Source organism: Acipenser ruthenus, chromosome 32, assembly GCF_902713425.1.
Source record: "Acipenser ruthenus chromosome 32, fAciRut3.2 maternal haplotype, whole genome shotgun sequence".
Taxonomy (NCBI): Eukaryota; Metazoa; Chordata; class Actinopteri; order Acipenseriformes; family Acipenseridae; genus Acipenser; species Acipenser ruthenus.
Window position 1 is genome coordinate 3,811,633 of NC_081220.1, and position 72,089 is coordinate 3,883,721.

General features: G+C 44.7%; 2 protein-coding genes across 2 annotated transcripts in view; both read left to right on the forward strand.

The window, feature by feature from the left end:
• The first annotated feature begins 534 nt into the window (after nucleotides 1-534).
• Nucleotides 535-34,067, forward strand: LOC131703267 (pleckstrin homology domain-containing family O member 1-like). The gene is made up of 6 exons (XM_059006368.1): nucleotides 535-852; nucleotides 1,606-1,752; nucleotides 24,527-24,667; nucleotides 31,844-31,948; nucleotides 32,111-32,212; nucleotides 33,042-34,067. Exons 1-6 carry the CDS (start codon nucleotides 826-828, stop codon nucleotides 33,594-33,596), a joined length of 1,077 nt encoding a protein of 358 aa, XP_058862351.1. The 5' UTR covers nucleotides 535-825; the 3' UTR covers nucleotides 33,597-34,067.
• Nucleotides 34,068-55,829: 21,762 nt separating this feature from the next.
• The window catches only part of LOC117395175 (ankyrin repeat and death domain-containing protein 1A-like), a 44,296-nt gene continuing 28,036 nt past the window's right edge, over nucleotides 55,830-72,089 (forward strand). Inside the window, exons 1-2 of the mRNA XM_059006195.1 lie at nucleotides 55,830-56,004; nucleotides 65,906-66,009. Of these exons, the coding sequence (XP_058862178.1) occupies nucleotides 55,971-56,004; nucleotides 65,906-66,009 (138 nt within the window). The 5' untranslated portion in view covers nucleotides 55,830-55,970. The remainder of the gene's footprint in view (nucleotides 56,005-65,905; nucleotides 66,010-72,089) is intronic.

Below are 72,089 nucleotides of genomic sequence, written 5' to 3' on the forward strand. Positions count from 1 at the left end.
CTCTGTGTCCGGAAAAGAATGCAGTGTATACTGCTGTACCTTCAGATTTTTAAATCGATCGAGTCCATCTTTCCTGTTTGTTGTGAAGCTTCTACACTACGCTACCCACAATTGTATTACATTTAAAAGCAAGTTGTATTTGGTCTAATTAAAATATGTATGTGCACGTTTGCAAAACAAAACAAACAAAGATAATCTCGCCGGCGGCTTCTTTACCGCTGTTCCAAAATGTGCTCTTGGTATTTCCTCCGCTAGTTGTTCTGTCTGAGTGATGACATCACAGCACGACGCTTTGAAGTATAGATGGAGTTACAGAGCGGGGGTGGGGTGGGCAGAACCTCTGCGACTTGGGAGGAACGCGTGTGGGGGGCTGCTGTCATGATACAGTGTCATCGCGCTGTAACCAGAGATTACCAATTCAGAGAGAGAGAGAGAGAGAGAGAGAGAGAGAGAGAGAGAGAGAGAGAGAGAGAGAGAGAGAGAGAGAGAGAGAGAGAGAGAGAGAGAGAGAGAGAGAGAGAGAGAGAGAGAGAGAGAGAGAGAGAGAGAGAGAGAGAGAGAGAGAGAGAGAGAGCAGGGTAACTTCCACTCTGCGAGAGACAGTGTGTGAGAGACAGGAGGAAGCGGTACACGACACAGAGAGGGGGACCCCGAGACATAGCCCCCCTCCACCTCCTGCTTTTAAGCCTTTCACCCTTTAAAGAAGTCTCAGCCAGAAACTGTGCATAAGACGAAGGCGACTTTCGGAGAATTATTATTAATAAGAGTAATAATAATAATAATAATAGCAATAACACTGCAACATTGATTGGTTTTGCAGTCACAATGAAGAAGAATAACTCGGCTAAACGGGTAAGCTGCGGAGCGCTATGTGTGTATTGTCTGCGTGTGATGTTGTGTAAGGTCTGTATGTTAAATCTGTGTTTCTGAATGGCTACCCTCATTTGAATAACGTTTCTTATCGTTGTGTTTTGTTACATTATTTTATAAACAGCAGAACAAAGAAATCGCATTCTAACACTATGGGCAAAACACAGTGATTATTGTGTGTGTGTGTGTGTGTGTGTGTGTGTGCGTGACTGGATTATCATGTACAGTTAGTGTGCCGCCGGATATATTATTGTTCCAGACAAGTATGCTGGTAATATATACCACTATTTCACATCAGAAGCAATACTGTAGACGCCGCCTTTCTTCAGTTCATTCATGTATTTGTCTGTTGAAAACACACACATTTTCTTTTTCTTTCTTTTTTTTAAAAATTTTCATTCAATTATAAAATCTATGAACGAGATTAAAATACAGAAGGAAATCATGTTTATACACATGAATACAATATAGGACGGTATTATTATTATTATTATTATTATTATTATTATTATTATTATTATTATTATTATTATTATTATTATTCTCACTTCATTACATTGTAAAATATGCGGTTGCTGTAAGGGGATAGACGCAAGCCTGGAGCCCCGGTGCTTCTTTATTGAGGGGCTCTGCATTTCCGCGGCGCTGTCTGTTTCAAATCGCAATTACCCCTCAGTTTTATTATTGGTTTTTCGTGTGTGTTCATTTACCTGTCGAATTGTTTATTGTCTACAGGGCCCCCAGGATACCAGCCAGCCGGCTTCCCAGCCCGAGAAAATCGGCTGGATCCGTAAATTCTGTGGAAAGGGAATCTTCCGGGAGATCTGGAAAAACCGTTTCGTGGTGCTGAAAGGAGACCAGCTTTACATTTCTGAAAAAGAGGTACGGCTTCATTTATTACGTGGTGTTCTTGGATTTCATGCTGCTTCACGTGTAAACACTATATAATCGCGGAGTGGTAGTTATTACGGGATTGATTTTATTCAGAGTTTCATAGTTGTGAATACATGCCACTGTCCCGGCAACGTTTTATAACATATTTTCAATGTTGTAGTTATGAAAATCACACCGACACGTGGTTTAGCCTCGCACATACACTTGAAGTTGAAAAACAAACAAACAAACAAACAAACAAACAAACAAGTAAATAAATAAATAAACGGCATAATTGGTATAGCCTTTTCAGAATACTGATTTGAAATCAGATTGAATTACAACAAACCGTAGGCCTACGCTTTTTAGTTATAATATCAATAGGTTAGACCGGGCTGGTTGTCACACGGGTTGGTTGTCACAGTGCTCATAACTATGACACTAGATCTAACATAAAGGTTAGCACATATTTCATTTTTTCATACCCAAAGTAAAAAATGTATATCTTGTTATTTATGTTATAACTCTTAGTAGTATTGGAGTTATTTACTGTTTGTCCTCCGGTTCTGTGGAGGCTGTGGTATTATTTTGTAGCATGGGTCAACATTTCAAATATATATATAGGCCTATATTTTTTATGTTCACATAAAAAGTAAAAATACAACTGTCTCTGTCATTGTTATTTAAAAAAAAAAAAAATGTTGCCTTATTGTCTACTGTAAACCAAGAACATACTTTGTGACAACCAACCCCATATCGTGTGACAAGCAACCCCAGTATGGGGCATGCTGTCACAGGTGACCGGCGCATTTTCAACCGTCTAAATATCATATCTGGAATAAAGTTACGCTGAAATAAAAAACATCAATTTGTACGTGAAGAGTTATTCTTCAAAATAACCTTTAGCATTTAGCAGAATGTCACCAGATTGAGGAAAATAATAAAGAGTAAAACGTGTGACAACCAGCCCCGGTCTCCCCTACAAACAGGCAGTCTTTGTTATAGTCACAACTTAAATTGCATGAACTTTAAATAATTGTGTAACTAGAATTGTTACACTGTGCGAGTCTTTTTAAGATTGAGAAAATCACGCTTTTCTTTGAAACCCTTTGCTTGTCCTGCTGCACAGCCGCACTGTGAATCAGGGTTACATGGATATAGTGTGGCGTCTGACTGAACACTGTAAGCTTGACGCCAATACAAACCTTGGGAGGATACAATGTGCACCTCTTGTGGGGATCAATACAGGGGCACCGGAAACACGCAGGCCATTCCGCAAGTTCTCTATAGCTTCATATATTAAAGTTCTTCCTGTGTAGACGTGAAACTCACCTTATCAGTAGCCGGCTGTGTTATTCAGAGCCACTCGTTTCATTTTGCCTTGTCAGTAGCCGGCTGTGTTATTCAGTGCCACTCGTTTCATTTTGCCTTGTCAGTAGCAGGCTGTGTTATTTAGTGCCACTCGTTTCATATTGCCTTGTCAGTAGCCGGCTGTGTTATTCAGTGCCACTCGTTTCATTTTGCCTTGTCAGTAGCCGGCTGTGTTATTCAGAGCCACTCGTTTCATTTTGCCTTGTCAGTAGCCGGCTGTGTTATTCAGAGCCACTCGTTTCATTTTGCCTTGTCAGTAGCCGGCTGTGTTATTCAGTGCCACTCGTTTCATTTTGCCTTGTCAGTAGCCGGCTGTGTTATTCAGTGCCACTCGTTTCATTTTGCCTTGTCAGTAGCCGGCTGTGTTATTCAGTGCCACTCGTTTCATTTTGCCTTGTCAGTAGCCGGTCTTGTTATTCAGAGCCACTCGTTTCATTTTGCCTTGTCAGTAGCCGGCTGTGTTATTCAGTGCCACTCGTTTCATTTTGCCTTGTCAGTAGCCGGCTGTGTTATTCAGAGCCACTCGTTTCATTTTGCCTTGTCAGTAGCCGGCTGTGTTATTCAGTGCCACTCGTTTCATTTTGCCTTGTCAGTAGCAGGCTGTGTTATTTAGTGCCACTCGTTTCATATTGCCTTGTCAGTAGCCGGCTGTGTTATTCAGTGCCACTCGTTTCATTTTGCCTTGTCAGTAGCCGGCTGTGTTATTCAGTGCCACTCGTTTCATTTTGCCTTGTCAGTAGCCGGCTGTGTTATTCAGAGCCACTCGTTTCATTTTGCCTTGTCAGTCACTACAGTAGAGCGTTTTTGTTTCCGGTAGCGCAACCGCCAAAACAGTTACCAAACTAGAAATGAACTCAGCCATTTAAATGCTTTGTGTTTTATTCATTGGAGAATTATAATTGGTGTTTTGTCAGTAAAATAGCTTTGACATCAGTTTAGGGTTTGGTGTAAATTGTAAATATTGTAGTTAAAATGTATATATTGTATTAAGTTATTTTATTTTCTGCACTATTAGTAATTTTTTTAGGAATAGCAGACTGGATATTAAGACTTGCTGTGTTAACTGTGTGATACAGTATAGCAGACTGGACATTAAAATACTTTTTTGTTTTTATTAATGAACAGTATTGTGATCATACTGTATCCCTTATAAAAGTTTCCCACAGTAAAAGCAGAGCAGAGTGCAGTAAAGCACAGTGAAAGCATTGTAAAGCACAGAGAGGTCTGGTAAAATATAGGGAAGCATTGTAAAGCACAGAGAGATCTGGTAAAGCATAGGGAAGCATTGCAAAGCACAGAGAGGTCTGGTAAAGCATAGGGAAGCATTGTAAAGCACAGAGAGGTGTGGTAAAGCATAGGCAAGCTTGTAAAGCACAGAGAGGTCTGGTAAAGCATAGGCAAGCATTGTAAAGCACAGAGGGGTACGGTAAAGCATAGGCAAGCATTGTAAAGCACAGAGAGGTATGGTAAAGCATAGGGAAGCATTGTAAAGCACAGAGAGGTCTGGTAAAGCACAGGCAAGCATTGCAAAGCACAGAGAGGTATGGTAAAGCATAGGGAAGCATTGTAAAGCACAGAGGTATGGTAAAACATATTAAAAACATGACAAACCACGGGAAACCGTGCACATTTAATGTGGTAAACTTTACAAGGGGATATGCAGCATGTAATGTGGATCCCTTTTATTTAATATAACAGATCCCATTACTGTGCATAATAATAATGTACACATGCATGTTCTCAGCTGTAATTGAAGGCTTCTTGCTGTTGCTTTTTAAAGCTAGTTGCTTGGGTTATTGTCGATTATTACCTGTCTGGTACTGAATTAGGAAACCGGCTGCTGTTTGCACCTCTTGAAGGAAGCAGGTGGATTAAGGTGACTTTAAGAAGTGTGTCTCATAACTGGCATGCAGTGGGGTTGACAGTAATGCTGGTGTGTGTCAGTGTGTGTGGTTGCAGTAGCCTCTATAAATGACACTGTGTCTGTGAGGTCTGCCACTACAGAGCTTCTCTCAGTCTTGCCAAGCAGCTTTTGCATTAAAACCACATCCTGCTAGCATTTGCCTAGAGGATAGCGACACACTGGCCCGATTCACACAGATAGGTTAGAGCATTAACTTATTAATGTTTAATGTGTGGTACAGTATAGCACACTGGATATTAAAATACTTTTTATTGTGTTTAGTGAAAGCATAGCACACTGTAATAAAGCACAGTGAAAGCATGGTAAAGCACAGGAAAGCATTGTAATACCCAGAGATGTATGGTAAAGCATATTGCAAAACATGGCAAACTGTGGTAAATGGGTCTGTTGCAATGATAAAAAAAGAAACAGGAGGCTGAAAAAAACCACAAATAAAAGAAATAAAATAAAACTACAAAACAGCAGGAAAGTCTATCACGTTGATTCAATAACATCTATGCTAACATCTACCACCATGCGAGTGTTACTGTCGTTTAAAACGTATTATTATTATTATTATTATTATTATTATTATTATTATTATTGTTATCGATAACTAAAAGACAGTAACAACGTACGCTTTAATGCTACAAACAAAAGCTGCCAAACAAAACATACACAGAATTGCCATACTATAGGAAATACGTTTATTATTATTATTATTATTATTTATTTCTTAGCAGACGCCCTTATCCAGGGCGACTTACAATCGCAAGCAAATACAAATACATTCAAGTGTTACAATATAAGTCATACAATAAGAACAAGAAATACAATAATTCTCAAGTGTGACAAACCACAATTCAATAATACAGCAGATAATAGTGAAAGTTACATCAGGATATGATTAAGTAGTGATAGTTACATCAGGATATGATTAAGTACAAAATACTACAGATTAAACACTTGGCAGATTACAATATTCTGAGGTACAGGATTAAATGCAGTAAAATAGGGGGCAGATAAGAGCAAAATAAAGCATATTTAAATGAAGGGTGATAGTGTCCCAGGATACAACAGAGGAGTTCTACAGGTGCTGTTTGAAGAGGTGAGTCTTAAGGAGGCGCCGGAATGTGGTCAGGGACTGGGCAGTCCTGACATCTGTAGGAAGGTCGTTCCACCACTGCGGAGCAAGGGTGGAGAAGGAGCGGGCTCGGGAGGCAGGGGAGCGTAGCGGAGGTAGAGCCAGTCTTCTAGTGCAGGCGGAGCGGAGAGGTCGAGTGGGGGTGTAGGGAGAGATGAGGGTCTGGAGGTAGCTGGGTGCAGTCTGATCAAGGCATCTGTAGGCTAGTACAAGAGTCTTGAACTGGATGCGAGCGGTGATCGGGAGCCAGTGGAGCGAGCGGAGTAGTGGAGTAGCGTGGGCGAAGCGAGGTAGAGAGAACACCAGGCGAGCAGCAGAGTTCTGGATGAGCTGGAGCGGACGGGTGGCGGACGCAGGGAGGCCAGCCAGGAGGGAGTTGCAGTAGTCTAGGCGGGAGAGTACCAGGGCCTGGACCAGGAGCTGGGTAGCATAGTTGGTGAGGAAGGGTCGGATTCTTCGGATGTTGCTCAGGAAGAATCTGCAAGTGCGTGCCAGAGTGGAGATGTGCTGGGAATAAGAGAGGCAGGGGTCCAGGGTGACTCCAAGGTTCTTAGCTGAGGAAGAGGGAGAGAGTGTGGTAGATTCCAGAGGAACAGAGATAGAGAGATCAGAGGAGGGGGAGGAGGAGGGAAAGAAAAGGAGGTCAGATTTAGAGAGGTTGAGTTTGAGGTGATGCGAGTGCATCCAGGAGGAAATAGCAGACAGACAGGTAGAGATACGGGAGGAGATGGTGGAGTCAGAGGTGGGGAAGGAGAGGAAAATCTGAGCATCATCAGCATAGAAATGGTATGAGAAACCATAGGATGCGATGAGGGGGCCCAGGGAGCGGGTGTAGAGAGAGAACAGGAGAGGACCCAAGACTGACCCTTGGGGGACTCCAGTCAAGAGAGGGTGAGGTGTGGAGGTTGCTCCACGCCAGGTTACCTGGTAAGTGCGGTTGGAGAGGTAGGAGGAGAACCAGGCCAGAGCAGTGCCAGAGATCCCCAGGTCAGCAAGAGATGATAGTAGAATAGAGTGATCAACAGTGTCAAAGGCAGCAGAGAGGTCGAGGAGAATTAGGACAGAGGAGAGAGAGGCAGCTCGGGCACACTTAAGTGAGTTGGTGACAGACAGAAGGGCGGTTTCAGTGGAGTGAGCAGAGCGGAAGCCAGATTGGAGAGGGTCAAGCAGAGAGTGGTTGGACAGGAAAGCAGAGAGCTGGCGGTGTACAGTCCGCTCGAGGGTTTTGGAGAGGAAGGGTAGGAGGGAGACAGGACGGTAGCTCTGGAGGGAGGTGGGGTCGAGGGTAGGTTTTTTGAGGAGGGGAGTGATCGAGGCTTTTTTGAAGGCAGAGGGGAAGTTTGAATATTATCTGTACAAATGACATTTTCCATCAGAAAGACATTGTCAGTACACAATCCATTATCCCTGGAGGGGGTGAAAATTGAAAGAGCAGAGGCAGTGACACGCCCCCGTCAAATCGCATCCTGCTAACATACATGAAATACTTTCTAAACAAAGTTGTTAAGGCAAGAGAAAGGCAGACAAAAGTCATCAAGCACATCGCATCGACTTCATGTATTAAACGTAAATAAATGACCAACAAAATGATTGTAGGCTGTTGTGTACCAGTGGTGGCTGGTGACTTCAGAAGAGGCACAGCTACAACCCGCTGTTTCATCAATCTGCCATACACACAACAAGAAGCTTCATCAGTGTCTTTCTGGATCTCTTCTATTTTCTTGGTTTACAGTAGACAATAATGCAACATTTTTTTGTTTTTTTTTAAATAACATAAAGTTTCTTCTGTGTACAATGACAGAAAAAGTGGTATTTTTACTTTTTATGTGAACATAAAAAATATAGACCTCTATATGTTTGAAATGTTGCCCCATGCTACAAAATAATACCACAGCCTCCACAGAACTGGAGAACAAACAGTAAATAACTTAAATAAGCATTACATGGTGACATATCCCACATGCTGGTGTAAAAAAAGTAGAAAGAAAAAACTTCTTCCTATAGGATTTATATGTGACAACCAACCCCAAAAACTATGTGACAACCTGCCCCAACCTGACTTTACATGATAATTTAATTCTCTCAGACCTACTGGAAGAACCTACTGGTTTTGTTTTTACACCAACAGATAGCCAGTATCTGGTTCTATTAACATGGCCATCAGTTCAAACAAACTCCAATACTACTAAGAGTTATAACATAAATAACAAGATATACATTTTTTACTTTGGATATGATAAAAAATGAAATATGTGCTAACATTTATGTTAGATGGAATTGACCTCGAATTACAAGATGGTTGAGTTCCAGACAATAGAACACACATTTCAGTGTTAGTGTCACCTGCCTGCACCGTCTAGTGTCATAGTTACGAGCTCTTTCTGTTCTGCCTTCTTCTCCTTGAGATATTTGAAATATTCGCTATATATCTAACCTCAGACGACTCGTGTCATTTTGAAATACCGTATGTATTTAGAAACTAAAATTAAATATAGAAGCATTTAAAATCATCAAAACCTATAAACCCTTTGCCGTTTTCCATACACTACATGTATGCCGAACACGAGTACAGTTAGTAATAATAATACTAGCACGAATTCGGAGGTCATTATATTTCAATGTAATATTTTTCAATTACCTACTGTATTTGTGTTTTTTTTTTTAAAGCCCAATTGCTTGAACACAACACACTTACTGTATTCTACCGTTAAAAATGCCTGCATAAGACAAGCACCACTTAGGACTAACAAGTAACTATGATGTGATAGGTGTACAGAAACGTGGTTATATGAGAGTGATTATAATATTAGAATGAATATAATATTAGTGGACATACACTGCATAGGAAAGACAGGCAGGACAGAAGAAGTGGAGGGGTAGCGCTATACATAAAAAAGTCTTGAAGCCCAGGTGTTAAATCTGGATGAAGAAAAGAGAATCAATATGGGTCAGAATAATGGACAAAAATTCAAAGGGCATAATAATAGGAGCGTGCTATAGACCTCCAAATTCAGACGCCGAGCAAAATAATCTGTTATACAATGACATTAGAAATGCGTGTAGCAAAGGAGAAGCCATACTAATGGGGCTTTACTACTTCCCCCTATAAAATATAACAATCTCATGTTGTATTGTATTTGAAAAACTGCAGATGCTGTTAGATCCTGCCTTTTGTACCCAGACTGGGCTCTAACAACCTAGCCCTGATATCCCTATAGAGATAATAAGGCTTTATGTTCTTAGTTCATCTCAATAAGCTTCCAGTTTATTTTGTCGACTCTGTTTATGCAAGACAATAGATACCTCAGTGCTGTTTTCTCCAACATGACACAAGCAGCTGCAGAAAGAGCAGCACATCAAGCGAGGCAGTCAGTCAGAGAGCAGTGGTAGGTGCAGCTGTCACTCGATGAGCAGCTGCAGGATGAGCAGCTGCAGAAAGAGCAGCACATCAAGCGAGGCAGTCAGTCAGAGAGCAGTGGTAGGTGCAGCTGTCACTCGATGAGCAGCTGCAGGATGAGCAGCTGCAGAAAGAATAGCACATCAAGCGAGGCAGTCAGTCAGAGAACAGTGGTAGGTGCAGCTGTCACTCGATGAGCATCTGCAGGATGAGCAGCTGCAGAAAGAGCTGCACATCAAGCGAGGCAGTCAATCAGAGAGCAGTGGTAGGTGCAGCTGTCACTCGATGAGCATCTGCAGGATGAGCAGCTGCAGAAAGAGCTGCACATCAAGCGAGGCAGTCAATCAGAGAGCAGTGGTAGGTGCAGCTGTCACTCGATGAGCAGCTGCAGAAAGAGCAGCACATCAAGCGAGGCAGTCAGTCAGAGAGCAGTGGTAGGTGTAGCTGTCACTCGATGAGCAGCTGCAGAAAGAGCTACACATCAAGCGAGGCAGTCAGTCAGAGAGCAGTGGTAGGTGCAGCTGTCACTCGATGAGCAGCTGCAGGATGAGCAGCACATCAAGCGAGGCAGTCAGTCAGAGAGCAGTGGTAGGTGCAGCTGTCACTCGATGAGCAGCTGCAGGATGAGCAGCTGCAGAAAGAGCTACACATCAAGCGAGGCAGTCAATCAGAGAGCAGTGGTAGGTGCAGCTGTCACTCGATGAGCAGCTGCAGAAAGAGCAGCACATCAAGCGAGGCAGTGAGTCAGAGAGCAGTGGTAGGTGCAGCTGTCACTCGATGAGCAGCTGCAGGATGAGCAGCTGCAGAAAGTACTGCACATCAAGCGAGGCAGTCAGTCAGAGAGCAGTGGTAGGTGCAGCTGTCACTCGATGAGCAGCTGCAGGATGAGCAGCTGCAGAAAGAGCTACACATCAAGCGAGGCAGTGAGTCAGAGAGCAGTGGTAGGTGCAGCTGTCACTCGATGAGCAGCTGCAGGATGAGCAGCACATCAAGCGAGGCATTCAGTCAGAGAGCAGTGATAGGTGCAGCTGTCACTCGATGAGCAGCTGCAGGATGAGCAGCTGCAGAAATAGCAGCACATCAAGCGAGGCAGTCAGTCAGAGAGCAGTGGTAGGTGCAGCTGTCACTCGATGAGCAAGTATAAGTGTTAAGGATCAGTGGCACCAAAAAAGTAACAAGTATTAATGCTATTTTTGCAAGCATTTATTAATAACACATAGCGTTTCACAGTCATTTTTACAAACAATTTCACAAACAATTACAATATAAAAATGATTAGGACTTTCGGCGAGAGAGAAGAGGGGAGACCTCCAGGCTCTACATTTCACTGTTGTATACATTTTATTTTCTGCAGAATGAATATGAAAGTGTTGTGTGTGAGGATTGAGTCCCCAGTGTGGAGCAGATACACAAACACAGAGTAGAGAGAGGCAGAAACACACTGACATCAGAAGAGAGGCAGGATATCCCAGGGCAAAGCATTGGGAGCTGAAGAAATATCTCATCAATCTTCCCGGTCCTGCAGACTGTATGCTGGGCGTGGAGTAGGCTGGTTGGTTCTGGGCAGGAAGGATCCCCTGCAGGAGTGCGCACAGTTTATCACTCTGCACCTGAACGCAAAGCTTGCAAACAGAGATTTCTTTACCCCAGCGTTGAACCAGATATCGTGTTTAAAATGACAATATGTTTGCTGCATCAGGTGTCAAAGCTGAACATTTTAGCAGATACAGTTTAGTCAATGGTTCTGTGAAAGGTTAAACCCAGAATAAGTCTCTCTCTCTCTCTCTCTCTCTCTCTCTCTCTCTCTCTCTCTCTCTCTCTCTCTCTCTCTCCCTCTCTCTCTCTCTGTCTGTCTGTCTCTGTCTGTCTGTCTGTCTGTCTGTTTCTCTCTCTATTTGTCTGTCTGTCTCCCTCTCTCTCTCTGTGTCTCCCTCTCTCTCTCTCTCTCTCTCTCTGTCTCTCTGTCTGTCTGTCTCTGTCTGTCTGTCTCTCTCTCTATTTGTCTGTCTGTTTGTCTCCTCTCTCTCTCTCTCTCTCTCTCTCTCTCTCTCTCTCTCTCTCTCTCTCTCTCTCTCTCTCTCTCTCTCTGTCTCTCTGTCTGTCTGTCTGTCTGTCTCAAATTCAAATTCAAAGGGTGCTTTACTGGCATGACTAACATCAGCAGTATTGCCAAAGCAATTACAGTACATAACATGTGTAACAACATATCATACAAAAAACAAAAACAAACAAACAAACAAAAAAACACATATTAACAGTATTGCACAAGTGAGATAGAATAAAAATAAAAGTATGGAAAAATACAGATTAAAATAAATAAATAAAGCAATAATATGTTCATGGTAATTTAAACGATAAAGGAAATAATATTTACAGTAACAGTAAATAATAATATCAATAATAACAACAGTTCAGTGAGATTTAACAGGATGTGAACCCCAGTGATGCCTCAGTGCAGAGCGCTCACCCAGCGTCCCTCAGGCTGGTACAGGCGGACACATACTGGGCAGCCAGCGGGGCTGTGCGTCCCTCCCTCAGGGGGACAAATAGTTTTTCTGTGTTGGTCATTTTTGGGAAATGGGGGAGGGATATTGTAAATATTTCAAAATATTTTTTCCTTGTTTGGGAGTATTTATTACAATTTAGGAGAAAGTGCATCTCTGTCTCTACCTGTCCTGTCTCACAGTGACCACACAGCCGATCTTCTCTGGGCAGCCAGGTTTTTTTGTGTCTCCCTTTTTCTATGGCCAGGCTGTGGTCACTGAGCCTGTCCTTGGTCAGGATCTGTCTGTGCCTTGTATCTGTGACAGTGAAGAGATACTCTGCGAGGGTGTAGTCTCTGTTTAGGGCTCGATAGCAATCCAGTTTATTTGGGGATTTAGTTTCATTGTCCCAATGTTCCAGATAAGATGCTTTGTTTTGTTTTATAATTTGGTTGACTCTGATTGGCAGCAGGTTAGCAGTGCTGATTTGAAGCTGGTTAGTGTTAGTGGAGGTTAGGGCAGTGAGCTTCAGGGCCAGCTGATTGAGGGCACTCTTTTCTGGGCTGAACTCTTGGGTTTACAGGGCCTTGTACTGTAGTGAGTCTGGGGGGCTTGTGCGGAGATGCATCCAAAATTTTAGTGCTCTTTTTTGGATGTGGATGAGCAGTGGGTAACGACCTAATTCAGCCCTGCATGCATGATTAGGTATTTTCCTCTGTACTTGTAATATATTTTTGCAGAATTCTGCATGCAGGGTTACTGTAGGATGCTTGTTCCATGTTGTGTAATACTGCTAACTGAGTGGAGCCCTCTCTCTCTCTCTTTCTCTCTCTCTCTCTGATTGTACCTAGTTGCAAAAGCCCCTAACAGAAGTGAGATCTTACACAACCAGATCTTTGGTTACATCTAGTTTGAGTTTGTGGTTTTTAACTGAGACAAAGATGAAAAACAAAAAATGACTGTTCCTCATTTTGATTACATTTCCAAATAAGGATAAAAATGACTTCAGGCGAGTCACATAGCATTTCAGTATGTAGTGTGGGGTCTGTTAGCTTTGGTGCAGTCTTGTCCGGGGAGAAATTTGAGACAGTTATCCTTTACCACATCTGTCCCTCTGCTGTCGAGTTTAATGGTCCTCAAACCAAAAGGTACCTTTGGAGCTAATCTGAGAGCCAGCCATCTTTATTTAGCATTTAGCAGGACTGTGTCTCTCTGAGGGACTGAGAGGGAGGGAGGCAGTGTGGCTCGGTGGTTAGAGCTGTGGGACTGGGAGGGATGGAGGGAGGCAGTGTGGTTCGGTGGTTAGAGCTGAGGGGCTGGGATGGAGGGAGGCAGTGTGGCTCGGAGGTTAGAGCTGAGAGGCTGGGATGGAGGGAGGCAGTGTGGTTCGGTGGTTAGAGCTGTGGGACTGGGAGGGATGGAGGGAGGCAGTGTGGTTCGGTGGTTAGAGCTGAGGGGCTGGGATGGAGGGAGGCAGTGTGGCTCGGAGGTTAGAGCTGAGAGGCTGGGATGGAGGGAGGCAGTGTGGTTCGGTGGTTAGAGCTGAGGGGCTGGGATGGAGGGAGGGAGGTAGTGTGGCTCAGTGGTTAGGGCTGAGGGGCTGGGATGGAGGGAGGGAGGCAGTGTGGCTCAGTGGTTAGAGCTGAGGGGCTGGGACAGAGGGAGGGAAGCAGTGTGGCTCAGTGGTTAGAGCTGAGGGGCTGGGAGGGAGGGAGGCGGTGTGGCTCGGTGGTTAGAACTGAGGGGCTGGGATGGAGGGAGGCAGTGTGGCTCAGTGGTTAGAGCTGAGGGGCTGGGAGGGAGGGAGGGAGGGAGGCAGTGTGGCTCGGTGGTTAGAGCTGAGGGTCTGGGAGGGATGGAGGGAGGGAGGCAGTGTGGCTCAGTGGTTAGAGCTGAGGGGCTGGGAGGGACGGAGGGAGGGAGGCAGTGTGGCTCGGTGGTTAGAACTGAGGGGCTGGGATGGAGGGAGGGAGGGAGGCAGTGTGGCTCGATGGTTAGAGCTGTGGGACTGGGAGGGAAGGAGACAGTGTGGCTCGGTGGTTAGAGCTGTGCGACTGGGAGGGAGGGAGGGAGGGAGGCAGTGGCTCAGTGGTTAGAGCTGACAGACTGGGAGGGAGGGAGGGAGGGAGGCAGTGGCTCAGTGGTTAGAGCTGACAGACTGGGAGGGATGGAGGGAGGGAGGCAGTGTTGCTCGGTGGTTAGAGCTTAGGGGCTGGGAGGTCCTGTTGTTTTAAGTTCAGAATGCAGAAATTGCCCAGTTGCAGTTCTGCCTTCTGTGCTGTACCTACTTCATCATTGAAACTGTTTACATCCACATAGATCATACATCACACGGGGAGATAAAACCAAACAGATTGCAGACAATACTGACACGTGAAGTGACATGTGAAGTGACACTCGCAGTGCTGGTCCTTTCAGGCAGGCTCTCAGCTTCCTTTCACTCTTTTTCCCTTTGCATCTCCACCCTGCCAAGCCTGCGGTTCAGGGCTGACAAGCTGATGGTAATTAGGTGTGCCTAATTGATTAATCCCAGGCACTCTCTGTGCATCAGACCAGATATGGGGTTAACTAGGGACAGGTGGAAAGTTTGCAATGCCATGTACCAGGGGTCCCAAGCTCTGTCCAAAGGAGCAATGTTACAAAGGTCACTGGGACTATCAAAATTTGAGGGTGGGGGAAGGCAGTGTGGTATGGGGGCTGGGTCCTGGGCAGTGAAGGAGTGATGGTGGGGAGTGAGGGTGGGGAATTAGGGTTGGGAGTGAGGGTGGGGGAAGGCAGTGTGGTATGGGGGCTGGGTCCTGGGCAGTGAAGGAGTGATGGTGGGGAGTGAGGGTGGGGAGTGAGGGTGGGGGAAGGCAGTGTGGTATGGGGGCTGGGTCCTGGGCAGTGAAGGAGTGATGGTGGGGAGTGATGGTGGGGAGTGAGGGTGGGGGAAGGCAGTGTGGTATGGGGGCTGGGTCCTGGGCAGTGAAGGAGTGATAGTGGGGAGTGAGGGTGGGGAGTGAGGGTGGGGGAAGGCAGTGTGGTATGGGGGCTGGGTCCTGGGCAGTGAAGGAGTGATGGTGGGGAGTGATGGTGGGGGAGGGCAGTGTGGTATGGGGCTGGGTCCTGGGCAGTGAAGGAGTGATGGTGGGGAGTGAGGGTGGGGGAAGGCAGTGTGGTATGGGGGCTGGGTCCTGGGCAGTGAAGGAGTGATGGTGGGGAGTGATGGTGGGGAGTGAGGGTGGGGGAAGGCAGTGTGGTATGGGGGCTGGGTCCTGGGCAGTGAAGGAGTGATAGTGGGGAGTGAGGGTGGGGGAAGGCAGTGTGGTATGGGGGCTGGGTCCTGGGCAGTGAAGGAGTGATGGTGGGGAGTGAGGGTGGGGAATTAGGGTGGGGAGTGAGGGTGGGGGAAGGCAGTGTGGTATGGGGGCTGGGTCCTGGGCAGTGAAGGAGTGATAGTGGGGAGTGAGGGTGGGGAGTGAGGGTGGGGGAAGGCAGTGTGGTATGGGGGCTGGGTCCTGGGCAGTGAAGGAGTGACGGTGGGGAATGAGGGTGGGGAATGAGGGTGGGGGAAGGCAGTGTGGTATGGGGGCTGGGTCCTGGGCAGTGAAGGAGTGATGGTGGGGAGTGAGGGTGGGGAATGAGGGTGGGGGAAGGCAGTGTGGTATGGGGGCTGGGTCCTGGGCAGTGAAGGAGTGATGGAGTTCGCTGAGCGTGTCTCCAGCATCTCTGTATAAATATATATAAAGAACCAAAAAATAAATAAGAAAGTGATTCAATGAAATAAACAAGCTGAGTCACTGGAGCAGGAGTCAGAGGCTGTGGTTCAAGCATCAGGCTGTGAGATTTTATTAAATGAAATCTAAAACAAAATACTTTTAACCACACAAAAACAAAAGCTGTCTAATAAGCTTCGAACAGAATAGCTGTATGGAGCAGCTGAATATAGGAGGGACAGGCTGAATTAGGAGGGAGAGGCTGAATACAGGAGGACCAGGCTGAATACAGGAGGGACAGGCTGAATACAGGAGGACCAGACTGAATACAGGAGGACCAGTCTGAATACAGGATGGACAGGCTGAATACAGGAGGACCAGGCTGAATACAGGAGGGACAGGCTGAATACAGGAGGACCAGGCTGAATACAGGAGGGACAGGCTGAATACAGTAGGGAGAGGCTGAATACAGGAGGGACAGGCTGAATACAGGAGGACCAGGCTGAATACAGGAGGGACAGGCTGAATACAGGAGGGAGAGGCTGAATACAGGAGGGACAGGCTGAATACAGGAGGACCAGGCTGAATACAGGAGGGACAGGCTGAATACAGGAGTGACAGGCTGAATACAGGAGGGACAGGCTGAATACAGGAGGACCAGGCTGAATACAGGAGGGACAGGCTGAATACAGGAGTGAGAGGCTGAATACAGGAGGACCAAGCTGAATACAGGAGGGACAGGCTGAATACAGGAGGCCCAGGCTGAATACAGGAGGGACAGGCTGAATACAGGAGGGAGAGGCTGAATACAGGAGGACCAGGCTGAATACAGGAGGGACAGGCTGAATACAGGAGGGACAGGCTGAATACAGGAGGGACAGGCTGAATACAGGATGGACAGGCTGGATGCAGGAAGACCAGACTGAAGTATCAATCAGTTTAGCAATTCAGCTTGACCAGCTGCATTCATAGTCACATGAAAATGAACTCTCAACTTGGTCATAAATTTAACACAAAATCAGTCACAAAAATACCCACTATTGACAAGTGAGGGGTTTTTCACCTTTTCACAGTCAGTATCAATAATAATAGTATTTAACAGCCGTCTCAGTCGACACACTGCGTCTAACCTCAAACCCTCACACTTCACCGCCTCGGATTGTCTGCCAGAGCGCTAAAAAAAGAAACGAGGACGCTTGTGTTGAATCTCATAGTGTGAGCTGTTTAGATGCTGAATGAAATGAAGAATACATGAACAGACAAGAACCAGCTAGGGGGAGGCTAGCCCTTGTAAAGTTTCACCATGATATGTTTGCACGGTCATTGCACGGTTTCCTCCCATGCTTTCCCCACGTTTATGCCATGCTTGTAACGCAGTTTACCCTGCTTTACCATACTGCTCTGTGCTTTACAATGTTTGACCTGCTTTACCAGACCTCTCTGTGCTTTACAATGCTTCCCTATGCTTTACCAGACCTCTCTGTGCTTTACAATGCTTCCCTATGCTTTACCAGACCTCTCTGTGCTTTACAATGCTTCCCTATGCTTTACCAGACCTCTCTGTGCTTTACAATGCTTCCCTATGCTTTACCAGACCTCTGTGCTTTACAATGCTTCCCTATGCTTTACCAGACCTCTCTGTGCTTCACAATGCTTCCCTGTGCTTTACCATACCGCTCTGTGCTTTACAATGCTTGCCTGTGCTTTACCATACCGCTCTGTGCTTCACAATGCTTGCCTGTGCTTTACCATGCTTTCACTTTGTTTTATCACACTTTGCAATGCTTATACTATAGGAAGCTTTTATAAGGGTCTGGGTTTGAATCCGAAACTCTCCAGTGAAATGAGTTTGTTGTCTCAGTTTTAGTCTTCTTCGTCGCGCAAAACCACTAATTCATCACAATTTCATACGGATGTCAGTCTCTGCTTGAGAGAGGCCCAGGGCTGAACGAATGGTGGTGAGACCAGCATTGCTGTATCCTGTGTGGTCTGTATCGCAGCGATGCCATTTCCTCCAGGAGAAAGAATCCAGATCGCGTCTCTCCTGGAACAAAGCCAGTGTCCTGTTCCTCCTGTACTGTGTGTCACTGGAACAAAGCCAGTGTCCTGTTCCTCCTGTACTGTGTGTCACTGGAACAAAGCCAGTGTCCTGTTCCTCCTGTACTGTGTATCACTGGAACAAAGCCAGTGTCCTGTTCCTCCTGTACTGTGTGTCACTGGAACAAAGCCAGTGTCCTGTTCCTCCTGTACTGTGTGTCACTGGAACAAAGCCAGTGTCCTGTTCCTCCTGTACAGTGTGTCACTGGAACAAAGCCAGTGTCCTGTTCCTCCTGTACTGTGTGTCACTGGAACAAAGCCAGTGTCCTGTTCCTCCTGTACTGTGTGTCACTGGAACAAAGCCAGTGTCCTGTTCCTCCTGTACTGTGTATCACTGGAACAAAGCCAGTGTCCTGTTCCTCCTGTACTGTGTATCACTGGAACAAAGCCAGTGTCCTGTTCCTCCTGTACTGTGTGTCACTGGAACAAAGCCAGTGTCCTGTTCCTCCTGTACAGTGTGTCACTGGAACAAAGCCAGTGTCCTGTTCCTCCTGTACTGTGTGTCACTGGAACAAAGCCAGTGTCCTGTTCCTCCTGTACTGTGTGTCACTGGAACAAAGCCAGTGTCCTGTTCCTCCTGTACTGTGTATCACTGGAACAAAGCCAGTGTCCTGTTCCTCCTGTACTGTGTATCACTGGAACAAAGCCAGTGTCCTGTTCCTCCTGTACTGTGTGTCACTGGAACAAAGCCAGTGTCCTGTTCCTCCTGTACAGTGTGTCACTGGAACAAAGCCAGTGTCCTGTTCCTCCTGTACTGTGTGTCACTGGAACAAAGCCAGTGTCCTGTTCCTCCTGTACTGTGTGTCACTGGAACAAAGCCAGTGTCCTGTTCCTCCTGTACTGTGTGTCACTGGAACAAAGCCAGTGTCCTGTTCCTCCTGTACTGTGTGTCACTGGAACAAAGCCAGTGTCCTGTTCCTCCTGTACTGTGTGTCACTGGAACAAAGCCAGTGTCCTGTTCCTCCTGTACAGTGTGTCACTGGAACAAAGCCAGTGTCCTGTTCCTCCTGTACTGTGTGTCACTGGAACAAAGCCAGTGTCCTGTTCCTCCTGTACTGTGTGTCACTGGAACAAAGCCAGTGTCCTGTTCCTCCTGTACTGTGTGTCACTGGAACAAAGCCAGTGTCCTGTTCCTCCTGTACTGTGTGTCACTGGAACAAAGCCAGTGTCCTGTTCATCCTGTACTGTGTGTGCGTGCTGTTGATGCACTGTGAAGGCCTGTTTAAACATGTGTCACAGCTCAACGGAACGGCAGATGTGCTCCACTATGACAACACTTGCTTTCTCTCAAAGAGTACAGATTGCTCTTGCAGTCTTTTCAAACCCATTAAGAGCTTTGAATGGGACACTCCACTTGGAAATGAAAAGCGCGAGCCAGCACTGAATTAAACAGCAAGACCCCCTATAACCCTCATCCAGCTGCAGCGAACTGATCCCTAACTGTGGTTTATTAAGCAATACAGGTGGGAGAAGATCTTAGTTCACAAAAACCCACAACCCTGAGCTACAAACAGCTGAGTGCTTGAAAAAAAAAAAACTAAAAGGAAGATTCTGAAATCTCATCAGACCTGTGCATAAATAGCTTATTCTTACTAGCCACAACCCCCAGCTAACCCCAACACCGCTTCCTTCAGTTCCTCTCCAGTCTGGCTGCTTGATTCCAGCTGGCTGTCATGCAGATTCTGTGGGTTTGTGTTCTCTGCAGGTCAGCCATCGCTGTCCAGCTGCATGGCTCTGTCTTGCCCTCTACACATACATACAGGGTGTAGCTAACTCATATACTCAGGTGAATAGCTACATTTGATCTACTGTACACCTTTCTTAGATGATTTGTCTATAAAGAAGGGCAGTAGTGTGGAGTCGTGGTTAGGGCTCTGGACTCTTGACCGGAGGGTTGTGGGTTCAATCCCAGGTGGGGGACATTGCTGCTGTACCCTTGAGCAAGGTACTTTACCTAGATTGCTCCAGTAAAAACCCAACTGTATAAATGGGTAATTGTATGTAAAAAATAATGTGATATCTTGTAACAATTGTAAGTCGCCCTGGATAAGGGTGTCTGCTAAGAAATAAATAAATAATAAAGAGAGGCTGGCAGTGTTAAGGGTCATGTAATAGTAATATCAAATCATCATTTCATGATATTAAAAAAAACTGAAATGTAATGGGATTGGGATAGTATGCCTCATACCAACTATAAAACACACTTATATCTTAATTCAAGAACCATTCGGTGAACTACAATGAGCTACACACTGGTCTTGTATCATGATACAAGCAATACATGCCTCTATCATGATGTGATGTATCATATAAATAAAGTATCACGATTCATCGACACACACCCAGTTAAGCTGTGCTGGAGCAGGGAGTAAATTAGTTTATAAAGTCTGGGCTTGTCCAGGATTAAATACACTGGGTTTGACAGCATCTGTTCCATGCTTGCTGGGTCTAGTGCAGGGCGCTGGTAACCAGACTGACAGGGAGGCTAAGCAGCCGGTCTTCAATATCAGCATTCAGGAGCTATGCTAATAACATTCAATAACAGCTTGGATTCAGGAGCTACAGGAGCTATGCTAATAACATTCAATAACAGCGTGGATTCAGGAGCTACAGCAGCATGCTAATAACATTCAATAACAGCGTGGATTCAGGAGCTACAGCAGCATGCTAATAACATTCAATAACAGCGTGGATTCTGGAGCTACAGCAGCATGCTAATAACATTCAATAACAGCGTGGATTCAGGAGCTACAGCAGCATGCTAATAACATTCAATAACAGCGTGGATTCAGGAGCTACAGCAGCATGCTAATAACATTCAATAACAGCGTGGATTCAGGAGCTACAGCAGCATGCTAATAACATTCAATAACAGCGTGGATTCAGGAGCTACAGCAGCATGCTAATAACATTCAATAACAGCGTGGATTCAGGAGCTACAGCAGCATGCTAATAACATTCAATAACAGTGTGGATTCAGGAGCTACAGCAGCATGCTAATAACATTCAATAACAGTGTGGATTCAGGAGCTACAACAGCATGCTAATAACATTCAATAACAGCGTGGATTCAGGAGCTACAGCAGCATGCTAATAACATTCAATAACAGTGTGGATTCAGGAGCTACAGCAGCATGCTAATAACATTCAATAACAGCGTGGATTCAGGAGCTACAACAGCATGCTAATAACATTCAATAACAGCGTGGATTCAGGAGCTACAGCAGCATGCTAATAACATTCAATAACAGCGTGGATTCAGGAGCTACAGCAGCATGCTAATAACATTCAATAACAGCGTGGATTCAGGAGCTACAGCAGCATGCTAATAACATTCAATAACAGCGTGGATTCAGGAGCTACAGCAGCATGCTAATAACATTCAATAACAGCGTGGATTCAGGAGCTACAGCAGCATGCTAATAACATTCAATAACAGCGTGGATTCAGGAGCTACAGCAGCATGCTAATAACATTCAATAACAGCGTGGATTCAGGAGCTACAGCAGCATGCTAATAACATTCAATAACAGCGTGGATTCAGGAGCTACAGCAGCATGCTAATAACATTCAATAACAGCGTGGATTCAGGAGCTACAACAGCATGCTAATAACATTCAATAACAGCGTGGATTCAGGAGCTACAACAGCATGCTAATAACATTCAATAACAGCGTGGATTCAGGAGCTACAGCAGCATGCTAATAACATTCAATAACAGTGTGGATTCAGGAGCTACAGCAGCATGCTAATAACATTCAATAACAGCGTGGATTCAGGAGCTACAGCAGCATGCTAATAACATTCAATAACAGCGTGGATTCAGGAGCTACAGCAGCATGCTAATAACATTCAATAACAGCGTGGATTCAGGAGCTACAGCAGCATGCTAATAACATTCAATAACAGCGTGGATTCAGGAGCTACAGCAGCATGCTAATAACATTCAATAACAGCGTGGATTCAGGAGCTACAGCAGCATGCTAATAACATTCAATAACAGCGTGGATTCAGGAGCTACAGCAGCATGCTAATAACATTCAATAACAGCGTGGATTCAGGAGCTACAGCAGCATGCTAATAACATTCAATAACAGCGTGGATTCAGGAGCTACAGCAGCATGCTAATAACATTCAATAACAGCGTGGATTCAGGAGCTACAGCAGCATGCTAATAACATTCAATAACAGCGTGGATTCAGGAGCTACAACAGCATGCTAATAACATTCAATAACAGCGTGGATTCAGGAGCTACAGAAAAGAAAAGAAAATATTTTCTGTGCAAGTGTATAATATGCAGTTAGGTGTAGCATTATAACAGGACTTTGAAGTGGAGACCTGTACTGTTTGCTAACATTTTTAATTGTCCAAAAGTATACTCCTTGTAAAGGCTGGAGACCCCTGTGTTAGACAATGGGCTCTGTTTTACTGATCCAGATCTGGATCTTCACTCCTGTGAGCTAAAGAAAATACAGGTGGCCGCCAAACACTAATAAACATTCATTAAATCTAAATAAAAAACCCTCATGTATTGAATCTGTCTCTGGAGATTCTATTGTGGTTTAAACATTTTGAACGCTTTGTCACTGACTCTCTGAGTGCAGATCTACATTCTCAGTGACACTGGAAGTGTAGCTGCTGCTAACAGGTTCCAGTGGTGACGTGACTTACAATGGCAATGAAAAGACTGCAGGGACAATCTGTACTTAATGAAACATTCTTGTTTAATGACTGCAGGAGTGGGAGCTGCCGCTGCACTCAGTGTTCTTGTCAATTATTTTTCTTTTTCTTGTACGGCTCTATAGGAACTCCTTGGTAAGCTGGCTGTCTTAACCAGTGCTTGAAATGGGCTGGTACTTATTCTTATAACCAGAAATGGGATATGAAGTTCATGTAGAGTTCCTATGGGATGTGAAGTTCATGTAGAGTTCCTATGGGATATGAAGTTCATGTAGAGTTCCTATGGGATGTGAAGTTCATGTAGAGTTCCTATGGGATATGAAGTTCATGTAGAGTTCCTATGGGATATGAAGTTCATGTAGAGTTCCTATGGGATGTGAAGTGCATGTAGAGTTCCTATGGGATGTGAAGTGCATGTAGAGTTCCTCTGGGATGTGAAGTTCATGTAGAGTTCCTATGGGATATGAAGTTCATGTAGAGTTCCTATGGGATATGAAGTTCATGTAGAGTTCCTATGGGATGTGAAGTGCATGTAGAGTTCCTATGGGATATGAAGTTCATGTAGAGTTCCTATGGGATGTGAAGTGCATGTAGAGTTCCTATGGGATGTGAAGTTCATGTAGAGTTCCTATGGGATGTGAAGTGCATGTAGAGTTCCTATGGGATGTGAAGTGCATGTAGAGTTCCTATGGGATGTGAAGTTCATGTAGAGTTCCTATGGGATGTGAAGTGCATGTAGAGTTCCTATGGGATGTGAAGTGCATGTAGAGTTCCTATGGGATGTGAAGTTCATGTAGAGTTCCTATGGGATGTGAAGTTCATGTAGAGTTCCTATGGGATGTGAAGTTCATGTAGAGTTCCTATGGGATGTGAAGTTCATGTAGAGTTCCTATGGGATGTGAAGTGCATGTAGAGTTCCTATGGGATGTGAAGTTCATGTAGAGTTCCTATGGGATGTGAAGTGCATGTAGAGTTCCTATGGGATGTGAAGTTCATGTAGAGTTCCTATGGGATGTGAAGTTCATGTAGAGTTCCTATGGGATGTGAAGTGCATGTAGAGTTCCTATGGGATGTGAAGTTCATGTAGAGTTCCTATGGGATGTGAAGTTCATGTAGAGTTCCTATGGGATGTGAAGTGCATGTAGAGTTCCTATGGGATGTGAAGTGCATGTAGAGTTCCTATGGGATGTGAAGTGCACGTAGAGTTCCTATGGGATGTGAAGTTCATGTAGAGTTCCTATGGGATGTGAAGTGCATGTAGAGTTCTTGTGGGATGTGAAGTGCATGTAGAGTTCCTATGGGATGTGAAGTTCATGTAGAGTTCTTGTGGGATGTGAAGTTCATGTAGAGTTCTTGTGGGATGTGAAGTTCATGTAGAGTTCCTATGGGATGTGAAGTGCATGTAGAGTTCCTATGGGATGTGAAGTTCATGTAGAGTTCCTATGGGATGTGAAGTTCATGTAGAGTTCCTATGGGATGTGAAGTTCATGTAGAGTTCCTATGGGATGTGAAGTTCATGTAGAGTTCCTATGGGATGTGAAGTGCATGTAGAGTTCCTATGGGATGTGAAGTTCATGTAGAGTTCCTATGGGATGTGAAGTGCATGTAGAGTTCCTATGGGATGTGAAGTGCATGTAGAGTTCCTATGGGATGTGAAGTGCACGTAGAGTTCCTATGGGATGTGAAGTTCATGTAGAGTTCCTATGGGATGTGAAGTTCATGTAGAGTTCCTATGGGATGTGAAGTGCATGTAGAGTTCCTATGGGATGTGAAGTGCATGTAGAGTTCCTATGGGATGTGAAGTTCATGTAGAGTTCCTATGGGATGTGAAGTGCATGTAGAGTTCCTATGGGATGTGAAGTTCATGTAGAGTTCCTATGGGATGTGAAGTTCATGTAGAGTTCCTATGGGATGTGAAGTGCATGTAGAGTTCCTCTGGAGTTGTGTTTTGTTGTTCTTGACCGATCATGTTTGACTGCTCTGGTCTGAACTGTGAACTGTTCTTGCAGGTGAAGGATGAGAAGAAGATCCAGGAGGTGTTTGACCTGACGGATTACGAGAAATCCGAGGAGCTGCGGAAATCCAGGAGCCGGAGCAAGAAGAACCACAGCAAGTTCACCCTGCTGAGGAGCAGAGAGCCGGGGAACACGGTGAGAGGGGACCCGTTACCAAACCCTACCGGCAACCGGGAGCCACTGCAGATACTGTAGAGAACACTGAGCTGCTTAACCATTATCAAACCATCACAGCAATCAGGAACACTACAGATACTGTAGAGAACACTGAGCTGCTTAACCTTTATCAAACCATCACAGCAATCAGGAACACTACAGATACTGTAGAGAACACTGAGCTGCTAAACCATTATCAAACCATCACAGCAATCAGGAACACTGCAGATACTGTAGAGAACACTGAGCTGCTTAACCATTATCAAACCATCACAGCAATGAGGAACACTACAGATACTGTAGAGCACACTGAGCTGCTTAACCATTATCAAACCATCACAGCAATCAGGAACACTACAGATACTGTAGAGAACACTGAGCTGCTTAACCATTATCAAACCATCACAGCAATCAGGAACACTACAGATACTGTAGAGAACACTGAGCTGCTAAACCATTATCAAACCATCACAGCAATCAGGAACACTGCAGATACTGTAGAGAACACTGAGCTGCTTAACCATTATCAAACCATCACAGCAATGAGGAACACTACAGATACTGTAGAGAACACTGAGCTGCTTAACCATTATCAAACCATCACAGCAATCAGGAACACTACAGATACTGTAGAGCACACTGAGCTGCTTAACCATTATCAAACCATCACAGCAATCAGGAACACTACAGATACTGTAGAGAACACTGAGCTGCTTAACCATTATCAAACCATCACAGCAATCAGGAACACTACAGATACTGTAGAGAACACTGAGCTGCTTAACCATTATGGGCAGCAGTGTGGAGTAGTGGTTAGGGCTCTGGACTCTTGACCTGAGGGTCGTGGGTTCAGTCCCAGGGGGTACACTGCTGCTGTACCCTTGAGCAAGGTACTTTACCTTGATTGCTCCAGTAAACACCCAACTGTATAAATGGGTAATCGTATGTAAAAATGATGTGATATCTTGTGACAATTGCCCTGGAATGCTGTTTTGCATTCTGTTACCCACACTGCACTATTGTTTCAGATAGGCATCCTATTTTAAAATTAAAATACATTTGTGCATACCTATGATTTTTGTTTTTAACCGATAAAACCCGATAAAACACCCTCGATACAAAAAAAAAATGAAATCGGTGGATAGCCAATAAACACTGGAAAAACTGTGGAAATGGTTAATCAATTCACATTGACTTTACCCTTTTCCCATTAAAAAATAAAACCTACTACAAAAATAATAATAAATACATTTCCCAGCGCTGCTGGGCAATGTCCCGCCTTCCTGACTTGTATCTATCATTGATTAGTTCTGAATACTTTAAACCCACCCCAACTACTGAGTGACAGCACATTCCTACATTTCTATTGGAGACTCCGCTTTCGAGATTTAAAACAAGATTCCAATCAGGAACGGAGGCTTGTTAGCGGGATTTCGAGCTGTATTACAGTTAAGACACGGAGGATTTAAAACAGAATTGTACAAAAATGCCTACACACAAAAACCCCAGAAGAATGTGCCCGTGACCATTGGGATTTTGTTGTGGAAGACAGCAAAGGAAAGAAGGGACTGCTTCAGTGTGCAAGTACTGTTGAGTTACTACTATACATATTTTGACAGAAAAAAAAATTCTCAAGCATTTTGGAAAGTAACCGAAAACACAAATTTCATACAGTACATCAAAAACGAAAGCCCCGAAAAAAACGATTTACATAAAACTTGAAAATAACTAAAAATAAGCACTGAAAAATACGATTAATAAAACCTGAAAAATACGATTAATAAAACCTGAAAAAATACAATTAATAAAACCCGAAAAATACGATTAATAAAACCCGAAAAATACAATTAATAAAACCTGAAAAATACGATTAATAAAACCCGAAAAATACAATTAATAAAACCTGAAAAACAGAAGCCCTGCTTCTACCTTTAAATACCTTAATTCCTTTGAATTTAAGACTTTTAAAACCAATTTTTTTTCTTCTCAAAAATGTCCTGCATCTTCAATTCGAGTACAATATAGTGATGCGTGTATTAAGCTGTGACTGCCTGAACACACAGACAGCAGTGTGGCTGACTGGCATGTAAAGGGTTCCGTGGGAGTTATCCTGTGGAGCGGACACTCTCCTCCTCCATGTAAACACAGCTAGCTCTCGCTCAGCGCCCACCGGTGTAGCTGTGACTGTGGTGCAATAACCTTGTGTGGGAAATGTGGGCTGCATCTTACATTTGAGGGCGTCTTAAATGCGAAGGAATACGGTAAACACATGTGTCAAATATTGTATTTTCATTTTAAACTAGGATGTCTATCCGAAAACAATAGTACTCTTGACTTGTTAGTTTTACGTTAGTAATATGCAACGATTAGAAGCTGTCATTCACCATGCAGTGCTTGCAATTCCTTGTAAAGCACAGAGAAGTGTGGTAAAGCATATGGAAGCATTGTAAAGCACAGAGAGGTACGTAAAGCATAGGGAAGCATTGTAAAGTACAGAGAGGTCTGGTAAAGCATAGGGAAGCATTGTAAAGCACAGAGAGGTATGGTAAAGCATAGGGAAGCATTGTGAAGCACAGAGAGGTATGGTAAAGCATAGGGAAGCATTGTAAAGCACAGAGAGGTACGTAAAGCATAGGGAAGCATTGTAAAGTACAGAGAGGTCTGGTAAAGCATAGGGAAGCATTGTAAAGCACAGAGAGGTATGGCAAAGCATAGGGAAGCATTGTGAAGCACAGAGAGGTATGGTAAAGCATAGGGAAGCATTGTAAAGCACAGAGAGGTACGGTAAAGCATAGGGAAGCATTGTAAAGTACAGAGAGGTCTGGTAAAGCATAGGGAAGCATTGTAAAGCACAGAGAGGTATGGTAAAGCATAGGGAAGCATTGTAAAGCACAGAGAGGTATGGTAAAGCATAGGGAAGCATTGTAAAGCACAGAGAGGTATGGTAAAGCATAGGGAAGCATTGTAAAGCACAGAGAGGTATGGTAAAGCATAGGGAAGCATTGTATTATTATTATTATTTATTTCTTAGCAGACGCCCTTATCCAGGGCAACTTACAATTGTTACAAGATATCGCATTATTTTTACATACAATTACATTATTTTTTACACATTATTTTTACATACAATTACCCATTTATACAGTTGGGTTTTTACTGGAGCAATCTTGGTAAAGTACCTTGTTCAAAGGTACAGCAGCAGCGTCCCCCACCTGGGATTGAACCCACGACCCTCCTGTCAAGAGTCCAGAGCCCTAACCACTACTCCACACTGCTCCACATTGTAAAGCACAGAGAGGTCTGGTAAAGCATAGGGAAGTATTGTGAAGCACAGAGAGGTATGGTAAAGCATAGGGAAGCATTGTAAAGCACAGAGAGGTGTGGTAAAGCATAGGGAAGCATTGTAAAGCACAGAGAGGTATGGTAAAGCATAGGGAAGTATTGTGAAGCGCAGAGAGGTCTGGTAAAGCATAGGGAAGCATTGCAAAGCACAGAGAGGTGTGGTAAAGCATAGGGAAGCATTGTAAAGCACAGAGAGGTATGGTAAAGCATAGGGAAGTATTGTGAAGCGCAGAGAGGTATGGTACAGCATAGGGAAGTATTGTGAAGCGCAGAGAGGTCTGGTAAAGCATAGGGAAGTATTGTGAAGCGCAGAGAGGTCTGGTAAAGCATAGGGAAGCATTGTAAAGAACAGAGGTGTGGTAAAGCATAGGGAAGCATTGTAAAGCACAGAGAGGTATGGTAAAGCATAGGGAAGTATTGTGAAGCGCAGAGAGGTATGGTACAGCATAGGGAAGTATTGTGAAGCGCAGAGAGGTCTGGTAAAGCATAGGGAAGTATTGTGAAGCGCAGAGAGGTATGGTAAAGCATATTAACAACATGACAAACCAAGGTAAAGTGTGGTCAATGCACTATGGTAAACCCCCAGGGAACCTGCAAGATTACTGTGTGCCTTCAGTGTGGTAAAGTTTGATAAGGGTCTGCCTATAACTAAAGCTAGACTCCAGTCTCTCAGCATGCCTTTGCACAGCTAGTGACTCAATGCTTCCCTCACAGCTGCACTGAGCAGCAGTGATCGTTGGTGTGAGTGCCAGTGCTCGTGTGAGGGAGATCCAGAGATAACGAGGCACCGTGCCTGGGAATAGCAGGACCGCCCATCCCAGAGGAAAGAAACGCGTAGGAGGGGAAGATCTGCAGCCAGACCCGATCATTGCAAATTCAGCGGCTCTCACTAACACACACGTCCCACAGAGCAATCTAGAAACACAAGCACTGGAAATGCAATGCAGTCACAATGCATGTGAGTCACACAGTGTCTATAGGGTATAGACATGGTTCCTGCAGCTATATTAAAATGTAACAGGGTTGGTAAATAATATACATAACTGAGGGTAATTGTGAAACCCAGGACTGGGTGCAGGGCTAGTGGAGTTTATTACCATTATAACTGTAAAAAGCGTAATTAATCATGCAGGAGAATTCTACCACTGTTAGGAGATGTCAGGATTCCCACACTTCTTATCCTGCGTACAGACCCTGTACGCGTCCTCTGTACAGACTCTGTACGCGTCCTCTGTACAGACTCTGTACGCGTCCTCTGTACAGACTCTGTACGCGTCCTCTGTACAGACTCTGTACGCGTCCTCTGTACAGACTCTGTACGCGTCCTCTGTACAGACCCTGTACGCGTCCTCTGTACAGACTCTGTACGCGTCCTCTGTACAGACTCTGTACGCGTCCTCTGTACAGACTCTGTACGCGTCCTCTGTACAGACTCTGTACGCGTCCTCTGTACAGACTCTATGCGTACTGCGTACAGACTCTGTACGTAGAAAAGTACGCAATTCTAAAGTTAAAAAGCACTTTCCACAAAAACTCTTTATCAATGTATTCAATAGAAATACTAAAAGAAATGTAATAAATTCTACGACAAATGTTTCCACTAGAAGTCTTTCTTAATGTCTGCAGTATTACATTTATTAAGATTCTTTTAAGTGGGGGGCTCCTGAGTGGTGCATCCGGTAAAGAACATAAGAGCATAAGAACATAAGAAAGTTTGCAAACGAGAGGAGGCCATTCAGCCCATCTTGCTTGTTTGGTTGTTAGTAGCTTATTGATCCCAGAATCTCATCAAGTAGCTTCTTGAAGGATCCCAGGGTGTCGGCTTCAACAACATTACTGGGGAGTTGGTTCCAGACCCTCACAATTCTCTGTGTAAAAAAGTGCCTCCTATTTTCTGTTCTGAATGCCCCTTTATCTAATCTCCATTTGTGACCCCTGGTCCTTGTTTCTTTTTTCAGGTCAAAAAAGTCCCCTGAGTCGACATTTTCTATACCTTTTAGGATTTGGAATGTTTGAATCAGATCGCCGCGTAGTCTTCTTTGTTCAAGACTGAATAGATTCAATTATTTTAGCCTGTCTGCATACGACATGCCTTTTAAACTCTTTTAATTCTGGTCGCTCTTCTTTGCACTCTTTGTAGAACAGCAATATCCTTTTTGTAACGTTGTGACCAAAACTGAACACAATATTCTAGGTGAAGTCTTACTAATGCTTATAAAGTTTTAACATTACTTCCTTTGATTTAAATTCAACACTTCTCACAATATATCCGAGCATCTTGTTGGCCTTTTTTATAGCTTCCCCACATTGTCTAGATGAAGACATTTCTGAGTCAACATAAACTCCTAGATCTTTTTCATAGATCCCTTCTTCAATTTCAGTATCTCCCATATGATATTTATAATGCACATTTTTATTTCCTGCATGCAATACTTTACACTTTTCTCTATTAAATGTAATTTGCCATTTGTCTGCCCAGTTCTGAATGCTGTCTAGATCATTTTGAATGACCTTTGCTGCTGCAACAGTGTTTGCCACTCCTCCTATTTTTGTGTCGTCTGCAAATTTAACGAGTTTGCTTACTATACCAGAATCTAAATCATTAATGTAGATAAGGAATATCAGAGGACCTAATACTGATCCCTGTGGTACACCACTGGTTACCTCGCTCCATTTTGAGGTTTCTCCTCTAAACAGTACTTTCTGTTTTCTACCTGTTAACCACTCCCTAATCCATGTGCATGCATTTCCTTGAATCCCTACTGCGTTCAGTTTGAGAATTAATCTTTGTCAAAAGCTTTCTGGAAATCTAAATAAACCATGTCGTACGCTTTGCAATTATCCATTATCAATGTTGCATCCTCAAAAAAGTCAAGCAGGTTAGTTAGACACGATCTCCCTTTCCTAAAACCATGCTGACTGTCTCCCAGGATATTGTTACCATATAGGTAATTTTCCATTTTGGATCTTATTATAGTTTCCATAAGTTAACATATAATAGAAGTCAGGCTTATTGGTCTGTAGTTACCTGGTTCGGTTTTGTCTTCCTTTTTGTGGATTGGTATTACGATCCACAACGTGGAGTGCAGGATGCGCCCTATTGCCTGGACGTTGCCCGTTCGAGTCCAGGCTATTCCACTGCCGACCGTGGACAGGAGTTCCCAGAGGGGGGCTTAGGTCGGCCACGGTGTCCTAGGCTCACCTAGGCTTACCTGTAAGCTGCCCAGAGCTGCGTTGTCCTCTGACGCTTTATCTCAGCAGTGTGGAGTAGTGGTTAGGGCACTGGACTCTTGACCGAAGGGTCGTGGGTTCAATCCCAGGTGGGGACACTGCTGCTGTACCCTTGAGCAAGGTACTTTACCTAGATTGCTCCAGTAAAAACCCAACTGTATAAAAGGGTAATTGTATGTAAAAATAATGTGATAACTTGTAACAATTGTAAGTTGCCCTGGATAAGGGCGTCTGCTAAGAAATAAATAATAATCTCTGAGGTGGCTGCATGGTGGGCCTGCAGTGTGAAAAAGAAGTGGTCGGCTAACGATAAGCGCAGGGGTGGTAGCAATAATTCTCTATTCCAAATTGGGAGAAGAAATGCTAAAAACAATTGGCAACTACTAAATTAAAAAAAAAGGTTATATTTAGTATTTATAGCACTACAATAAAATAGATTTCTGAAACATATATATATATATCTGTATATATTTCCAAAACCCCTATGTTGTCCACAGTTGTGTGCTGAAGCTGCTCTCTTTCTCTCTCTGTCTCTCTCTGTCTCTCTCTCTCTCTCTCTCTCTCTCTGTCTCTGTCTCTCAGGTTCCTAACCTAGTGTTCTTGGCAGTCAGTCCTGAGGAGAAGGAATCCTGGATCAATGCCGTGAACGGAGCGATCACCCGGGCCAAGAACCGCATCCTGGACGAGGTAACCCTTCCCCTCATAGCGCCCCCTACCTCTCAGGGCAGTGATTAAGTAATGATATACAGCAGCCATACTTTTAAATATAGTTGGATTTAATTCGCACTGATGGTCTGAATGGTCTCCTTTCGTTTGTAAATTCTCTCACGTTCCCGTTTCTCCTGGCAGGTCACAGTGGAAGAAGACAGCTTCCTCGCCCACCCAACCAGGGATCGAGCCAAGATCCAACACACCCGGCGGCCGCCCACTCGCGGGCATCTCATGGCCGTGGTACGAACCCCTCGCACCCTCCCCTACACACACACCTGCACACGCCCTCCCACCCTCTGACAAACACCCGGTCCTGGTTATACTATTACAATGACCAGAAGCGGTACTAAAAGGAGCCACAAATCTGAGCAAAAATGATGTGAAGGAGTCATTCAAACATTGTCTTTTACTATTTGACTTGACTGATGCGATGCAGGAAAAGATCCCTTCCCCTTTCTTTGGCTAAAGGTGACTTTAAGAATGTCTCATAACTTGTGCAGGAGGCCTACAGTTAGACCAGCATGTGTCAGCATGAGCCTAAGAAAAGTACAAGCCTAGCAAAGTGTAGTAAAGCACGGGCAAGCATTGTAAAGCACAGGCAAGCATTGTAAAGCACAGGCAAGCATTGTAAAGCACAGGCAAGCATTGTAAAGCACAGGCAAGCATTGTAAAGCACAGGCAAGCATTGTAAAGCGCCCTTATCCAGGGTGACTTACAATTATTACAAAATATCACAGTACAAAGTATCACATTACAAAATATCACATTACATAGTATCACATTGCAAAATATCACATTGCAGAATATTACACTGCCGAATATCATATTACAGATAAGTTATAAAATACAATAAAAATCAATAGCAAATAAGATCCAATTCAAATAAGAGCAAAATAAATAATACAGTAAATAATTACATATAAGACCTAGTTTGACTGAGAGCAGTTAACTTATAGAAAAAATAACCATGGGAAAAGCATGGGGGGGACTGCAATGATACAGTGCAAATCGTGTGATATTCCATTAGGAAGCTGCGATTGACCTCCCCATCCTCTCTGTCTGTCTGCAGGCATCGACCTCCACGTCAGACGGCATGCTGACCTTGGACCTCATCCAGGAAGAAGAGTCCCCCTGCGAGAGAGCCGTCCCACAGAGAGAAGGGGGCCGATCCGAAAGCCTGCCCCGGAGGAGCGAGATCACCTGGGAGAGGGAGCAGCAGGATGACCCCCGGCCCTACACCCCGCAGGCCGGCAAAAAACTCTGCCCCAGCGAAAAGAACAAGTGCGCCTCTCTGGACGAGATCCTGTCCCGCTCGGAGCACAGCCCCCCTGCTGGGCCCCCCCTCAGCCAGCTGCAGGAGCTCATAGCCCACAAACTGGAGAGAACGCAGGCTCTGCTGGCCCAGGTTACACTCCAGGAACAGGGGCGCAAGGGCAAGGCAGCGAAGGACTCGGAGGCGGAGCGGCTCCTGCAGGAAGCAGTGTGCACCTGGGGCCAGGCCAGAGAGGTGCTGGGGGAGGTGCAGGAGCTCCGGGCTCTGTACCAGCAGCTGGGCCCGTCCCACTCGCTCTCCCCCAGACTCAAGAGCCCCGAGCAGACTACCAACAGGAAGAGCCTCATGTGATCTGGGTGGCCCGCACTCTTCTCTCTTTGATTATTTTTTCTGCCCCACCCACTGCCCCTCTGCAGTTGCTTCCCCTGTTTCAGGGTTTGTGAGCAGCCCAGCTTGCTATTCATGTCCAGGTCTTCTGCCTTTTCCATTGATCCAGCTCTGAGTTTACAATCGGCCAGCGGTGTGGTGCAGGGGTGCTGACGTGCGCAGAGAAGTAAGCATCCTGAAGGGGGCGCAAGCTAAATCAGCACATGATCTTATCCTGCAGTGAACTGTGTACTGAGGATACAGCACTGTGCCGTTTTTTTTCCTCCTCTGTTCTGGAATACAGATTTGTGAATACCTTGCTGTGGACATGGAAGGGTAAATGGTAATCCCAGTAGACTGTAGCCGGTATGCAGGGACGCACACAAATCTGTCTGCCACTGGCTCACGAAGTAAGACTTCGGATAGTGAAACAGTGGTCACTCACTGGGAGTCGGCAGGGGGAGGGGGAAGGGGAGGGGGAGGGGGAGGGGTGGGGGGGGTGGGGGGGAGTCTGGTTTGCTTCCAGAAGTTGCACTTTGGGGATGCTGTGAAAATGAGGGGGGGGGGGGGGGGGGGGGCGTTTGCGGAAATTATTTTGTGTTTTTTTGCCGCAATAAATATTTGCATTTGCATACAAACATGATCAGTTGGAAACCTACAGAAAGCTCTGTAACAATGTCAGTGACAGATTCAGTATCATTACAAAGTTCTGAGCTGCTGTACCGCTTTACACTGGATTCAATGATGGGATTCGGAGTGGAACAATGCCAGTGACAGATTCACTCTCAATGCAGTGTATTGAATGATGGGATTCCGAGTGGAACAATGCCAGTGACAGATTCACTCTCAATGCAGTGTATTGAATGATGGGATTCTGAGTGGAACCATGCCAGTGACAGATGCACTCTCAATGCAGTGTATTGAATGATGAGATTCGGAGTGGAACAATGCCAGTGACAGATTCACTCTCAATGCAGTGTATTGAATGATGGGATTCAGAGCTCGGCTCGCTTCTTGCTTACAGACCTCTCTTGTTTTACAGAATGTAACTGGAATGTTTTGCACTATACAGGGTCCTTGTTATTGGCTGTGTTATCTTCCTCTGTAATTCTAATTGTTTTTAATGGGTTGTCTTTCCCGCATACAGAAGGATCGCTTGGGGATTGCAGAATACAACCTGAAAATAAAAACACTTTACACTAATGGCGCTGATTCATGCAGCTTTCAATAGAGTTTCATGGGATTTTATAGGAGTAGCAGCATAACATCATGCTGTGTAGTTATTCTGTTATCCATTTTCTAGCGATGAAAATAACTATTAAAAAAGAAATGGCCACAGATTGAGGATGAGTAGCACACCACAGGAGCCACAGCTATTGTCATACACATGGATCTGCAGCCATTATTTTAAAGTGTAATGATGATACTAATACTAATAATAATAAGTCCTTGATAAGCCACACAGTTTTGAAGCAGTGGATAAGCTCTCGATTTCAGTGCTTCATCGTGTGTTCTGTTGTAAGCCTGATGTTTAAGACACACCAGGCTTTATTCAGGTCCTCTAAACAGTCTTCATGGCAATACCACCATTTAAACAGGACTGCACGGCAGCTCACGTCTCTATTGATTTCAGCATAAAATACTGCAGCGGTTTGGTTTTATTAATGGTGTCGCCATGAAGATCTGCCCATGTTTAGAGCAATTTAATATAAAGACAAGATGATAATTATAATAGCAAGGAGAGTTATAGGAATCCTTGTAGAAAATACAGTAAAGAAATGATGAATTATGAGTACAGGTTTCTCTTAATATGGGCAGGTATTTAGGTTTCAGTTTATGGTATCCACACAGTATTATAGCGGATTAGACTATTATTATTATTATTATTATTATTATTATTATTATTATTATTATTATCATTATTATTATTAGTTTTGCTGAGCTAAAGGAATCTCCAGACAACAGTAGCCATTGCAATCCTGTGTAGCATTTTAACTTTATTTTAAACTTGGGCTGGGAAAAAAAAAAATGTTCTTTTAGAATTCAGAATTATTATTGTTATTCGGATAATTGTTTTAATATTTTTGTTTGGCCATGTTTGGTTGCTCGGACTATCGTGTGAATGTTCTGAATCTAGGACAGAAGGGACTGTATATATATTTTTTTTTTACTTTGAAATGCAGAACTTTGAATGTGAGACGAAATTTCAACTCAGAAAATAGACAACACCATGTTACTGTTTGAAACAGGCTGTCACAATGTACAGCTTGTACTGCACTGAAAACAAGGAGCACGAGAGAATGAAGTGAAGGGTGAATACAACAATAATACAGTCAACACTTTAAATAACGACCGCAAATTGGTATGACTTTCAGCAGCACTGCAGAGGATTTTATAGGAGTTACATCAGAATTATCTGGTAATGAGTTTCTAGTTATGAAGATTAAGAAATAAAGAAACGTATACAATTCAGTGACCAACGTTTCCACTAGAAGTATTCATCAGTGTCTTCAATAATAAATGCAGTGACCAAGCTGAGTTTATTAGACATTGAAGACTTTGAAAAGCCCTGTGGTCGAAGCGATTGTCAGTTTCTTTTCGTATTTTTACAGTAGTTATGGGTGATAGCTCAGTAAGTAAAACACTGTAGGGATAGCAAGCTAATCCATTGTCATGTACATTTGTGGCCGCTGTTTTAAAGTGGAATAGTCATTATCATGTGAAGGTTTTCTGGAAATCCAGGACTGTTTTTTTTCTCTCTGAATCTCTGAATGTGGGACGGAAATCCATCTTTAAAAAGAGACGATACTGTTTCCAAACACACGCCCGGCTGTGTGCTGCACTGAGGCGGTTTCTGTCAATGCTAATCACGGTGGCTCTTTAAGGACATGAAATCAGTTCTCAATGAGAAATGTTCTCAATGAGCCACTCTAAGGGTAAAAGAGACTTCAACCAAAATAATCTTCAAAATGGGCAAAAATAACCAACCAGAACTGTTGCCGACATTCCAGCTCCTCGCTGTGTTTGTAATGTATTGTTGCAAATTCATTTTGGATTCTTTTTTCCTCCATACTTGTGCGTCCTGGGTCAACTGGAGAATTGCTCCTGAAGTGATTGCTTGGCCACGCTGGGGTCTATTTTATTAGTCTAAACCGTGTCTGGTCTAAATACCACCGCTATTTAATTCTATATGAATCCAGCTGTGTTTCCCCCATTTCTTGATCCACTTGTTAACATCACTACATGCAATACAAATGATAAAGTGTCCTCCTGAGAAAGAAATAACATGAAATATTGTACAGGGTGCTGTGTGATACAAGCTGATATCCAGTGATCTATCAGAGCATCTACCCGGCTTACTGGCCACTTAGATCCTGGCTGAAAACCAGCTGCTATCGTACAGCACCCTATACGAGATACACATATCATTATAGTTAAATAACAACAATTAATCAGTGTGTCTAATTGTATTGTGACATCATTTCCATCTGACACAAAGCATCCCATACAAAGTAATCTCTGCTGGCTGTATGACAGCAGTGTCAGGCTCTGCTGTATAATATACTGTAATAATGGCTTGCACAATATTCATTTACTGCTCTGCAGCGCTGAGTGGAGCTCTGCATACAGGACTTCACTTTTGAATGCGATTTCATTCTGGCAATCGTTGGTGTTTTTCAGTAGCAGAGACATTGGTTGATTTCTATAAGGAAGAAATACTGAAGGATATTTTGGTTGAAGGTTAAAGGAGTCTTCCTTCTGTGGTCATGCTTATTTCAATGGACACGTCTGTACGCACGACCCCATTACTGTCTCAGGGTAGTGTGTACCAGCTGCTTGTTTCTATAAGAACAAATGACAAACGAGAACAGCAGACTGGATGGATATTTACCTTGAGAAGCTAAGAATCCATCTTCCAAAGTATATTTTTAATATATTAAATATTTTGTACAGTATTATTTTGTATGTGTTATTGTCCAGTCAATTTAACCAATGCCTTCAAATAAGGGCTTTGAACAAACTGGACGGTGATGCTGTCTGGAAACTTTTGAACATTCTGATTAAATGCATTTGTGTAAAAAATACCTTTTTTATTGTATAAACCGATGCAAAGAGAAAGAAGAGAGGGTTTGTGTTTGAGTCTGTTAGTCACATGTGTGAGAACAAAAATGAAGACAACTTCATCACTGTAGATCTTCCACCATCAGCACCATGAAACCAGTCTGCAGAACTCCTCTCATTCCAGTATCAAAGTGTGTCAGACAGAGTCCCAATGGAACTATGCTGATCCCAGTCTGCAGCCAATGGAAACAGACACGACTGATTTCAGCTCAGGCTAAGGTTAGACCAGGCAGTGAGTGTGTCCATGATATAGTGATGCCTCTCCCCCACTCTCTCTCCCTGTGTCACGTGGAGCACTTATCCATCTCCCAGCATGGTAGCCCTGAGAGCTATGGAAAGCATATGGCAGGCTGTGGAAAACTATGGGAAATGCATAGGGAAAAATCCCATAGGATAAGCAGAGGAAAACTTTTCAAAGTGCAGTCCATGTTAATGTTTTATATTGGTATGCCTTTCTGTAGCACAGCCTATAATTACATCCCAAATAAGGCTTGCCTACAATAGCCGGTCAGTATAACTGGCTTCCCACTGAACCTCTTGTGATTTCTTTTCCCTTTATTCTCTGCTGTGGTTTTACAATGCACTGTATTATACTATTGAAGAGGCTCGGGGAGAAGCTTGTCCAAACTTGCAGAGCCAACTTGAAAAGCCATTTCAGGTTCTTGCAAAATGAAGCCAGCCTGCCATTAAATAAAGGGCAAGCTTGAGAGAAAAAACAAAACGATACATACCAAAAACCCAGAATGTCCGTGACTCCGACAGAGAGCTGTGCAGAAGTCATTGTGAATGTGTATGGAAACGCACAGAGACCTGTTGATGTCTGAATGTCCTTTATTAACATGCTGTGCACATGGTTTGCTGCTGTTTGGGGAGAAAGGAATCCTGTGTGTTCTTTGTTCTTGAGGTTTGCGTCATTATTTCATCTTCGGGATGAATCAGCGTGGTTTGTGCTTTGTCCTCTGCGTTTCACTCCCAGACAGAGTTGAAAGGTCCCATTGTCACATGATGTGAAGGAGGGGGGCTGTTCAGTGTCTGGCAGTTAGGATTCTCCAGACAAGCGCAAAGCAATCCAGCTGAAGGCAGATTCTGAGAACAAGGCTAACTATGTGTTGGAGCAGCAGAACCCAGAGCCACTCAGCAGGATTGCAAACAGCATGAGACAGTGAGGAGTATGTAGAAACATCCATTCCAATTACATAGGAAGTTACTTCAACTGTCAGCTGAGTGTGAAATGAGTCAAGAGACTTCTGCCCGAATGCTTACAATTAGATGAGTTTTTTTAAAAACTGAAATTCAGTAAGTCTCAATAAAGTTTAAAAAAAATATGTGGGAGGTGTAAGTATTTCTCCCCCAGTTTTCTAGCGCTTTCCTGAATATGCTACAGAATGTGTATTGCACTCCAGGCAGGTATCCGGTCCCTGGCGTAGCGAGAGCATGTCTGTCACTGTGAGTTGCAGCTCACTGGGTTCTTGTTGGGTGTATTTGTGTACAGGCTTGCATTCTGGGAACACGCTGTATGCATGGCTGCTTTTGAAAGGAGTCTGGAGCTGGGATAGAGAATGCCATCCACAGAATAACAGAGTGCCTTTATAGAGGCAAAACCAGCGCCATCTAGTGAGATGCCACTTCGGACCAAGTTTGTTTTTCTGTCAGTACATGATCTGTGCACTAGATGGCGCTTACTAATACAGAGACACTTTGGCTGATCCAGCCTGCATACGTCAATGGCAGGAAAACAAAAGGAAAGCCAAAGTGTCAGATCATTAGATGGCACTGGCTTTTGCTTCGATAAAGACACTCTGGCTGCCTATGTTCTATACAGCACGACTCCGGCGGTGAATTAGAGCAGCTCCTGAATTCAGGTGAAAGCACCTTGACACTTCCCACAAAGAGCTGGAGTAGCTGAGAGGGGCTGCAAACACCATGGACTAAGACAGGGACATTTGAAGCTACTTTTATAAATAGAACCCGTATTGTGGTAAAGTGACTAAAAAGAGATTTGGAAGCTTAATTGTTTTGGTAAAGCTTTAGTGAATCTGGTCCAAGAACCTGTAATCCTGTAGTGCCGCGGTGTGCTGGGCCACAAAAATTGCTCTATGGCAGCAGGACTTAAAAATCGCTAGCTGTTTATCAAATGGCCTCCCTTTCATTCAGCCTCAAGCCTGCCCTGGACTGGAGGGAGCAGTTCAGTCGGAGCAGAGGGAGGCTGTTAGGTTAGAATAAGAGCCTCCCTTTCTCAGCCTTATCAACTCCTAAATCTACATGCTGCACATGTCCTTAAGCCAGCCTCTCTCTCTCTCTCTCTCCCCCTCTCTCTCTCTCTCTCTCTCTCTCTCTCTCTCTCTCTCTCTCTCTCTTGCTCTCTCTCTCTCTCTCTCTTGCTCTCTCTCTCTCTCTCTCTCCCTCTCTCTCTCTCTCTCTCTCTCTCCCTCTCTCTCTCTCTCTCTCTCTCTCTCTCTTTCTCTCTCCCTCTCTTGCTCTCTCTCTCTCTCTCTCTTGCTCTCTCTCTCTCTCTCTCCCTCTCTCTCTCTCTCTCTCTCTCTCTCCCTCTCTCTCTCTCTCTCTCTCTCTCTCTTTCTCTCTCCCTCTCTCTCTCTCTCTCTCTCTCTCTCTGTCTGTCTGTCTCTGAGGAATGTAAATCTGTATTTGCGTCCTGTTTGTTTCTATATGATTACTGTTGCTGTTATTATTATTTTTCCATGGACTGTGAGTCTGTTTGGTTTTTATTTGATTATTTTGAAGATAATAACAAACTGCACTGATTTGTATATATTTGTTTTCCAACTGCTTACAATTCAAGAGCTGCAAAGACAATGATTTCTTTTTTGTTCATTACAAACTGTGATTTAAAAATAAAAAAGTAAATGATATATGAAAGGAGTTGTTTTTTATATATATATTCTTAGATTATTGTGAGAACTTCTGTAACTGCTCTTCATTTCCAGTTCCCTGCTGTACACACGTGTAACACAGGACAGAGCCGTGTCTGCACAGCAGTGAGGTTCAGTGCCGCCTAGTGATCTGCCAGTTTCGATAGAGTTTGTTTTTCTAGCACTACACTTACTAACACAGTACTTGAGTGATTGCAATAAGAAACACTGAGAATGACTGTGAATGCAATATGCAGCTGATTTATAAAGCAATCGATTTCACAGCATGCAGGAGTGTAGGCACAGGCCCCTGCTAGTAAGAGCTTTGTTTTCTCATGTTTTTCTCTCATACAAAGTACACTGAAGAAGCACCTTTTCTTTGCATGGTTTTGCATGTTTCAGGAGAGGGTTTTGAATTCACACTGAACTTCACTTGTGTAAATATGTTTTTTTTTTCTTCTTCCTGAAGCAAGTTTCAGATGTCAAACAGAAAGGTGCTTGTGATCCAATACATCCACGACACCTGCCATAGCACTGTCAGCATGTGATCCAATACATCCAGGACACCTGCCATAGCACTGTCAGCATGTGATCCAATACATCCACGACACCTGCCATAGCACTGTCAGCATGTGATCCAATACATCCAGGACACCTGCCATAGCACTGTCAGCATGTGATCCAATACATCCACGACACCTGCCATAGCACTGTCAGCATGTGATCCAATACACCCACGACACCTGCCATAGCACTGTCAGCATGTGATCCAATACACCCACGACACCTGCCATAGCACTGTCAGCATGTGATCCAATACATCCAGGACACCTGCCATAGCACTGTCAGCATGTGATCCAATACATCCAGGACACCTGCCATAGCACTGTCAGCATGTGATCCAATACACCTGCCATAGCACTGTCAGCATGTGATCCAATACACCTGCCATAGCACTGTCAGCATGTGATCCAATACATCCAGGACACCTGCCATAGCACTGTCAGCATGTGATCCAATACATCCACGACACCTGCCATAGCACTGTCAGCATGTGATCCAATACACCCAGGACACCTGCCATAGCACTGTCAGCATGTGATCCAATACATCCAGGACACCTGCCATAGCACTGTCAGCATGTGATCCAATACACCTGCCATAGCACTGTCAGCATGTGATCCAATACATCCAGGACACCTGCCATAGCACTGTCAGCATGTGATCCAATACATCCAGGACACCTGCCATAGCACTGTCAGCATGTGATCCAATACATCCAGGACACCTGCCATAGCACTGTCAGCATGTGATCCAATACACCTGCCATAGCACTGTCAGCATGTGATCCAATACATCCAGGACACCTGCCATAGCACTGTCAGTCGGGTGTTGTGTGTGAGTGTGTGTTTGTATAGCTTGCACTGAAGAGGGCAGCTTCTGAATAAAATTAATCTAATCATGATGATTTTAAAAGCTGGCTTAAGAGAAAACGTTTCATGCAGAAATAATTAGACCCGGTGGATCACAGAACAAAAACAAACCATCCCGAGGCCTAATCTAATATCTAGATTAGGCCTTGGGATGGGCAGCAGTGTGGAGTAGTGGTTAGGGCTCTGGACTCTTGACCGGAGGGTTGTGGGTTCAATCCCTGGTGGGGGACACTGCTGCTGTACCCTTGAGCAAGGTACTTTACCTAGATTGCTCCAGTAAAAACCCAACTGTATAAATGGGTAATTGTATGTAAAAATAATGTGATATCTTGTAACAATTGTAAGTCGCCCTGGATAAGGGCATCTGCTAAGAAATAAATAATAATAATAATAATAATAATAATAATAATAATAATAATAATAATAATAATAATAATATAATCGCGTGCCCATTGGAAGCTATTAGCAGCAGCTACACTTCTAATATCACTGAGCGTGGAGATCTGCACTCAAAGAGTCAGCGACAATGACACATAATCTAGATAAACACATTCAGTACATTCATATCAGTTTGTCGTCTGTTTTGAATTTTGATTGAATGACTTGAGTGTAATGTATTCCTGTGTTGGGTGGCTGCCTCTAACCAGGTTGTGTTTCTCTTGCACTGTTTGTATGATAGACCCGACTCAGCAGAGTGTGTGAGAAATACACTGAGAAACACAGAACAGTTTCTAAGCTGTGTGCAGTACCAGTCTCCCTCTCTCTCCCTCCTCTAACAACAAAGAAATGCAAAGCCCCACACTGCTGTGGAACTCTGAGATTTTATTGGTCCAGCTTCTCCTTATAAGGCTTGATGCTGGCCAAGCACTCTGATTGGCTGGTTCAGGCAGACACAGCTTGGTGCTGGGGGGAGGAGGAGGGGGAGAGGGAAGGGGGGTGGGGAGAAAGATGTGGGGAGAGAGGGAGGTAGAGAAAGATGGGAGAGAGCAGAAGAGGAGTGAAGGAGGGAAGAAGGGAGAGGGGAGATGAGGAGGGAGAGGGAGAGAGAGAATGAAGATAAGTAACACATCTCTTCTTTGGCTCTCTGACTCTCTCACTCTATATAGAAGTTATACAATAGACAGTAGCTGCCACCAGAAGTTTTCTATCTCATAACACATTCAAAATAACCATAACTTAAAAACAGTTGAGATTCAAGAGAAAACGTGCATCTATTTGACTTTGTTTCTAAGAGTTTTAACCTTAGTAAATAACTCTCTCACTGACATATTAACAAATCATGTTAATGGTTAGCTAATATATAGTGACCTATTCATTAAAGGATAAAGAAAGTCCAGCAAACATCAGACCACTACTTGGGGGTTGCAGCTCCCAGCCTTGCTGTTGAAATGGGGGTTCAGGTATTTAAAGGAACTTTTTTAACTTTTTACGAGTTCAGGGTTTATTTTGTTATACCTTTTTATTAGTGTATAAATAGGTTCATAATATTAACTATTAACACACAATGCATTTGTCCAGTTTTACATAATCTACAAGGCTTGTATCTAACTAGAGAATTGCATGAGCTTGCCTGTCTTGCGCTTCCCTTCACAACATGAGTCTCAAATGTGCAGCTTTGAAAGAAGCACATGCTTTAGCAAACTCGTGGTGTCTGGTATTACACTGGGTTAAGAAAGTTCTCAGAGCCCTATAGCCTCAAGATTGCAGGTTCGAATCCAGGCTGTGTCATTGCCGACTGTGACCGGGGGTTCCCAGGGGGCGGCGCTGGCCGGGTAGGGAGGGCTTAAGTCGGCAGGGCAATCCGCGGTTCACCGTGCATCAGCGACCCCTGTAGCTGATAGGGCTCCTGTAGGTCTGCAGTGGAGACATTCAGATCTGTGTTGTCCTCCAGCACTATAGGTCTGGTGGATCCGCAGTGCAAAAAATGACAGATTGGCAGGAGCACGTTTCGGAGGACGCGTGTTCCAGCCTCTGTTTCCTGAGTCACCAGGGGGTTGCAGCGGTGAACCGGGATACAAATAATAATTGGGCATTCCAAATTGGGGAGGAAACCGGGGTAAAAACCACTGGAGACGACTACATTAAAAAAAAAGGAAAAAAAGAAAGTTCTCAGTTTGCTTGCTGTGTCTTCCAGGAAGTCACTGCTTCACTTTCTTGGTCCTTTCACCTCAGCAGTGTCTTCAGCGGGAAAGCATCTGACTGGCTGCAAAGCATGTCAGTCATTGGGGGAGCAGCTGGTTGGTTACTGACAGGAAAGGGGCGGTCCTGAAGGGGCGGGGACAGTTTCACTCTCCAGGTGGCCTAGGAAGTGAAGAGACTCCCATAAAGCTTACAAACGGATTCCTTTAATCTAGTGGAGCACCAAGATCATGTTTTAAACACGTTTGCTAAATCGTTTGCGACGTAGACAGTGAATGGATGTGCTTGGCAATCACTGCAAGACCTAACTGTGATGAGACTTGGGCAGGTCCTTCAGATATTTGAGACGCTGGCAATGCTGAGCTGTTTGATCTCAGTGTTATTTGAATGGTCCTGTGGCTGGGAATGTGGGTTCATATCACCTCCTGCATTAGAGAGGATATCGACTGGGAGTCTGATCAGAGGGAATTGTATACCTGCTCTAAGTGCAGCAGAGACAGGCTGCAATTAAGCAACCCTCCCAGCCTCCATTACACTACCAGCTAATGTGCTCAAAGTGGATTAATAACAGAGGCAATGCACACAATCCACTGAGCTGAGACTACATCAGGAAATGAAACAGATGCACCCGGCTGCAATGATACACTGTCATCAGCCGTGCAGTATAGAAGACCTGGAGCAGGGTTAATAAGAGCTTTCTTCAGCCCTTGCAATGATACACTGTCATCAGCCTTGCAGTATAGAAGACCTGGAGCAGGGTTAATAAGAGCTTTCTTCAGCCCTTGCAATGATACACTGTCATCAGCCTTGCAGTATAGAAGACCTGGAGCAGGGTTAATAAGAGCTTTCTTCAGCCCTTGCAATGATACACTGTCATCAGCCGTGCAGTATAGAAGACCTGGAGCAGGGTTAATAAGAGCTTTCTTCAGCCCTTGCAATGATACACTGTCATCACCCGTGCAGTATAGAAGACCTGGAGCAGGGTTAATAAGAGCTTTCTTCAGCCCTTGCAATGATACACTGTCATCAGCCTTGCAGTATAGAAGACCTGGAGCAGGGTTAATAAGAGCTTTCTTCAGCCCTTGCAATGATACACTGTCATCAGCCTTGCAGTATAGAAGACCTGGAGCAGGGTTAATAAGAGCTTTCTTCAGCCCTTGCAATGATACACTGTCATCAGCCTTGCAGTATAGAAGACCTGGAGCAGGGTTAATAAGAGCTTTCTTCAGCCCTTGCAATGATACACTGTCATCAGCCGTGCAGTATAGAAGACCTGGAGCAGGGTTAATAAGAGCTTTCTTCAGCCCTTGCAATGATACACTGTCATCACCCGTGCAGTATAGAAGACCTGGAGCAGGGTTAATAAGAGCTTTCTTCAGCCCTTGCAATGATACACTGTCATCAGCCTTGCAGTATAGAAGACCTGGAGCAGGGTTAATAAGAGCTTTCTTCAGCCCTTGCAACACGAATATCATCAGGAATGGAAATAGGACTCCTGTTGCACAGCAGTTTCACCCATTCCAGGTTTTACTACCAGCTTGATTAGCCACAGTGTGTGTAGGTGACAAGCTCAGGTGTGCTTATTAAACTCATAGTAAAACCAGGAATGGAGCCAGCTGCTATGCATTGGGAGTCTTACAATACTCCCATCCCTGATCATGTTTTTGTTAAGATGAGAAGGTGTCTGACTGTGAGTTCAGAAGCTGCTCTTCAGTTGCCTGACACAGATATATGTAACACAGGCTAGATCAGCCAGTGTAAGATTCAGCACCAGCTAGTGGTCTGCCACTTTTTCCTTTGTTTTTTCTTGCAATTCATAGCAGTGCTGCAAATGGTGCTGGTGCTGTGAGTGAGTGATCAAGCCTGTGTATCAAACCTCTGACACACACACTGACTCACACTGACACACACACACACACTCACTGACACACACACTGATACACACACACACTGACACACGCACACACACTGACACACACTGACACACACACACACTGACACACGCACACACACTGACACACACACTGACACACACTGACACACACACACACACACTGACACACACACTGTCACACACTGACACACACTGACACACACTGATACACACACACTGACACACATACACACACTGACACACACACACACACACACTGACACACACACACACACACTTACACACACACTGATACACACACAGACACATTGACACACACACACACACTCAGAATGATCACACATATCATACACATGTTAGGAAACAGTAATATTAAGGGCTGGGTTTTTAAAAACAGTTTAAAGCTCTTTCCCAAGTCATACAAAGACAATCAAGGGGAAGCACAACATGTTCAAATGTCATTTTAAGCGAAATGGGTATCGGCTTAAAAAGTCATTGCAAGTAATAAGAACAAACATCCCTGGTCCCTCTGAGTCCAGACTGCAGAGATAGCTGCGTGTGCTCACACAGGGTTAGGGGATGAAGGTTTACATAATCCCTCAGAAGAACACGACCAGGATACAGTGTGCTCTAACCCTCCCCTCCCAGCCAGGTGACAGCGTGCTCTAACCCTCCCCTCCCAGCCAGGTGACAGCGTGCTCTAACCCTCCCCTCCCAGCCAGGTGACAGCGTGCTCTAACCCTCCCCTCCCAGCCAGGTGACAGCGTGCTCTAACCCTCCCCTCCCAGCCAGGTGACAGCGTGCTCCAACCCTCCCCCCCCCCCAGTCAGGTGACAGCGTGCTCTAACCCTCCCCTCCCAGCCAGGTGACAGCGTGCTCTAACCCTCTCCTCCCAGCAAGGTGACAGCGTGCTCTAACCCTCCCCTCCCAGCCAGGTGACAGCGTGCTCTAACCCTCTCCTCCCAGCAAGGTGACAGCATGCTCTAACCCTCCCCTCCCAGCCAGGTGACAGCGTGCTCTAACCCTCTCCTCCCAGCCAGGTGAAAGCGTGCTCTAACCATCCCCTCCCAGCCAGATGACAGCGTGCTCTAACCCTCCTCTCCCAGCCAGGTGACAGCGTGCTCTAACCCTCCCCTCCCAGCCAGGTGACAGCGTGCTCTAACCCTCCCCTCCCAGCCAGATGACAGCATGCTCTAACCCTCCCCTCCCAGCCAGGTGACAGCGTGCTCTAACCCTCCCCTCCCAGCCAGGTGACAGCGTGCTCTAACCCTCCCCTCCCAGCCAGGTGACAGCGTGCTCTAACCCTCCCCTCCCAGCCAGGTGACAGCGTGTTAGCATCCACACTATGGTTTTAATTAGATCGCAGCAGATAGTGCGGTTTCTCAGAAGTGTGGACAGCAGGATTAATTAGAGCTGTTTCGAGGATGGTTCTCCAGATCGGTTATGTAGTGTGGACAGGGCCTCAGCCACGCTACAATGCATGTGTCTGTAAGCCATGAACTGGGATAGAGTGGAGCTTTGCAACTGGGTAACCTACACTGCGATTTAAAAGGGTGTCCAGTGCAAAGGAAAGTGCTTCAGTACGTTGTTTTCTTTTCTTTCAATACAACAGCAGCATTAGACAGTTAAAAAATTTGAATTCACGTTCCAGATATCTGGAAAACTGTCAATGAAATTGTCTGTCCGTCCACCCATAAAGCTGTGTGTCAGTCTTTTTCATATGCTGCAGACTAATTTCATTGCCATTTCTTACTCTGTCCTATTCTTTGCATGCTGGTGAGATACGTCATGGACACATGCTCATCACACGGACGGCTCTCATGCTGCTGGGGGATGGATGTTACTGACATGCTTGTTATAATACATCAGTAACAGACCCTGGGGTGGGTTTGTCAGTCTGCTCTCCACACACTGTCTGTCCAGTGCAGGACCCTGTCTTTGCTCCTGAGGCAGTGAGGAGCAGGAGGTTCATTAGTCCTGATTCTCTCAACTCCAGCTCTGGAACACCTCCTCTCAGACCCACAGTGCGCACAGGAAACAGGAAACAGACACTGCTCACATGCGGGTACTGCAAGGATGTGTGAGCACAGAGCAGACTGTTGTCATGGTTCTCCAACACACATACACTGACACACACACACACACACGCACACACATACACGCACACACACACACACACTCACACACACTCACACACTCACACACACACTCACACACACACTCACACGCACACACACACACTCACACACACACGCGTACACATACGAACACACACTCACAAACACGCACACACACACACACACGCACACACATACACGCACACACACACACACACTCACACACACTCACACACTCACACACACACTCACAAACACGCACACACACACACACACGCACACACATACACGCACACACACACACACACACTCACACACACACTCACACACACACACACACTCACACACACACACACACTCACTCGCACAAACGCACACACACACACACTCACACGCGCGTACTCATACGAACACACACTCACACACACACACACACACACACACACTCACACACACACTCACACATACACACACACACACACACACTCACACACACACGCGTACACATATGAACACACACTCACACACACGCACACACACACACGCTCACACACACACTCACACATACGCACACACTCACACACACACACTCACCACACGCACACACACACACACACTCACTCACACATACACACTCACACACACTCACACACTCACACTCACACACGCACATGTTATAAGAACATAAGAACATAAGAAAGTTTACAAACGAGAGGAGGCCATTCAGCCCATCTTGCTCGTTTGGTTGTTAGTAGCTTATTGATCCCAGAATCTCATCAAGCAGCTTCTTGAAGGATCTCAGGGTGTCAGCTTCAATTCTCTGTGTAAAAAAGTGCCTCCTATTTTCTGTTCTGAATGCCCCTTTATCTAATCACCATTTGTGACCCCTGGTCCTTGTTTCCTTTTTCAGGTCAAGAAAGTCCCCTGGGTCGACATTGTCTTTACCTTTTAGGATTTTGAATGCTTAAATCAGATCGCCGCGTAGTCTTCTTTGTTCAATACTGAATAGATTCAATTCTTTTAGCCTGTCTGCATACGACATGCCTTTTAAACCCGGGATAATTCTGGTTGCTCTTCTTTGCACTCTTTCTAGAGCAGCAATATCCTTTTTGTAACGAGGTGACCAGAACTGAACACAATATTCTAGGTGAGGTCTTACTAATGCATTGTAAAGTCTTAACATTACTTCCCTTGATTTAAATTCAACACTTCTCACAATATATCCGAGCATCTTGTTGGCCTTTTTTATAGCTTCCCCACATTGTCTAGATGAAGACATTTCTGAGTCAACATAAACTCCTAGGTCCTCCTTTTTCATAGATCCCTTCTTCAATTTCAGTATCTCCCATATGATATTTATAATGCACATTTTTATTGCCTGTGTGCAATTTTTTACACTTTTCTCTATTAAATGTCATTTGCCATGTGTCTGCCCAGTTCTGAATGCTGTCTAGATTATTTTGAATGACCTTTGCTGCTGCAACAGTGTTTGCCACTCTTCCTATTTTTGTGTCGTCTGCAAATTTAACAAGTTTGCTTACTATACCAGAATCTAAGTCATGAATGTAGATTAGGAATAGCAGAGGACCTAATACTGATCCCTGTGGTACACCACTGGTTACCTCGCTCCATTTTGAGGTTTCTCCTCTAATCAGTACTTTCTGTTTTCTACATGTTAACCACTCCCTAATCCATGTGCATGCATTTCCTTGAATCCCTACTGTGTTCAGTTTGAGAATGAATCCTTTATGATCATCCTGCCAGTAGCCATTGCCATCAGCATTGTTGGGTGGCTTGATCTGCAGCGATGCTTAAGTAAACTGCAGCAATCGTTCAGCTTCCAGAGTACTGGAGAAGTCCGGGGTACACCAGAGAACATGCCCACACCACGTACACAGGTCCTAATGAACTGGCCAGGCAGTGTATAGCACCAAGCACACAGGGTGACACTGTTATACAACTCTTTACACAAACAGCCCCGGCATATTGATCGGCTGTCAGACAGTTATTGACAGGACTGGGCTCACTGTGCTGCAGGTCCCCAATTAAAGATTATTCCGACGTCTGCTTCCTAAATGACACAGTACAGCATGTTCTCTGAACCGCCAGGCTGCTGGAACAAACAAACAAACACATGGGCTGGTGCTGAATCAGAGTGCACCCCCTTTACACACAGAAACACCCCAGCACGCTCGCACACCCTTCACACACAGACACACCCCAGCACGCTCGCACCCCCTTTACACACAGGCACACCCCAGCACGCTCGCACCCCCTTTACACACAGGCACACCCCAGCACGCTCGCACCCCCTTTACACACAGACACACCCCAGCACGCTCACACCCCCTTTACACACAGACACACCCCAGCACGCTCGCACACCCTTCACACACAGACACACCCCAGCACGCTCGCACCCCCTTTACATACAGGCACACCCCAACACGCTCACACCCCCTTTACACACAGACACACCCCAGCACGCTCACACCCCCTTTACACACAGACACACCCCAGCACGCTCGCACACCCTTCACACACAGACACACCCCAGCACGCTCGCACCCCCTTTACATACAGGCACACCCCAACACGCTCACACCCCCTTTACACACAGACACACCCCAGCACGCTCACACCCCCTTTACACACAGACACACCCCAGCACGCTCACACCCCCTTTACATACAGACACACCCCAGCACGCTCGCACCCCCTTTACACACAGACACACCCCAGCACGCTCGCACACCCTTTACACAGACACACCCCAGCACGCTCGCACCCCCTTTACATACAGACACACCCCAGCACGCTCGCACCCCCTTTACACACAGACACACCCCAGCACGCTCGCACACCCTTTACACAGACACACCCCAGCACGCTCGCACCCCCTTTACACACAGACACACCCCAGCACGCTCGCACCCCCTTTACACACAGACACACCCCAGCACGCTCGCACCCCCTTTACACACAGACACACCCCAGCACGCTCACACACCCTTTACACACAGACACACCCCAGCACGCTCGCACACCCTTTACACACAGACACACCCCAGCACGCTCACACACCCTTTACACACAGACACACCCCAGCACGCTCACACCCCCTTTACACACAGACACACCCCAGCACGCTCGCACCCCCTTTACACACAGACACACCCCAGCACGCTCGCACCCCCTTTACACACAGACACACCCCAGCACGCTCGCACCCCCTTTACACACAGACACACCCCAGCACGCTCACACACCCTTTACACACAGACACACCCCAGCACGCTCGCACACCCTTTACACACAGACACACCCCAGCACGCTCACACACCCTTTACACACAGACACACCCCAGCACGCTCGCACCCCCTTTACACACAGACACACCCCAGCACGCTCGCACCCCCTTTACACACAGACACACCCCAGCACGCTCGCACCCCCTTTACACACAGACACACCCCAGCACGCTCGCACCCCCTTTACACACAGACACACCCCAGCACGCTCGCACCCCCTTTACACACAGACACACCCCAGCACGCTCACACACCCTTTACACACAGACACACCCCAGCACGCTCGCACCCCCTTTACACACAGACACACCCCAGCACGCTCACACCCCCTTTACACACAGACACACCCCAGCACGCTCACACCCCCTTTACACACAGGCACACCCCAGCACGCTCACACACCCTTTACACCGAGCATGCTTGCAGTGTGCCCATGTCATGAATGTTCCTTTCTGAAGCCTCGTAATCACTGTGGCTGACCTTGAGCTACCACAGCACAGAGCAATGATATCATCACAGTTGAAGGCACTTCCATTAGATTGGTGAGCACTCAGCGTCAATGGGGTAGGCTGTCTGATTTTGTCCCAGGGCAGGGTCTCAATGGGGGAGGCTGTCTGGCTTTGTGCCAGGGCAGGGTCTCAATGGGGGCTCAGACCCCACACACTGGGGCTCTTGTATCGGACCAAGCTGGTGGTTCAGTCCCTCACAGCGACACTGAACTGACTGACAGTCAAAGAGGCGCTTTGTAGCTGCGCTCGTCACACACTCCCCTGCCCTGCGTGTGTGAGGACAGACTCCTCTGTGAAGGAGTGGAGTGCTCCTGACCCAGACCTCTTGCCTTGTGTGCTGAATGAATGTCTGTGAGACTGGGGTCAGGATCAGGGTCTCACTGCTTGACGTAGGCCAGCTAGCAGTCACCATGACAACAGAGGCCTATTTGTTAGGCTTTGTTGTGATTGATGCAGACTTGAGGGAGAAAATGTACATTCAGCCCTAATGGTGTCTGTCAAGAAAGAGCATACCATGATAAAGGCATAGTAAAGTGTAGTAAATCACAGATACATCTGACACATAGTAAACATGGTATCTGTTGTATAATGAGCATAGCAAAATTATATATATATATATATATATATATATATATATATATATATATATATATATATATATATATATATATATATATATATAAATCAAGGGAAGTAATGTTAAAACTTTACAATGCACTAGTAAGACCTCACCTAGAATATTGTGTTCAGTTCTGGTCACCTCATTACAAAAAGGATATTGCTGCTCTAGAAAGAGTGCAAAGAAGAGCAACCAGAATTATCACGGGTTTAAAAGGCATGTCGTATGCAGACAGGCTAAAAGAATTGAATCTATTCAGTCTTGAACAAAGAAGACTATGCGGTGATCTGATTCAAGCATTCAAAATCCTAAAAGGTACAGACAATGTCGACCCAGGGGACTTTTTTGACCTGAAAAAAGAAACAAGGACCAGGGGTCACAAATGGAGATTAGATAAAGGGGCACTCAGAACAGAAAATAGGAGGCACTTTTTTTACACAGAGAATTGTGAGGGTCTGGAACCAACTCCACAATAATGTTGTTGAAGCTGACACCCTGGGATCCTTCAAGAAGCTGCTTGATGAGATTCTGGGATCAATAAACTACTAACAACCAAACGAGCAAGATGGGCTGAATGGCCTCCTCTCGTTTGTAAACCTTCTTATGTCTCAGATCCTATGCAGAGCTGAATTTGAAGGCAGTTATTCCTGCTTTCATAAGAAAGAACATAAGAACATAAGAACATAAGAAAGTTTACAAACGAGAGGAAGCCATTTAGCCCATCTTGCTCGTTGTTCAATACGAGTGCCAGTCTGCATCTCCAGTATGTTGTTCAATAATATATATATATATTATTTAAGAAGCTATCACACAGCTTTGCCATTTATAAATGTACTGCTTTAGCTTGTGTGTTTGTGTCCCTACTGCTGAAACTACAATGTAGAATTGATTGCTTAGAAATGTGACTGTTTGGGAAAAGTTCATAGAAATAAACTAAACACGTTATATTTGCATGCAAAAAGCACAACAGCATTAACCTCAATGCACTTGGTTATAGGCTAAATTGCAGCTGTCCTGCTAGGAGCTCGTATGCTGTATGCTGTGTTACAGCACGGTATATCAATATATCATATTTGATGCTGTTAAATCAGTCACTGGCGGGCTAGCGAAGCACATTCAGCCACGTTCGAAACTGTGTAACGAGCGCCATCTGCTGAATGACAGCGGAATTACGAGTTAAGAAAGATGGTAATTATTAATTAATTATTAATTAGTTAGTTAGTATATTATGAATGAATCACCATTCAATCTTTATTTTATAAAGAATATATCCATTTAAATCTATACAAAAAGTAACAAACTATGCAGTATTTATTTTTATTTTATCAGGTGCTTCTTCAGTTTGACTTTGGATATATATATATATATATATATATATATATATATATATATATATATATATATATATATATATACAGTACTGTGCAAAAGTTTTAGGCAGGTGTGAAAAAATGCTGTAAAGTAAGAATGCTTTCAAAAATAGACATGTTAATAGTTTATATTTATCAATTAACAAAATGCAAAGTGAGTGAACAGAAGAAAAATCTACATCAAATCAATATTTGGTGTGACCACCCTTTGCCTTCAAAACAGCATCAATTCTTCTAGGTACACTTGCACACAGTTTTTGAAGGAACTCGGCAGGTAGGTTGGCCCAAACATCTTGGAGAACTAACCACAGTTCTTCTGTGGATTTAGGCAGCCTCAGTTGCTTCTCTCTCTTCATGTAATCCCAGACAGACTCGATGATGTTGAGATCAGGGCTCTGTGGGGGCCATACCATCACTTCCAGGACTCCTTGTTCTTCTTTACACTGAAGATAGTTCTTAATGACTTTCGCTGTATGTTTGGGGTCATTGTCATGCTGCAGAATAAATTTGGGGCCAATCAGATGCCTCCCTGATGGTAATGCATGATGGATAAGTATCTGCCTGTACTTCTCAGCATTGAGGAGACCATTAATTCTGACCAACTCCCCAACTCCATTTGCATAAATGCAGCCCCAAACTTGCAAGGAACCTCCACCATGCTTCACTGTTGCCTGCAGACACTCATTCGTGTACCGCTCTCCAGCCCTTCGGCGAACAAACTGCCTTCTGCTACAGCCAAATATTTCAAATTTTGACTCATCAGTCCAGAGCACCTGCTGCCATTTTTCTGCACCCCAGTTCCTGTGTTTTCGTGCATAGTTGAGTCGCTTGGCCTTGTTTCCACATCTGAGGTATGGCTTTTTGGCCACAAGTCTTCCATGAAGTCCACTTCTGACCAGACTTCTCCGGACAGTAGATGGGTGTACCAGGGTCCCACTGTTTTCTGCCAATTCTGAGCTGATGGCACTGCTGGACATCTTCCGATTGCGAAGGGAAGTAAGCATGATGTGTCTTTCATCTGCTGCAGTAAGTTTCCTTGGCCGACCACTGCGTCTACGGTCCTCAACGTTGCCTGTTTCTTTGTGCTTCTTCAAAAGAGCATGGACAGCACATCTGGAAACCCCTGTCTGCCTTGAAATTTCTGCCTGGGAGAGACCTTGCTGATGCAGTATAACTACCTTGTGTCTTGTTGCTGTGCTCAGTCTTGCCATGGTGTATGACTTTTGACAGTAAACTGTCTTCAGCAACGTCACCTTGTTAGCTGAGTTTGGCTGTTCCTCACCCAGTTTTATTCCTCCTACACAGCTGTTTCTGTTTCAGTTAATGATTGTGTTTCAACCTACATATTGAATTGATGATCATTAGCACCTGTTTGGTATAATTGTTTAATCATACACCTGACTATATGCCTACAAAATCCCTGACTTTGTGCAAGTGTACCTAGGAGAATTGATGCTGTTTTGAAGGCAAAGGGTGGTCACACCAAATATGGATTTGATTTAGATTTTTCTTCTGTTCACTCACTTTGCATTTAGTTAATTGATAAATATAATCTATTAACATGTCTATTTTTGAAAGCATTCTTACTTTACAGCATTTTTTCACACCTGCCTAAAACTTTTGCACAGTACTATATATATATATATAATGTTAAATTGTGTTCAACATTAGCCCATAGCCACGCCACTTCAAACAGTCACTTTGCATCAGAACCAGGTGGTGCAGGTTTGAGCTCATCAAACAGTCACTTTGCATCAGAACCAGGTGGTGCAGGTTTGAGCTCTTCAAACAGTCACTTTGCATCAGAACCAGGTGGTGCAGGTTTGAGCTCATCACCCTCTCAGGCACCATCTCACACCTACCTTTGCTTTCAATAAACAGAGCGACACGTTAAACTAATCAGAAGCCTCAAGTGTTCGGCAGGCGCGGCTCCCTTCTGATTCAGGTGCAGCTGAGGAACGAGACCCGCGAGAGAATGGAGGATGAGCCTTCTCCCGAGGATGAACGCTGTGAGTACCCAGGATACGCTTTCTATTTATTTATTAAAAAGAAAGTAGCGTCAAGTGCCATTTTGTTAGTTTTGTATCCGCGTCCCCTGATATGTTATTGATTAGTGATTAGCAGTAATTTTTGGTGCCCTTGTGATGAGGTGGGTACGGTGATCCAGTAGTAGTGCTAGTCAGGATACCTGAAGCCAGCGCTGAGAGCTCGGAGCTGCTCTTCACTGCTCGGTGCCTGCGATAGACATATGCAAAGGCAAGATCAGCAAAGGTGTCTTTATATTAGTGAGCACCAGAAGCCTCGAGTGCACAGCTCCTGTATTGCTAGCAATGCAAAAGGAAACTTGATCCACAGCGGCAGATCACTACTGGCTAAGAGAACACCCCTCGGGAAGCAAGCCAAGCGTTCTCTTAGCAGAAGTGTTCTCTGAGACAGAGCTGACCATCGGAGGCAATATGACAAGTCCAATGACGATGTGAGACAGAGCTGACCACCCGAGGCAATATGACAAGTCCAATGAGGATGTGAGACAGAGCTGACCACCGGAGGCAATATAACAAGTCCAATGAGGATGTGAGTCAGAGCTGAGCACCCGAGGCAATATGACAAGTCCAATGAGGATGTGAGACAGAGCTGACCACCCGAGGCAATATGACAAGTCCAATGAGGATGTGAGACAGAGCTGACCACCCGAGGCAATATGACAAGTCCAATGAGGATGTGAGACAGAGCTGAGCACCCGAGGCAATATGACAAGTTCAATGAGGATGTGAGACAGAGCTGACCACCCGAGGCAATATGACAAGTCCAATGAGGATGTGAGACAGAGCTGAGCACCCAAGGCAATATGACAAGTCCAATGAGGATGTGAGACAGAGCTGACCACCCGAGGCAATATGACAAGTCCAATGAGGATGTGAGACAGAGCTGACCACCCAAGGCAATATGACAAGTCCAATGAGGATGTGAGACAGAGCTGACCACCCAAGGCAATATGACAAGTCCAATGAGGATGTGAGACAGAGCTGACCACCCGAGGCAATATGACAAGTCCAATGAGGATGTGAGACAGAGCTGAGCACCCGAGGCAATATGACAAGTCCAATGAGGATGTGAGACAGAGCTGAGCACCCGAGGCAATATGACAAGTCCAATGAGGATGTGAGACAGAGCTGACCACCCGAGGCAATATGACAAGTCCAATGAGGATGTGAGACAGAGCTGAGCACCCAAGGCAATATGACAAGTTCAATGAGGATGTGAGACAGAGCTGACCACCCGAGGCAATATGACAAGTCCAATGAGGATGTGAGACAGAGCTGACCATTGAATCCTGTACGTTAGAGTACTGTAATCTGTCAAGTGTTATTTAATCTGTAGTATTTTGTATTTAATTATATCCTGATGTAACTATCACTGACACTGTTATCTGCTCTGTTATTGAATCGTATTTTGTCATACTTGTACTTGCTAGAACCAAAGTCATTGTATTTTCTCTTGCTCTTAATTGTATTAATACTTGTACTGTGATTCTTGAAATGTATTTTTGTTTACGACTGTAAGTCGCGCTGGATAAGGGCGTCTGCTAAGAAATAAATAGTAATAATAATAGAGCTCCACAAGCTCAATCCTTGCTCCCTGTGTTCAGTGTCTATATGCTCCCCCTTGGATCAGTTATTAACAAATACAACCTTGGATGATCTATTTGTTATTTCCCTACTAAATCGGAGATAGTGGGTTCTGTGCTGTCTCCGGTGCCTGAGTGAAATTCAGTCGTGGATGGCTGTAAACTGTCTAAAAATAAATCCCAATAAGACAGAGGTGCTATCCGTGTCTTCAGACAGAACTTGGTTAAATCACCTAGTCTTGAAATCTCCTTTGATGGGAATCTTTTGACTTCATCTCATAGTGTGAACAATGTGCGAATCACTGCGGACCCAGAGCTGTGTTTGGACCCCCACATAAGCTCAGTTACAGAGACCTCACTGTGTCACGTCAGGCACTGTGACAGGGGCGGGGCTCGGCAGTATTTAGGCAGCGTGGTTTTGCCATTCAGTCTCCCTGTCCTGAACTCAAAACACGGAAGAGACGCGCTGTGCTGTGTTGTTTTGCTTTTACAAACCTGCTGTAATTCACAGAATGCAGAAACTTTGGAAAACCTAGGTGGATTACTGTGGTGGGAAAAAACCCAGGACTAGTCGTTAATCCTTGGAAGGAAGCCAAGAGACGGTGAGAGGAAACCCACTGCAGCAGGACAGAGAAACCCAGTGCAGCAGGGACAGAGAAACCCAGTGCAGCAGGACAGAGAAACCCAGTGCAGCAGGACAGAGAAACCCAGTGCAGCAGGACAGAGAAACCCAGTGCAGCAGGACAGAGAAACCCAGTGCAGCAGGACAGAGAAACCCAGTGCAGCAGGACAGAGAAATCCAGTGCAGCAGGACAGAGAAACCCAGTGCAGCAGGACAGAGAAACCCAGTGCAGCAGGACAGAGAAATCCAGTGCAGCAGGACAGAGAAACCCAGTGCAGCAGGACAGAGAAACCCAGTGCAGCAGGACAGAGAAACCCAGTGCAGCAGGACAGAGAAATCCAGTGCAGCAGGACAGAGAAACCCAGTGCAGCAGGACAGAGAAACCCAGTGCAGCAGGACAGAGAAATCCAGTGCAGCAGGACAGAGAAACCCAGTGCAGCAGGACAGAGAAACCCAGTGCAGCAGGACAGAGAAACCCAGTGCAGCAGGACAGAGAAACCCAGTGCAGCAGGACAGAGAAACCCAGTGCAGCAGGACAGAGAAACCCAGTGCAGCAGGACAGAGAAATCCAGTGCAGCAGGACAGAGAAACCCAGTGCAGCAGGACAGAGAAACCCAGTGCAGCAGGACAGAGAAACCCAGTGCAGCAGGACAGAGAAACCCAGTGCAGCAGGACAGAGAAACCCAGTGCAGCAGGACAGAGAAACCCAGTGCAGCAGGACAGAGAAACCCAGTGCAGCAGGACAGAGAAACCCAGTGCAGCAGGACAGAGAAATCCAGTGCAGCAGGACAGAGAAACCCAGTGCAGCAGGACAGAGAAACCCAGTGCAGCAGGACAGAGAAACCCAGTGCAGCAGGACAGAGAAATCCAGTGCAGCAGGACAGAGAAACCCAGTGCAGCAGGACAGAGAAACCCAGTGCAGCAGGACAGAGAAACCCAGTGCAGCAGGACAGAGAAACCCAGTGCAGCAGGACAGAGAAACTGCTTCCTTCATTGTTGTTTTTGTAACCGCTATGTTTTTGTTTACTCTTTTTATTTGAAACCTGAGTTCACCATTGCTGGTATTCCAGGTGGTTTTCTTGTTTGCTTTCTGCAATACTGGACTGTTTATTTTCATTGTGTGTGATTTTCATTGTGTACAGGGCTCCATCACTAAACGTCACTTCTAGCTCCTGTGTGCTGTCATTTCTGGCCCTTCCCTAAGCTCCACCCACTACCCTCCCACAAGGTGATGTCAGAAGTGGGATGAGCATGGACCGGCACACCCTGCAAGCCGTCCTGGAGGATCAGGAGAGACAGGGACGCTCAGAAGGATGCCCAGGCCCAAGCCCAGTTCCCGGCCGCAGCAGCTGGACCAGCGCCACCGACGCCCAAAATCCGGTTGCAAAAGATGACCTCGGAAGATGACCCGGAGGTCTTCCTGACCATGTTTGAGTGGGTGGCCACAGTGTCAGGGTGGCCTGCCGGATGTTGGGTGGCACAACTCGCCCCCTGTCTGACTGGTGAGGCGCAGGCGGCATACCGGGCCCTGAGCAACGTGGCAGTGGAGGATTACCCCAAGGTGAAGACAGCTATCCTCCAGCGCTTCAATATCACCCTGGAAACGCATTGCCGGAGTTTCTGGACGTACAAGCTGCCAGAGGGAACCCAGCCCCGCATCGCGGGCCAGCAACTTTGGGACCATCTGACCCCCTGGCTGCGTCCCACTGAACGGACCACTCAGCAAATCATGGAGTCTGTGGGGGTCGCCCAGTTCCTGGAGGTGTTGGAACCGGAGCCTCAAGCCTGGGTCGCTCGCCACAGCCCCGAGATGATGGACAAGGCCGTCGAGCTGGCGGAGGCCTTTGAGGACGCACTGCTTTGGGTGGACCCCAGTCCAGCCCCAGCGGTCCCAGTGAAGCATCGACCTTCGCCAGCGCACCCAAAGAATGTAGCAAGACCTTCAGTTTTCCCTTTCCCTTTGAGCGCCTCGCCTCCAAAGTGGAGACCGAGGTTAGCTCCCAGCTGGGCCAGAGAGAATCCCTGAACCCCCCCTAGTGGTGGACCGAGGGACACGCAGCCATGAACCACAGCACCTCCTTCCCCTACCTGCTTCCGGTGCCATGAGGTGGGGCGCATCTCGAGATTCTGTCCTGCCACAATGGAGTGTGACGTGGCCTTGCGATGTCCGGTCGTAGAGGGTGGTGCGTACAGGAGAGGGGGTCGGGAGGGGCCTTGCATTATTAAGTAGTTGTTGGTAATATGAGTACCCACGCATTAGTGGACTCAGGGTGTAGTCACACTATAATTCAGTCTGCTCTCTTGGAGGGTACGCCCTGGTGGCCACAGGGGTCTGTGACCATCTTGTGTATTCATGGAGAAACCAAGGCGTATCCTACCACTAAAGTTAGAATGACTGTGGAAGGTCGGACGTGCCACGTAGTCGTGGCCGTCCCCAAAAAGGTGACGTACCCAGTAATTTTGGGTCGAGTTTATTATTATTTGTTTATTTAGCAGACGCCTTTATCCAAGGCGACTTACAGAGACTAGGGTGTGTGAACTATGCATCAGCTGCAGAGTCACTTACAATTACATCTCACCCGAAAGACGGAGCACAAGGAGGGTAAGTGACTTGCTCAGGGTCACACAATGAGTCAGTGCCTGAGGTGGAATTTGTACAGGGGACCTCCTGGTTACAAGCCTGTTTCTTTAACCACTGGACCACACAGCCTCCTTATTGGTTTTTAGATTGGCCTTACTATACAGAAAGGTCAATGTGGCTCGGCCACCCATTGTAGAAAGGGTGGTCGCAACGGGGGCTCCAATTGGCCGGATCTTCCCATTGCAGGCCGACATGTTTACTTCCAGGTTCCGGCCCCGTAAAACTAAAAGAGAGCGGCGGGCCAAGAAACTTGAGGGGGTATTAATGAGACAAGGCTGGGAATTGGTGGGACAATCTGCTTTGCCTGTCAAACAAACACAGAAGGGGGCGGGTGTCCAGTGTGACCAGCGGGAGCGGGTTACTGAGATCCCTAGAGCAGAAGCTACTTAGGCCCCGCTCAGCATACCGCAATTCTGGGACTGGGGTGTGGACCTAGAGTGGGAGCAAAGTAATGACCCCACTCTGGTGCACATCCGGTGGTGGGTTTGGTCTGTCGAGGGGAAGGAAGTTGAAGGCTGCGGGCCGCTCACATTTCCTTACTTCATCGTGACGGGGCATTTGCTGTATAGGGTATCCCAAGCCCCGGGCACTGGACAGCCTGTAACCCAATTATGAGTTCCAGGGTCTTTCCACCAGGAGGTAATGCGGTTGGCACATAAAATTCCCTTTTCTGGCCACCTGGGGCGGGAAAAGACCTTGGAAGGAATATTGGCCCGGTTTAATTGGATAGGACTCCATGTGGATGTGAGGAAATGTGTAGCGGAGAGTCCCGATTGCCAGAGAGTAGTGCCGGGGTGGGCTCGCTTACAATTAGTTGTCGTTTGGTTCAAAAGAACCTGCACAATGCTCAGCATCAGCAGCAACAACAGTACAATCAAAAAGCACAAATTTGGACTTTTCGACCTGGAGATAAGGTACTGCTGCTCCTTCCCACATCTGAATCTAAGTTGTTTGCCAAGTGGCAAGGGCCTTATGAGGTGGTTCAGGCTATAGGGAGGGTCAATTATGAAATCAGGCTGCCCAACCACTGAAAACCACTCCAAATTTATCATGTAAATTTGTTAAAACCTTGGAGAGACAGAGAAGCCCTGTTTATTGCTAATGATAGCCCCGAGGAGGATTTTGGTCCTGAGGCGGGGCCACCTGGCCAAACAACTAAGATTTCGATGGGGAAACAGTTACTCCTCCATCAGAAACAGGAGCTGGGCCAATTAATTGAGGAATTCAGTGATGTTTTTATCTGAGTTTCCCAGTAGAACTGACATTATTGAACATGCCATTATTACTCTGCCAGGTGTTCGGGTGCGTCAGAGGCCTTATCGGATCCCGGAAAGTTGGCGGGGTGTAATGCGCTGGGAAGTGGCCAGTATGCTCGAGCTGGGAGCAGTGCAGCCTTCCCAGAGCGAGTGGTGTAGTCCCGTGGTAATGGTACCTAAGAAGGACAGCTCCACTCATTTCTGTGTGGACTTTAGAAAGATGAACGCTATCTCCAAGTTCGATGTGTACCCCATGCCCCGAGTGGATGAGCTCCTCGACAAACTGGGTAAGGCGAGGTACTTGTCGACTCTGGACCTGACAAAGGGATTGTGACAAGATGGCGCAAGGGATGAGGCCCAGAGACAGACTGCAGTTCAAACAAAAGACTTTTATAAAATAAAAAACACAAAACAGGCATGAGAGCCAAACAAAAGGTTCTTAAACACAAACAATAAACACAAAGTAAAGCTTCCAGGCTGAGCTTTGCCTTCACCGGATTGCAAAATTAACAAAAAAACAGCACACAAAGAAAAACCAGCAAGCACCAAAAAAAACACACTTGCTTCCTCAGCTACCTCTCCCTACTGAGGAGCTGAGGACTCCTTTTATGTCAGGTGGCTGGGTGCTGATTGATTGTTAATTATTCAACCCCCAGTCACCTGACACAATAAACCTGGGCAGGGAGGATAATTTAACCCCATCCCTGCCAATATTTACAATGGCAGAGCCCTGCTCTGCCACAGGGATATTGGCAGATCCCGCTAACACCCAGCTCCAAGGAGAAAACCGCATTTGCTACCCCGGATGGCTTGTTACATTTCAAGACCATGCCCTTTGGGTACATTCCAGAGACTGATGGACAAGGTGTTATGTCTCCATCATCAGTATACGGTGGCGTATATTGATGACGTGGTTATTTTAAATGGACCACAAACTCTCTTCAATATTATCTCCTGGGGCGGTCCTTCACACGATGAGGGACACAAACGCCCAGATTACTCGGTGGAGTCTGACGCTGCAACCCTTTAACTTCACTGTTAAACATCGTTCGGGTAAGGATCATCAAAATGCTGATTTTTTTTCAAGGGAGGGGGGTCAATTAGGGGAGTTAGGGTTGGCCGAGTGTGCCTACAGCTCCACTCTGGGGGGGGTGGGGATGTGTGACAGGATTGAAAGGATTCCCTTTCGTAATTCGCCCTCCTGATCACTGGCAGCGCTGTGTAGGGTTGACCGTGATTGGGTCAGGAGGCTGAACTCTGACCAGACAGGAAGTTCTGGGTCGGGCGGCCATCTTGGCCCAAGGTGAACCATGCGGCCGCCGAGTCCCATCATTGCAATCAGCTGTGCTGTGCTCGTCGATTGGCTGATGTGGGGCAGCGTGCTGAGACCCCTTATATCTGATGTGTGAGGAATATTGCCAGATTGAGACCCCTTCTATCTGATATGTGAGGAACATTTCCAGATTGAGACCTCTTCTATCTGATATGTGAGGAACATTTCCAGATTGAGACCCGTTCTATCTGATGTGTGAGGCACATTGCCAGATTGAGACCCCTTCTATCTGATATGTGAGGAACATTGCCAGATTGAGACCCCTTATATCTGATGTGTGAGGAACATTTCCAGATTGAGACCCCTTCTATCTGATATGTGAGGAACATTTCCAGATTGAGACCCCTTCTATCTGATATGTGAGGAACATTTCCAGATTGAGACCCCTTCTATCTGATATGTGAGGAACATTTCCAGATTGAGACCCCTTCTATCTGATATGTGAGGAACATTTCCAGATTGAGACCCCTTCTATCTGATATGTGAGGAACATTTCCAGATTGAGACCCCTTCTATCTGATATGTGAGGAACATTTCCAGATTGAGACCCCTTCTATCTGATATGTGAGGAACATTTCCAGATTGAGACCCCTTCTATCTGATATGTGAGGAACATTTCCAGATTGAGACCCCTTCTATCTGATATGTGAGGAACATTTCCAGATTGAGACCCCTTATATCTGATGTGTGAGGAACATTGCCAGATTGAGACCCGTTCTATCTGATGTGTGAGGCACATTGCCAGATTGAGACCCCTTATATCTGATATGGGAGGAACATTTCCAGATTGAGACCCCTTATATCTGATGTGTGAGGCACATTGCCAGATTGAGACCCCTTATATCTGATATGGGAGGAACATTTCCAGATTGAGACCCCTTATATCTGATATGGGAGGAACATTTCCAGATTGAGACCCCTTCTATCTGATATGGGAGGAACATTTCCAGATTGAGACCCCTTATATCTGATGTGTGAGGAACATTTCCAGATTGAGATCCCTTCTATCTGATATGGGAGGAACATTTCCAGATTGAGACCCCTTATATCTGATATGGGAGGAACATTTCCAGATTGAGACCCCTTATATCTGATATGGGAGGAACATTTCCAGATTGAGACCCCTTATATCTGATATGGGAGGAACATTTCCAGATTGAGACCCCTTATATCTGATATGGGAGGAACATTTCCAGATTGAGACCCCTTATATCTGATATGGGAGGAACATTTCCAGATTGAGACCCCTTATATCTGATATGGGAGGAACATTTCCAGATTGAGACCCCTTATAGCTGATGTGTGAGGCACATTTCCAGATTGAGACCCCTTATATCTGATATGGGAGGAACATTTCCAGTTGAGACCCCTTATATCTGATGTGTGAGGCACATTGCCAGATTGAGACCCCTTATATCTGATATGGGAGGAACATTTCCAGATTGAGACCCCTTATATCTGATATGGGAGGAACATTTCCAGATTGAGACCCCTTATATCTGATATGGGAGGAACATTTCCAGATTGAGACCCCTTATATCTGATGTGTGAGGCACATTTCCAGATTGAGACCCCTTATATCTGATATGGGAGGAACATTTCCAGATTGAGACCCCTTATATCTGATATGGGAGGAACATTTCCAGATTGAGACCCCTTCTATCTGATATGTGAGGAACATTTCCAGATTGAGACCCCTTCTATCTGATATGTGAGGAACATTTCCAGATTGAGACCCCTTCTATCTGATATGTGAGGAACATTTCCAGATTGAGATCCATTCTATCTGATATGGGAGGAACATTTCCAGATTGAGACCCCTTATATCTGATATGGGAGGAACATTTCCAGATTGAGATCCATTCTATCTGAAAAAGATGCTGATATGTTGGTTCACGCCTTTGTTATTTCTCAGCTAGATTATTGCAATGCTTTGTTTGCTGGCGTTCCTGATTCTAAACTGCTTCAGCTCCAACTGGTTCACAGTGCTGCAGCCAGCGTGCTGCCTCGCACTCTCAGCCCTCACTCCGGGACTTACATACCTACATAGGCTCCCTGTTTAGTTCAGGTTCAATTTTAAAATTCTCCTTACTACTTATAAAGCCCTTCATGGCTTAGGGCTTTCATATTTGCAGGACCTGTTGGCACCTCGTGCCCCTCGTCCTACCCTGAGATTAGCCAATGCTGGCCTGGTAGCTCCTAGAAGTCGGCTGAAATCAGGAGGGGCGATGGAGGAACTCTATCCCAATCCCATATCAAGAACGCTGGCACAGCTGGAACTTTTAAATCAATCTGTTTGAGTTTAGCTTATTTTTCAGCTCGATTGCTTGACCGTTGGCTTTATTTGTCTTTTTTAGTTTTATTGTAAAGTGCGCTGGGATACGTCACATGAAGAGCGCTATATAAAAGTAAGTTGTATTGTTTTTGAAGTGTTGAGATCGGAGAAGGAGCTTCACGAAGCTGCGAAGAGGAACGACACGCAGGCAGCCCTCGCCCTGCTGAAGAGCAAGGTGCACGTGAACGCCACAGACAGCGTGAGTGAACTGCCACTGGAACAGCAACAGTGCTGTTAATGCACTACAAATCACATATCAGAAATCAACCAATCACAGTGCAGTATTTGCCAAAATTCCACTACAGCTATGGCCAAAAGCGTTGCATCACCCCATTGAATTAACACATTCTGCTTCATAAAGTCGAATGAAACCTGCTGAATAATGTCACGTTAACATATTGAATTACACACCGCTTTGTAGTTTTTCATATAGGCCTACTTAACAAAAAACTGACAGCATTTGAAAAATCTAACATGAAATACTGTACTAATCTCATGGCTTCCAGTAGACACTTGCAATATAATTTTGTAGTTTCTTTCATTACATGATGTTACAATTTTTCTCAATTGATTTGGCACATTTTTTAAAACAAAGTTCCATGTTCTCAAAACAGTTAACACAACCATCGAAACAGACTTCCACTTTGCAAAACAGCCAAAATCCACTGCAAATTGCAGTATTGCTTTCATTTCCAATAAACCCCTTCTCAAAATCAAATATTGCCATCAAAATTATACACACTTGTCATCTATTGATTAGCTCATGTCTTCAGCTTGTTCCACAAAGGTGTAGTAAATGTAAAATATCAGCATCAGAATATTTAGCAATCCACTTTTTAATGTATTTACAAGACATGTCTATCTGCTTACGTATTTGTAAATTGTATTCCTATGTGACACATGTGTAAAGTATGTCAATTTTCCTGTTGATTCAGGTATAGATATCACTGAAGATTTACACATCAAATCACAGTTTGCTTCAAAAGAATCAACGACACAAATGTTTAGTGACCATTGACTTTATTCATTATCCATCCTTTCATTTCTATCAGGCCAAAGTATTTCATCGACATCGCAGTGGATGTCATCTCTGGCCATGCATCCTGGATAAACCTGCGTGAGTGTCTTCACAGTTATGTCTTCACAGGCCTCTTCCATGGCCTGGAGAAGCGTTGCTCTTTCGTAAGTGTTGCGATCGCACACTTTCCACCTCCGGGATGAAAAAAACTCCTCGATGGGATTCAAAAAGGGAGAGTAAGGTGGAAGGAACACCATCACAAAGTGTGGATGGGCTTGAAACCACTCACGCACCAGTGTCAAGAATTTTCACAACGTACTCTTTTTATTTATGTATATACTCTAAGCACACTCTTAAACTCAGCGGAGACGTTCAGGAGGACATTAAGATGTTTCAGACTCCTGTAAGTGGATTGTTCGTGCACTGGGCTTGCAGTCCAGATGACTTTTTAATAATCAAGAAAATCACACAGACACATTCGATTTGAAGTTTTAACAAATCAGAGCAGTAGTAGTGCTCTTTTCAGTTTATTAAATGCTTGGATTGGTTGGTTGCGCAGACCACCATAAATCCCAAGTAAAAAGCAGTGTGGGCGATCCAGTGCTTTACAGGTTTAACAGCATTAGTACTTCAATACAGTAATACAAATGTGGTTATCATATATTTAGCCCTTAGGCTATAAAATGCAAAAAGCTCAAAATGCCCACCGCTAAATTCTAGAACATTCAATATATATATATCACTCTCTTAAGACTAAAAGAAGAGCAACCAGAATTATCCCGGGTTTAAAAGGCATGTCGTATGTAGACAGGCTAAAATAATTGAATCTATTCAGTCTTGAACAAAGAAGACTACGCGGCGATCTGATTCAAGCATTCCAAATTCTAAAAGGTATAGACAATGTCGACCCAGGGGACTTTTTTGACCTGAAAAAAGAAACAAGGACCAGGGGTCACAAATGGAGATTAGATAAAGGGGCATTCAGAACAGAAAATAAGAGGCACTTTTTTACACAGAGAATTATGAGGGTCTGGAACCAACTCCCCCGTAATATTGTTGAAGCTGACAACCTGGGATCCTTCAAGAAGCTGCTTAATGAGATTCTGGGATCAATAAGCTACTAACAACCAAACGAGCAAGATGGGCTGAATGGCCTCCTCTCGTTTGTAAACCTTCTTATGTTCTTATGTTCTTAAAACATAATTTCTATACCTTATAAAAATGCATCAACATAAATGAAATATTCAATTCAAATATATGCTTACGTTCCTGTATATTGTAGTGTGCTGTCGGATATTTTGAAAAATAAGAACTGTCTTCAAAAGGCAGAGACTTGTGAATACGACCAAACAGCAATCAGTTTTTCAGAGCTCCTCAGAGCATGGACCACACAACTTGTAGTTAGAAAGTTGAGCGATACTTGACTGGGGTTTTACTTTGGTTTTTATAGGATTTTTCCTCCATTGAATACATCAGGAGTCCCAATTAAATCTGATCCTCAATCTGCCTTGACAGTTCCTATCTTTGAGTTAATGATATTTTCTAGAAGGATCCGTTCAACTCTGTCTTTCTTAAAGCACCTTCCGTTGGTTATCATTCAAGGTTGGCAAATCCCGCTTTTAAGAGCCAACACCGAATCCTGCTTTGAGGTGCCAAAGACTAAACTTTCTTTTTTGAAGGTCTAATGCCCTTCCAGAATTATACTGTGTGTCTGAGACAAACATCTAAATATTTCACTTTACAGTTTCCCTGTAAATAAATACCTTTGTTTCTTACTGCAGTAAAATCTTTATATAAACTACACATGTATATTCTTTATTTTAATTGATATAGTAATGTCTAAATACTTTTTGTTTAGTTGGAGAAACTAAACTAATTCGTAAATCGATTAAATTAAATGAACTTTATCGCAGATATGTCAACAATATGGTTGCAATATTGTCAACGCCATGCTTCTGTTATAATAATCTTTTACTATGTTCTTTCACTAGTTTATCTTTAAATGGCATTATAAGATGTAGTTCTAGTTAAGTTACTTCAGTATAACAGTTGCTCCTAGAAATTGTAATATTATTTTACTCCATTGATAAATCTTTCAAGATTTTAATGGAAGGTCCAGTTATTTATATCTAAATACAGGCTAGCATTAATATACCAGAATGCCATGGTGCTACAGTGACTGAACTAAGTCTGACCATCTTCACTGTTCATACAAAATCCAGCCAAAGCAGGTTTTAAGACAACCTCTGCTTTTTGCCAATTTTAGGGTTGATTAATATGAAACACTACCGTAAGCATTTTTCAATACTCATTATTTCAAACCAATATCTAACTTAACATATTAACACGTCCTGCGCTTTCCATTCCCACCTCTTCCTGCCAGGTTCTGATACATTTCTGTTATAGATAGAAAATGATTATTGTAAGATAACTCCTATCTTCTGTTATCCGAAAGGTATTTCCATTCATTAATATTAACAAGATCGCTTATTATAGAGATGATCTTGGCATTTAAATCGCTGACCATCAAAAATCCCTGCTTCATCGGCCAACACCAATGAGTCATCTTCAACACTGCCTGTACCACAAGCAGGTAAGAACGAGGTTACAACATTAGCTGGATTTCTTCAGCAAGTTTTCTGTTAGAGTTACAGTCCATACCTTAAATTATTTTATAACATGTAGTTGTAATTCAGATATGTCAATATAGCAATCTCTTATAAACTGCAATTCTATTTTACTTCATTTTAATTAGCAGCAAATGCAACCTTGAATATTAAAACTTAGGACTGCTCATACATTTACTTAATGTCATTATATTAGGTTTCTTATTTATTTAAATACTTTTGTTTTTTTTTACTATAATCAAACCTAGTTCGATTGCTTCTAGCATATTAACTGTGCTCCATAGATTCTGCCATTCCGCTCTCGCTGGACCAGAATGTTTTGAGACTCTGAGTCCAATTAAAAAATATGCCTTTTCCTGATAAGGGAGGTTTGGAACTTTCAGCAGGTCAGTCTGACCAACTCCTTCTCACAGGCCTTACACAGATCTGCTAATAATATTTTCTAATGGTTGTATATACTTTAAAACACATTACAGTCATTACAATATTTGTTGCAGTTTCACAAATGTTCAATTTGTATCCCAAAGATCAGCCTGCTTCCAGTAGCTGTGACAGTCTTGGGTCAGTTTCTGCTCACAGGTGTGGGTGACAGTCTTTAAAAGCCTGATACCTGCAAAAACTTCAATCTTGTTAGCTGGGCTCCCATCCCCACATTCTCTTTCCCATCGTCAGTGGGCAAACACATTTTAACTGAATCTGGGTCCATCAAAGAACCGCACAACCTTGCAACCAAGGCCTTACTTGCAAAAGGATCTAATGGCTTACAGCACAAAAGGGACGTGCCCGAACCGTCTGTGACACCAGTGCTGCATGGTGGAAACGGACATTGTCCCACACTATAACAAACGTAGTCAATTCCAGCCCCTCCAGCTCTCACTCTTCCGGTGGAATGAGGTTCCCATTGAAGGGAAGTGTTGTAGGGGCCCAAAACGGCATTACGAGCCACTACCCCGTTTCTTGAAATGACTGCACATATGGTCACATTCCCTCCACGCTGACCAGGGACCTGCACCGTGGCGCACTGACCAACGACATTTCTCCCTCTTCGTCTTTTCTTCGTAAGGTTGAATTCAGCCTCGTCTACGTAAACGTGCTTGTGATGAGTGAGGCTGGCATCAAGCTCCATTATCCTCTAGGAGAACATACGGTACAGTTAGTAATTATGGTAGTAACATTAAACCTTCCAAAATACAGTAATTTCACAGTACATAAAAAAACAAGGTAGTTAGGTAGTTTACGGTGTCATGTATGCAGTTGAACAGAGAGGAATACAGAACATTACTTACTTGAACATACTGAAACCTTGCCTCCTTCACTCTGGCAGAGTTTCTTTCGAATGGCACCCTGTAGACCTGCTTCATTCGGACGGCATTCCTTTTCAGGACACGATCAATTGTGGCTAAACTACAATGATGAATGTTGGTGAAAACTTCATTGTCCTGGATGATTCTCTGCTGTATATTTTTCAAACTGATCTCATTGTTTTGGATGACATATCTACTATTGCTGTTTCTTGTTGCTCAGTGAAGAGCCGTCCTCTTCCCCCTGAAGGTGGTCTTTTATCCATTCTAAAAATGAATGGGAACAAAGTATTCAATTGAGAAAATTACAGTATAATTGGGAAAAACAGAGAACAAATGGTAACGATTTACATTAACTCTACCTTCATAATGCATTCATAATGCATTCATAAGCTTATGAATCCATCCTGAATGGTTCATGATACATACATGAATATGTTCTTTTGTTTATTACATAATAGCCACATAACAAGTTATATGGTAGAGTTAATATAAATCGTTACCATAAAGCATTCATAACGCTCTACGTAACTGTAATGTAATGCTTTTTGAGTGCATTATGAATGTGTTATGAAGGTAGAGTTAATGTAAATTGTTACTGAACAAATTACTGTATAATTTTTCAAAACCATTGTGTACTGTAATATACAGCAATGTACAATTCACAGTAGTGGTTCATACCTGGCAATGGCCACTTACCTATTTTCATTCTTGAATTTACAAATGATTGAAGCTACTGTAGATCTGTTCACATTTGGTTGGACCCTCTGCCCAGTCTTTCTCAAGGTTAGACCACGATTGATGACATAATCAATTATAGTCGCCCTCAAGTCATTCGAGATCCTTCTTCTGACTTACCCTCTACCTCCTCCTCTTCCTCCAGCTCTCTCCTGCTGTATTTGGTCCTGCTCCATTGCTTACCAACAAAGTTTAGTTCACATGTGACTCCTTTTATACATAATGGAGGGCTGATTGATGATTGAACAATTAAGCAAGTTGCATTAGCTTAAGTGTTTTGTGAATGTATCCACCTGACATAATTGTACTTGAGATTGAGAACATGTAATTGTAAATGTGACATCTAGGCAATCTCACATGAAAGTTTATCTTAATGTAGAGTTTTGTGTGAAGTGTTTTGCAAAAATGTGTTTTTGGTTTTGCAACTTGTGTGAAAACAATGAGAACTTACTAATAGTTTTGCAAAAAAATCAAGAGTTGCAATGGTTGTGTTAACTGTTTTGAGAAAATTGAACTTTGTTTTAAAAAATGTGCCAAATCAATTGAGAAAAACTGTAAATAAAAGATCTAAATTATGTTCATATATATATATATA

Coding starts and splice junctions, on each gene's coding strand:
- LOC131703267 (XM_059006368.1), top strand. CDS start 826: ATGAAGAAGAATAACTCGGCTAAACGG. Junction 1,753..24,526: donor TTTACATTTCTGAAAAAGAG/GTACGGCTTCAT, acceptor CTGTTCTTGCAG/GTGAAGGATGAGAAGAAGAT. Junction 24,668..31,843: donor GCAGAGAGCCGGGGAACACG/GTGAGAGGGGAC, acceptor TCTGTCTCTCAG/GTTCCTAACCTAGTGTTCTT.